Source organism: Salvia miltiorrhiza, chromosome 7 (genome assembly GCF_028751815.1).
Source record: "Salvia miltiorrhiza cultivar Shanhuang (shh) chromosome 7, IMPLAD_Smil_shh, whole genome shotgun sequence".
Taxonomy (NCBI): Eukaryota; Viridiplantae; Streptophyta; class Magnoliopsida; order Lamiales; family Lamiaceae; genus Salvia; species Salvia miltiorrhiza.
This window is the reverse complement of record NC_080393.1, coordinates 40,361,584-40,433,672: the sequence shown is the minus strand read 5'-3', so window position 1 is coordinate 40,433,672 and position 72,089 is coordinate 40,361,584. Positions and strand designations below refer to the sequence as shown.

The following is a 72,089-nucleotide window of genomic DNA, read 5'->3' as shown; positions in this document are numbered from 1 at the left end:
TTAATTTACCATACAACGATTAATCCTAACATGCTCCTATGAATTTAACAGCTGCACACAGGTGTTAGGATTTACTTACTTTTGAATCGGATGCACAGATGATTGATGATCGTATCGAACAACTCCAGTTCTGATCTTCTAGACTGTATCCCGCTCAAGTCTCACCGTTGGATGGACAACGAACTGTGAGAAATCCCAAGCTAAAATCCCAAACGTGTTTCTGCGCCCCTTCTCAGTTCTCAAACTCTAATATTTTATCAGTGTATTTCCTGAGAGCTGACAGCTGTATTTTATAATACAGAATTAAGGGGGAGGCGCCAGATTTAGGTTATGGGGCGTTTTCTAGCTCTTACTGGGCTAGGAGACTTTGGGCCAGTCCATGGACCAAATACAAGGAATAAAGATGGGCCTCAAATAAATTAATTATCTATGGTCAGCCCAGACCATAATTAATTTATAAATATTAGTTCATTCCACTAGAGAACCAATATTGACTTACCCCTTTATTACCGGTGATGAGTCGGGGCTTGTATTTAGACTTATTAAATCATCGTATTTAAAATATCCGACATCCATTAATTAATTAGAGCTCTGACAGCCTAAATTAATTAATCTCTTTGTAATCCTTAAGCAGTACCACTCAAAACTTATTATTGCGCCTGAACTTAATCAACCTACAGGGTTTAGCGCAATAAACATTATTGAGCTCCTTAAGGGGATGTCATTATCCTATACGGATATGAGTACCAATATAGATAATCAGATATCATATATTAACCGCTATCACCCAAGATACAGAGTACTCAAGTTACTATATAACTCTTGCTCATAGTAAGTCAAAGTGATAGACGAATCAATATATATATCTGACATCTTATTAGTATTAAGATCTTATAAGTCACCGAGATCTCTAATTCTTCACTTAAGTCAGATAGAAGAATATATCTCATTGTGGTCCTATCAATACGTATTACTCCCTCCGTCCGCCAAGATTATGGCAATTTGCTTGGACACTAGATTTAATAAAATTGGTGATGATTTTGATGTAGTGGAGAAAGGGTCCCACCACTTTATGAGATGAGTGGTTGAGATTGAATTTTGAATGTTTTTTTTGTAAATAAAGAGTGTTAATAAGCATAAAATATTAAACAGGATGGTGGGACCATTGCCATAAAAGGAAAGTGACATAATCTTGGCGGACGCCCAATATAGTAATTGTGACATAATCTTGGCGGACAAAGGGAGTACGTACCAGTATAGATAAGTAGTCAAGACAAACTACTTCCATCTATACCGCAACCTAAACCAATAACTTGTCCTAGAGTTATTTCGGTTGTGATCATATTATATCTCTTAAGGTTAATCCAATTATATGGTCTTCTGTGATCTACAACACACGATATAATCTACTTATATAGAGATAAAGAACATACATATGCAATCATGAACCCAATCAGATAGGAGATTAAATAGTGAAAACAGGAATCATTGTATACAAGCATAAAACGTTCTTGCTTTCAGTATACAAATCCAACAGGCCTCACTCTTGTAGCAGTTCTGTCTGATGAGTGGTTGAGGTCTTCTTTGCTCGGTGAAGTATCTTCCCTGAGATACTCGAGTCTTTGCAGACTTTTGGAGACTTGGCTGATGTCCAGTAGCTTGTAGTCGTGGATGGCTCTTGGCTCTTCTGGACTCAGCATTGCTTGGTCTCCATGGATGTTGTTCCTTCTGAAACTAAACTGTGGATGTCAGTTTCTGACTGATGTGGCTTTTCTTCCCCCTGGGTTGATGAGGAAGATTCTTCTTGACTCCTGATGTTCCTTCCCCGATCTTTGACTGAAATCTGCTTTCCAGCCTTTTCAATAGGATGATCTGGTTGGGGGCCTCCTTAGCTCGTCTATAGCTTCGCGAAGGTGGAACATTTGATCTGGCCATCAGTCTGCGCTTTTGAACTTCATCCATATCATGATCTCTTGATTCTTCTGAGGTTGTGATTTCAGAAGGATCGTCCTTAGAGGTGATCATGATATCCTTTCCTTTGTTAGCTGCAACCTTTCCTCCGATGCTGTTGACCAGTCCTTTCGATGGAAAGTTGCTCATCATGGGAGATTGCATCATGCAGCTCTTAACTGTTTCTTCCAGTTTGTGATTGAGCCTCTTGATTTCATGAGATGCTCTTTCACATTCTGAATTGGAAATTCTGAGCTTTTCCTCCAGTAGGCTATTCTCCATTATTAGCTGATCAAGACAAGTTTCATCCGGAAAGTAGATGATTGTCAGATTCTTAGCTCGTTCATCATTGATCTCCTTGTCCATTTTCTGATTCTGCTTGAGGAGATCTTCGAACATTTTCCTCAGCTGACAGTGATCAGTCAGGAGCTGATCAAACTCGTCAGTTTCAACGGATGAGCTATCTCCAGATTCTGAGTGGTCTCCTGAAAACATCAGGAAGTTATCAGTATAAGGAGCTTTTGAGTGAGAGTTTACCTCTGGGCCATTCATTCCATTGTCGTAGCTGTTGTCAACCACGCTTTCTGATTCATTGGCCATCAGGGCTCGGCTCTCATCATCTGAGCTGGAACTGTCGAAGTCGGATGATTCTGATGTGTCTATGGAAGAGTCAGCATCGTCAGCAACCATCGCTTTCTTCTTCGAAGATCTGCGATCTTTCTTTGCTTTCAGTTCCCTGCGCTCAGCTGGAGTCAGGTCAGGGCATTCATGTCGAAAGTGCCCTTTCTTTCTACATCCAAAGCATTCCATATCTTTGATGTCGTAAGCGGATGACTTCCTTTCTCCGCTTCGATCTATGGAATGTCTGGAGTTCCCTTCACTTTCTTTTCCTTTGTAGTGCTGCTTGTGGAACCTCTTGTACTTCCGGAACTTGGACTCCATCTTGTTGAATCTTTCAGTCAACAAATCATATTGACTGAAGTAGTCCTCTTGGTTGAGTTCCGTTGGTTCCTTGATCTGCTTCTTGCCTTCTCTGGTTGAGGCCTTCAGTGCAACTCCTCTTGTGGTTGATGGACCATCTTCGTCTGATCCTCCAGCCTTCTTGTTACCAAGATTTCTCAGAAGGTCGAACTCATTTGCCATGAGGTCGGAGAAAAGCTTGTTTGTCGGGAGCTGACTGAATCCTGGCTTATGTTGATGAGCAACTGAGTAGATCTGCCATTCTCCACGTGGCAGTGCTCGAAGAATCTTCAGGTTGATTTCTCGTTGAGTGTATTTGTCTTTGGAAATGGATTGAACTTCATTCAATATAAGATTGAATCTTTGTTCCATTTCCTCGACAGATTCATTCTTGAGCATGAGGAAGGAGTCGAACTTCTGGCAAGCTATGGATAGCTTATTCTCCTTGATTTTCTCATAACCTACGCACATTCTTTCCAGAATGTCCCACATCTCTTTTGCTGTTCCACACTTGATGATCTTCATGACATACTTGTCGGGAACGGTGCCGGAGATGATGCTTTTGGCGAGGTTATCTAACTCATCTTGCTTCCTTTCTTTTGTGGTGAAGTCTGCCTTTGACTTAGGCTGTACATCATCGTAAGGATCCTGATGGAGTTCAGCAGGAACCCTTTTGATAGTTTATGTGATGGTGATTGGTCCGTTGGTGATGACTTCCCACATTCTGCAATGTTGGGTGGTGAGGAAGCTTTCAAGCCAAAACTTCCATATGTCATATTTTTCAATACTAAACATAGGTAGAGAAGATAATCTGCTGTGGTTAGTCTCCATCAAAAAAGAGAGAACAGATAACAGCAGATAGAGCAAATAGCAAGCACGAAAAGAAGGAGTAAACTTTTTCGAGACCTTTAAGATAAAGGATCTAGTTCAAATAGAACCTGTTCAGATACAGATTGTTCTTGCGAACAACCTGCTCTGATACCAATTGTTAGGTCCGGGGGGTCTCGAATAGGTGTATGGGGGGGGGAATACACCTATAGGCTATTTTTACAACAATCTACCGACCTTAATCAGAGGGATCTCAGTCAGAGAGTAAAGCGAAACTTTACATGCAAACAAGACATCTGTTTTACCGAAATTAGTTTTGACCAACAGGGTTGACGACTGATACTGAAAGCTCTTCAATAAAGAGTTATCAGTTAAGTCACTGGAACTTAACTGATCCACGTAAGGGCTTCAATCGTGTTTGCAAAGATAGAGATGATATCACTCTTCCTTACTATCAGAGGATAGTTCAGTCAGATTGATATCATACGCAGCGGAAATTAAACTTAGTTTCGAATAGCCTTGGTGGAGCAGATAGTTGTGTTAAGGTTTCTCTTTCCTGTTAGTCAGAGTTCAGTTTTATCAAATGAAATCGCACAAGTATTGAATGTAAAACTGAAAGCTGTAAATAACACAGAGACTTTTACGTGGTTCGGAAAAACCCTTTCCTACATCCACGGCTGGTTGATCAGACTAACAATCCACTCCGCAAGTGCTTGCCTGGTGCACTGCAAACCGTACCCGTGTGCTTGCCTGGTGCACACAACCGTAAACTGAAGATAAACTCTCTTCAGCACCCACACACCTCGCGTAGGATTTCCCTGCTAAGCACACCTCATGCTCAGACTTCCCACTCAGAGTTCAGACTACCTTCCTGAACTCCGAATCACTCAAACACTCTTATGGAGGAGAGGTTTAAACGAGTGCCAACTATACTTACAAAGAACAAGTTCTTTGAAGCAAGTTTGACCTTTGGCTTCTGGGTAAACAGATATATGCCTAGAGTCTAAGAGAATGTATGTAATCAGTAGAGACTGATTTTGGCTTTGGAATTCTCTTCTTCGATTCAAGCTTTGGGCGGTTAAGCTTTAGGCTGAGTAGCAATTTCGGCAGAGCTTCAGCTTATGTCGTTGAATCGGTGAAGATTGAAGTGATCCTCGAGCGCTATTTGTAGGAGAACTCTTGAATAGATCCGTTGGCGTAAATCGTCCTCAAGATTTCTTCCGTTGGAGAGCAATTCGAATTTGGGCTGAGGCTTCAATCTTCGAGGTTCCTTGTCTGTGTGGAAACGGCTCTCTTTGATGGACAGGAGAAGTGACATCTCTGAAAAGTAACCACTAGATAGGAATTACCTCTGCAGAGATAAGATATTGTGATATCTCTGCATTTAATGCGGCTGTACTTGTGCGTACGTGGCTTCCTCTGAACGTTGGAAGATCAGTCCTAGGAGGAATGTTCAACTGATACTTGACTTTAGTATCAGTCCATTGCGCGCATTAAATAATCAGTCTTCAACTGATTCTTCAACTGATACTTCAGTTGGTAACTCCAGTCTTTAGTCTTCAGTCTTCATTCTTCAGTCTTCAGTCTTCGACACCGCAACTAAACTAGAAACGAACTCTAACACTTGAGTTCAAAACGATTCTAGTCTATTACAAATAAGTCCTATGATTTTTGGTATCATCAAAACAAGGATTAGGATATTCCACAAGGTTCCCAACACTAACTTTGCCGCCAGCGCTGCACTTTTACTCTGACTCTGCCGTCCATATCCAGAGCTGAAATTATACTCTGCAAATGCCAGCGCTGACATTTCCACTCTGCCGCAAACCCTACTTTTTGTCGCCTCTCACAGTGTTTATGCTTTCTTCGCCTATGATCAGGGACGTCTTCTAACTCTTTTTATTTTATGCCCTGAGGACATGGCATGCTTTAAGTGTGGGGGGGGTGTCTTGTTTTGCTTATGCTTTTAATTGGGCGATTGGTCTCTTTATTCTTAGCTTGCTTTTTGATACTTGCTAATTTTTATGAATTTGTGGAAGAGACGATGGTTTTCGATGTAATTTTCGGGTTTGTGTTTGATTGGTGGCTATTCTGATTTTTTTTGTCTTATATATGTTTCGGAAGATGCAAATGATTTATGAGTTTCTTTTTTTTGCAAAACGTTTGTAAGCAAGAGAAACGTGATTTTTCCGGTAGATGCTAGAAGGAGTGTTGTTATTGTGATTGCCTACAATCGTATCCTTATCTGTGAAATCAAAATGCTGGACGAATGTCCAGCTCTGAAACATCTAGCCAGCTCTGAAACTAACAGCGGTGAGTCTCTGCTCCTCTAGTTTTAACTATGAGCATGGGAAACCACGTGAAAAGACTTTCGATTACGTCTAAATGGTTTTTATTTCATGAATTATGGCTCAACTGTCGGAAATTTAAGTGTTTAAGCACACAAAGTGTGAAAAATGGAGATACTAATTATAAAGGCGATCACATTAGGGAATTCACTTCTAGCGGAGAATTGGGTCTGACCGAATCTTTTGTTTTACAGTCGTATTGCTTCTTCAACTCTAAGTATTTGCATTGTCTAGACACATATGTTTTTTTTTAAAATCGAGAATTGGCTTGTTGAATGTTTGGATGGAAATAATCATCGTTGAAATCAATCTCTTCCTAAGATTCATACTGATTTTGCTTGAGGACAAGCAAAAGGCTAAGTGTGGGGGGGTTGATTTATGCCTAATTGTTCTAAATTTGGGGGTTTGCATGTGCATGTTTTAAGTTAAAAATTCTGGAAATTGGTGCACTTATGGGTTTGTTTTATGCTTTGTAGGAGATTTAGGTTTTATAGATGGAAGAGTGTGATTTTGAAGAAATTGGGTTAGAATGGCATTTTCTGGCGTAAATTTGTGTTCAGAGCTAAAAATCCCGAGCCAGAGCTGAAAAGCCCGCTCGCAGAGCAGAGCAGAGCGGATAGGCCTGTGACTCAAATAGAAACACCTCTAGATTGACTTGCAATAGAACAAGGACATCCTAGTGATGGTAAGTTGACCCAGTGTCATCTCTCAAGGAAAGTCTTTAAGGGCTTTTAATTGTATCGTAAGAAAGTAGTAAAAGAAAGCAGTAAAGAGTTTGATTATTAAACTAGAACTTAGAATTAAAAACTTAAGTAAAAACCGAACTTAAAATTAAACTAGGCGAATTGAACTATTAAACCCTAGGCAAGATTTTAAAGAACTTAAATTAAACCTACTTATGAAAGTAAATACTTGTAAATTTAAAGACTTCTAATCTAGGCGTAAACTAAAGTGCATGATTTAAATTGCATGATTAAAAAGAAAGCATAAGCATAACCGAAAAGCATAAACATGATTAAACAAAAATAAATTGAATTTAAATACGAAGTACCATAAACGTCTTGAACGTGTAATTGTGTCACGCAATCACAATCCAAGAAATAACTAAAAACTTAACTAAATCGAAAACTAACTAAGAACAATGAAAATTCAAAACTATGAAAAAGAACTATGAAAGCAATAAATCATAAATTTCGGATGCCAAGAGATCTCAAAGATGGCGTCTAAAACTAGGGCAAAAGGTTGATTGTTACAATGAAAAGTATGGCCCTATTTATAGACTTCAAATCCTTCTGGATCACCATGGAAGTTTCCATGCAAAGTAGAACTCTAAAGGCAATAGAATCGTGCAAAAGAAGGTAAGTCCAGCTGTGACGCGCTCTACAAGTCATCTCCACCCTAGCGGAAATCGCGGCTCTCGCCAACGGAATGGCTTCCGCTCTGGCTCTCGCCAGCGGAATGGTGATTTCTCTGGCTATCGCCAGAGGAACGGTGATTTCTCTGGCTATCGCCATAGGAACGGTGATTTCTCTGGCTTCACGATTACGCTGTAATGGTCTTTTGCGATCTCGCTGCTCTGACTCTTGACTCCTCTGGTGATGACTTGGCTACACTGGCTTCTTGATTTCGCTGACTCCAGAGAAATGGTGATTTCTCTGACTCCAGAGAAATGGTGATTTCTCTGGCGTTTGATTCCTCTGCACTTATGATTCCAGCAGCGAAGTGATTTCTCTGGCGCTTCCGATTCCTCTGGCACTTCGATTCCTCTGGCGCTTCGATTCCTCTGGCGCTTCGATTCCTCTGGCACTTTGATTCCTCTGGCAGTTCGATTCCTCTGGCGCTTCGATTCCTCTGGCGCTTGGCTTTGCTTCTCTTACATGCCAGAGTATGCACAAAAACACGATTCTTGGCCCAAACTCTCCAAAATTTGCACTCTTCATCTCGAAAACCTAAATCTCCTGCAAAGCATAAAATAGACCATAAAACGCACCAATTTCCAGAAGATTTAACTTAAAATATGCACATGCAAATCCCTAAAATTAGAACAATTAAGCATAAATCAATCCCCCCACACTTAGCCTTTTGCTTGTCCTCAAGTAAAATCCATATGAATCCTAGGAAGAGATTGATTTCAACAATGCTAATTTCCATCCAAACGTTCTCAAAGTCAATTCAAAATTTTACAATCAACACACATCTCTCGATCATGCAAGTAACTCAAAGTTTAAGAAGCAACAAAAGAGTAATTTAAGCAATTCGATCAGACCCAATTCTCCGCTAGAAGTGAATTCCCTAATGTGATCGCCTTTATAATCAATATCACCATTTTTCACACTTTTTGTGCTTAAGATTTTCGACAGTTGAGCCATAATTCGTGAAATAAAAACCATTTGGATGTAATCCAAAGTCTTTTCACGTGGTTTCCCATGCTCATAGTTAGACTAGAGGAGCAGAGACTCAGAGCTGTCACGTTTTAGAACAGGCCAGATGTTTCAGAGCTGGCAATTTTAAAGTTGGCAATTCGTCCAACATTTTTCACATTTCACAGATAAGATACGATCGTAGGCAATCACAATGACAACACTCCTTCTAGCATCTACCGGACAAATCACGTTTTACTAACTTACAATCATGTTGCAACAAAACTCAAATTCTTTGCACAAACAAGAAACATATATCAAGAGTAAAACAAGAATAACCACCATTCATTCACAAACCCGAAATTCGCATCGAAAACCATCTACTCTTCCACAAATTCATAAAAATTACCAAGATTCGAGACCAAAAACTAAGCATAGAAAGACTAATCTCGCCCAATTGAAAACATAAGCGCAATAAAACACCCCCCCCCACACACTTAAAGCATGCCATGTCCTCAGGGCACAAAAGAAAAAAGAATAGAGGAGAAAACGTCCCTGATTATTGGCATGGGAAAACTGAAGCATCGTGAGAGGTGGTAAAGAGGGGAATTTGTGGTCGATGCAGAGTAGAAAGTGGCCACACTGGATCAGGGCAGCGCTGACAAGTACAACGCGGAGAAGTGCAGCGCAGAAAAGTACAGTGCGGAGAAGTGCAGCGGTGGTGGCAGCAGCGCTGGCGGCATATTGAGAATTGCAGCGCTAATAACAAGACATGCACACCAAGCATCATAGTATCCGCAAAGCAACCGAAACTTAGGAAAAACACGAAACAAACAACGAAAAACAAAGAAAAACAAAAACTAAAAACAAACCAACGGTGGGTTGCGTCCCACCAAGCGCTAGAGTTAAAGTCTCCAGCCCGACTTCAGAGCTGACCCTTAGTGAGGATCGTGCAGAGTGTGAGACTCCACAACCATCGGAATACTCATCTGCCCATAATCGGATTTCATGCGATGACCCTTTCCTCTGAAATTCTCCTTAGACTGGGCTACACCAGGGTCAAACACATCCTTTGGCAACACACCTTCTTTATTCTGGGACAGCGCTACCGATCTGAACCTCGGCTTCCCATTTTTCTCTTCTAAGAATACGTACTTGAGATTGGCTGGGAGTTCTTTCAGTTCCAGCGCTGACCTCTTGGTTCCCATCTGTTCATCAAAGGGCAGCTCGATATGGCTGGTCAGCACTAAGCTCGGCAGAGTTAGCTGGTCAGCGCTGAAGGGTGGCAGAGCTGGCTGGGCAGCGCTGAACTCTTCAGCTTCCCTAGCTAATTCCTCCATGTCGGCCGATCCTGCAAAAACATCCACACACTCTTGTTCCTGCACAAATACCGTCTCGACCAAGCCATCAATAGGATCTATAAATGAGCATTCGTTGATAAAATTTGCAGACGGCATTGCACGACTATCATGCACAGAGAAAGACACTGACTCCCCTAACACGGTCATTTTAATATTTCCATCCTTAACGTCAATCAAGGTGTTAGTGGTTGCCATAAACGGTCTTCCTAACAGTAGTGTGTGCTCTACACCATTTTCATGCACCTCCCCAATTTCAAGAACCACAAAATCTACGGGAATAATCAAGCCCCCAACATTCACCAAAACATCCTCTACGATCCCACGGGGGTATCTAACGTACCTATCGGCGAGTTGTAGACACATGCGAGTGGGTTTCAAATAACCTAACTCTAATTGTTTAAAAATAGAGTAAGGCATTAGGTTAATTCCAGCACCCAAATCTAACATTCCCGTAGCTTCCTTACCATTTCCTAAAGCAATTTTAATCACGAAGCTACCTGGATCGCGTTGCTTTGGTGGCAGAGGCTGTTGTATGATTGAGTTTGCAATTTCTGAGACCAGAACCTTCTCATTGTCCTCGAACTTCCGCTTGTTGGAGACTAACTCCTTGAAAAACTTCACATACGCCGGGACTTTTCTGATCACATCAAGGAGGGGCAGATTCACGTTCACCTTGGCAAGCATGTTGTAGAAGTCAGCGAACTGTTTATCCATCTTTTCATTCCTCAATCTGCCCGGGAAAGGGATCGGAGGTCGATAGGGTGTAGTAGCTTTGTGGAGCTTGACCTCCTTCTCCGTCTCTCCTTCCTTTTGCTTCTGCTCTGGTATTTCTTCTTCATAAGGGCCCGTCAGAGTGGAACTTGGCAGAGCTAACCATTGTGCGGCGAAATTCTGCAGTGCTGACTTCGTCAGTTCTGGAATCGGCAGAGCTGGCTTCGCCAGAGCTGACTTCGGAAGCTCTGGAGTAGGCAGAGCTGGTTTCGCCAGAGCTGGCTTCGGTAGCTCTGGATTCGGTAGAGCTGGCTTCGCCAGAGCTGACTTCAGAAGCTCTGGATTCCTGGTCTGCTCTGTTTCCTTCACGTTGTTGTTCACCATCTTGCCCCTGCGAAGAACAGTGACAGCTTGAGCCTGGTGAGTTTGCAGGGGTTGGCCATGAAATTTCCCGGGCTACTGCTTTTGAATTTGGTTCAAAGTGCTCGATGCCCCACGATAGTCTCAAGTCTTTTTATTGTGGCGGATTGAGACTCAAAATTTTGCTTAGTCATCTCCATGTTCTGCTTGCTGATCTCCATGAAGGACTGCATAGTCTCATCCAAAGACGGTCTCTGCTGTGGAACTTGCTTTTGAAACTGCTGCGCATTCTGCAATTGTTGAGGTTGAAAGTTCCCTTGCTGCATTGGGGACGGTTGATACTGCTGTGGGTATTGTTGTGGAACGCTCGGCTGCGGTGGAAAGTATTGTTGCTGCTGTTGATATCCCATTTGGGATGGTCGGCGGAATTGACTCCCTCCAAAGTTTTGATTTACCCATCCGGCGTTAGGCTGACCTCCCTATCCATCGTTCGGCTGATTTCTCCATCCGCCAATAACATTTTGTTGGCCTTGATTCATGTTCTGCCCATAAGGTCTGCTTGGCCCTTGATTGTAGCCTTGAAATCCTTGTGCCGCATAGACCTCAGCTTGTCCTTCCGGAGTAAACTCTCCCATTCTATGGCACTCATTAGCTCCATGGCTGAAATCTCCACAAATACCACAGGGCTCAACGTACTGTAGGGCTGGGTTCGGCGGGGCTGATATCGGCAGAGCTGGATTTGGCTGAGTTGTCATCGGCGGCGCTGAGCTCTGAACTGGAGAATTTTCCATCTTTTCCATCTTGAGCTGTTGGACTTCTCGCATGATCGAGGCCAATTGTTGCTGCATCTCGAACTGATTTGTCACGGCACTAGCCTCTACTCTCCGTCCTCGGACTGACTTTTGTTGGGAGCTCTCGGCCAAGGTCTTGAAAATCTCTTTCAGATCTGCAGCGGTCTTCCGAGCTATATTACCTCCTGCCGTGCTATCCACCATAAATTGGGCAGTTTGCACTAACCCATCGTAGAAGAACTGCATCAACATAACATTAGTGAATTGATGTTGAGGGCATTGATGGAAAAGTTCTTCATATCTCTCCCAAGCTTCATGCAAAGGCTCGTCCGCTCCTTGGGTGAACTCCATTATCCTCGTTCTCAGCTCTTGTGTTTTGTGACTTGGGTAGTATTTTAGCATGAATTTTTCACAAGCATCTCCCCATGTAGTGATAGAGTTGGGCGGCAGAGATAGCATCCACGTCCTTGCCCGGTCTTTAAGTGCATAGGGAAAGCACTTGAGCTTGAGTTGGTCCTCCGTGAGGCTAAGCAGAGGAATCGTTTGCACTTGTGTGCAAAAATCTCGGATGAATTGCAGAGCATCCTCGCTTGGCATCCCGTGGAACACCGGCAGCAAATTCGAGTCATTAGGTTTGAGATTGTAGTTTCTCACAGCAGTGGGAAGTACGATTGTCGACGTATTGGTATCTCCAATCACAGGTCTGGTGAAGTCTCCCATGTATTCCATATTTTGCGCCATGACTTCTTTCTCCTCGTATAAATTCTGCTCAGTACGAAAATTGGCGGAGCTGGCCTCTTCCTACTTAGCTTGTTCTGTCGTGTCTGTCGTGTGCTCTGTATGGTCAGAGCTGGCTTCAGAGTGCGCCTCAGAATCAGAGTCAGAGTATAACACGTCTGCTCTGGTATGTGTGCGAGTGTTATCCAGCGGGAAAGTTAGTTTTCTTTTCAGACTACGGCGTCCCTACATACACAACACTTAACACACGGATTAAACGCACCGGGAGGAAGAAACAGATAAAAACGAAAATAACAGAAATTTAAATAAAGCTAGTAAAAACGACACAACTAAAATGCCTAAAACTTTCCCCGGCAACGGCGCCAAAATTTGACTCAACTAGAAATACCTCTAAATTGACTTGCAATAGAATAAGGACATTCTAGTGATGGTAAGTTGACCCAGTGTCATCTCTCAAGGAAAGTCTTTAAGGGCTTTTAATTGTATCGTAAGAAAGCAGTAAAAGAAAGCAGTAAAGAGTTTGATTATTAAACTAGAACTTAGAATTAAAAACTTAAGTAAAAACCGAACTTAATATTAAACTAAGCGAATTGAACTATTAAACCCTAGGCAAGATTTTAAAGAACTTAAATTAAACCTACTTATGAAAGTAAATACTTGTAAATTTAAAGACTTCTAATCTAGGCGTAAACTAAAGTGCATGATTTAAATTGCATGATTAAAAAGAAAGCATAAGCATAACCGAAAAGCATAAACATGATTAAACAAAAATAAATTGAATTTAAATACGAAGTACCATAAACGTCTTGAACGTGTAATTGTGTCACACAATCACAATCCAAGAAATAACTAAAAACTTAACTAAATCGAAAACTAACTAAGAACAATGAAAATTCAAAACTATGAAAAAGAACTATGAAAGCAATAAATCCTAAATTTCGGATGCCAAGAGATCTCAAAGATGGCGTCTAAAACTAGGGCAAAAGGTTGATTGTTACAATGAAAAGTATGGCCCTATTTATAGACTTCAAATCCTTCTGGATCACCATGGAAGTTGCCATGCAAAGTAGAACTCTAAAGGCAATAGAATCGTGCAAAAGAAGGTAAGTCCAGCTGTGACGCGCTCTACAAGTCATCTCCACCCTAGGGGAAATCACGGCTCTCGCCAGCGGAATGGCTTCCGCTCTGGCTCTCGCCAGCGGAATGGGTCGCCAGCGGAATGGTGATTTCTCTGGCTATCACCAGAGGAACGGTGATTTCTCTGGCTATCGCCATAGGAACGGTGATTTCTCTGGCTTCACGATTCCGCTGTAATGGGCTTTTGCGATCCCGCTGCTCTGACTCTTGACTCCTCTGGTGATGACTTGGCTACAGTGGCTTCTTGATTTCGCTGACTCCAAAGAAATGGTGATTTCTCTGACTCCAGAGAAATGGTGATTTCTCTGGCGTTTGATTCCTCCGCACTTATGATTCCAGCAGCGAAGTGATTTCTCTGGCGCTTCCGATTCCTCTGGCACTTCGATTCCTCTGGCGCTTCGATTCCTCTGGCGCTTCAATTCCTCTGGCGCTTTGATTCCTCTGGCAGTTCGATTCCTCTGGCGCTTCGATTCCTCTGGCGCTTGGCTTTGCTTCTCTTACATGCCAGAGTATGCACAAAAACACGATTCTTAGCCCAAACTCTCCAAAATTTGCACTCTTCATCTCGAAAACCTAAATCTCCTGCAAAGCATAAAATAGACCATAAAACGCACCAATTTCCAGAAGATTTAACTTAAAATATGCACATGCAAACCCCTAAAATTAGAACAATTAAGCATAAATCAGCCTGTATCAGAGCATAGCTGACTTCATAGTCAGAGCTGAACTTTCCTATCAGAGCTGAAATCTCCATAGCAGAATAAACTCGACAGAGCAGAGCTAAATCATCAGAGCTAACTTACGCGCCAGAGTAAACTTGACAGAGCTGACCTAAAGATCGACAGCGTCAACATATTTTGCCAGAGTCAACATATTCAGAGCTGACTTTCAGCTCTGTTATACGCGCCAGAGCTCGCTAGTTCCAGAGCTGATTTCTAGCTCTGCCTTACCTTTCCAGAGCCGAATTTCCAGAGTTAGCAAATTTTCGCCAGAGCCAATATGACTTGCAGAGCACGCTGCCAGCTGGATTACCTTTGAGTTTACGATTCTATTTCCTTAAAAGTCCAGTTTTGCAAGGCGATTTAGATGGTAATTAGGGTTGGAATGAAGTCTATAAATAGGGTCTATTATTCATTGTAATAATCATCCTTTGCCCTAATCTTTGTTCCGTCTTTTGAGAGTCATTCTTCCGCTAGGCAGCCAAAGTTTAGGTTTACAAGCTTTCTTAGTTTCTTCAAGTTTTCGAATTTATTGTTCTAGTTTGATTTCAAGTTAGTTTAGTTTTTAGTTTCTTCTTGGATTGTAATTGAGTGACAGCGATTGCACGTTCAAGAAGTTTACGGTATTTCATATTTAATTCAATTTCTTTTGTTTCATTATGTTCATGCTTTGCCTTTACGTTTATGCTTTCCTTTCAATTATGCAATTTAAATTATTTAATTTCGTTTCATGCCTAGTTTAGAAATTTTAATTCAAGTCTTTAAATTTCGTAGTTTAATCACATTTAATTTCTTAAGTTAGTTTTACTTTAAGTTGTTTAATTCTTGCCTAGGGTTTTCATAGTTTCTTGCCTAGATTAAGTTTAAGTTTAATTTACAAGTTCAAGTTTACTTTTCACGTTTAAGTTTTAAGTTTAAGTTTACTTTACAAGTTTTTAAATCAAACCTTTACTGTTTTTATGTGATACAATTAGAAGCCCAGTAAGATCTTCCTTGAGAGACGACTTGGGTTAACTTACACGTTACAATAGATCTCGTTCTATTGCGAGTTAATCTAGCGTGGTGTTTAGGTTGAGTCATATCGTTTTTTTTTTTTTTTTTTTTCTTTTTTTTTCTAAAATTTGTATAGTTAGACTAATAATTAAATATACAATATGCATATTAAATTAAAGTTCATAACAAAAATTTTAATTTGATATATATTATATTAAAAAAGAGTTAAAATAAAGATATTATAGAAGTTAGAAGTCTCAAACTATTTTTTTCTCTCTCCGATTATTTTCGTATATTACCTTTTATCTTTTTGTTTTATTTTGTTTATTTTATTTGCTATATTTGCTTTCATATTTTGGTTTTTTTAATTTGCTTTAGTTTCTTTTGTTTTCTCAATTTTATTTTCATTTCTTTATAGATAAAATCCGACACCAATATATATCTATATAATAAGTACTATATAAAACCACAACATTAACCACTATTTTATGGAGTACTATTATTTTTTGGGTTAATTAATTTGTTTTTAAATCCACAAACTTTATGCAATTATTTATTTTTCCCAAAAATAAATAAAATTTTATTCTAAATACACCAACATTGATACTTTTCGGAAGTATCAACGTTTGTGAATTTAGAACAAATTTCAATTTAATCGGAGTTGACTTTCGTAGAAAATTCCGGAAAATATCAAAGTTTGTGAATTTAGAACAAATTTTAATTTGTTTTGAGAAAAAAAAATTCAAAAATTGTGCAAAGTTTGTGGATTTAAAACAAACTGACCTTTTTTTAGGGGGGGAGGGGGGCAATTTCTATTAAATTTTGAAGGTTTTGGATTGATAATTGTTGATTTAAGGAAATTTTCTGAAATCAAAATCATTTAAAAGTAGTTCAAAATTGGAGTTGTTTGTCACGACCGGACTCAATTAAAGATAATTAAGTTGGGAAGTCGTGACTAAGGGATGGAGATTCGAAGTGGGGATAGAAAGGGAGTGAGAAAAAGATGGAGGAACGAACTCAACTCATTGCTAATGAAGGAAATGAAGGGGACTTTATAAGATAATTGGTGTTTAATCACAAAGACTCAAATAAACTTGTAGGTTTGGATTAATCCAACTTAACCTAAAAGGCATAGTACTTGAGAGTACGCAGCAGAATAACATAATCTGATTACATGCATGAAGACATGTTTCCAAGAGTTCATTCATTTAACTCATGACAAAAGCTCTGCTCGTCACTTCATCTTTATCAACCACTGCTCAACCTGCACATTTAGAAATATATGCAAGGCTGAGTACGAGAGTACTCAGTGGGCACGTATGCCTAAGTATAAATATAAACATGCTTCGTAAAACTGTAAATTGTCATGCCATCATCAACAGTACAACAAGGGAGTTTTAGCTAAAAAGGCCCAAGCTTACTAAATTCATTTGTGATTCTTAAAGTTCGTCTGATCAGACTAAGTTTTCTTGTAATCTATTGTTGGGAACCTTGTGGAATATCCTACTCCTTGTTTTGATGATACCAAAATCCATAGGTCTTAATTGTAATAGACTAGAACGGTTTGAACTCAAGTGTTAGAGTTCGTTTCTAGTTTAGCTTGCGATTCTGAAGACTGAAGGACGAAGGATTGAAGACTGAAGACTGAAGATACCAACTGAAGTGTCAGTTGAAGAATCAGTTCGGAACTGATTACTTAATGCGTGCCGCGTGGACTCAGCGAACTGATACTAAAGTCAAGTATCAGTTAAACATTCTTCCTAGGACTGAACTTCCAACGTTCAAAGGAAGCCACGTAATCCAAAAAAGGACAGTCGCATTAAATGCAGAGATCTCAGGATCATCCCTCTCTACAGAGGTCATTCCTATTTGGTGGCTACTTTATCAGATACGTCACATCTTCTGCTCTTCAAGATAGTCGTCCCACCAACCAAGGAACCTCGAAGATTGAAGCCTCAACCCAAATTCGAAATGCTCTCCAACAGAAGAAATCTTGAAGACGTTCTCCGCCAACGGATCTATTCAAGACCTCTCCTATAAATAGCGTTCGAGGATCACTTCAATCTTCACCGATTCAACGACATAAGCTGAAACTCTGTCAAAATAGTTTCTCAGCCAAAAGCTTAACCTCCCCAAAGCTTGAATCGAAGAAGAGAATTCCAAAGCCAAAAATCAGTCACTGCTGATTACACACATTCTCTTAGACCTTAGGCAAACCTCTGTTTACCCAGAAGCCAAGGTCAAACTTGCTCCAAAGAACTTGTTCTTTGAAGTATAGTTGGCAAGTCTTCAAACCTCCTTTCGAAAGAAAGAGTAGAGTGTTTGAGTGATTCGGAGTTCAGGAAGGTACTCTGACTCTGAGAGATCTTAGCACGGGCTGTGCTAAGAGTGAGAAATCCGACACGAGTGAAGTGTGGGTACTGAAGAGTGGAATCTTCAGTGGTACGGTTGTGTGCACCAGGAAAGCACACGGTTCGGTTTGCAGTGCACCAGTTAAGCACTTGCGGAGTGGATTGTTGGTCTGATCAACCGACCGTGGATGTAGGAAGTGTTTTCCGAACCACGTAAAAGTCTCTGTGTTATTTACAGCTTTCAGTTTTACATTCTTACTTGTGTTGTTTCAATTGATAAACTGAATACTGAATAACTGCAAAGAGAAACCTAAGACTAACAACGTGCTCAACCGAGGCTATTACGAAACAAAGTTATTTCAGCTGCGTATGATATCAATCTGATTGATCTATCCTCTGATAGTCAGGAAGAGTGTTATCATCTCTGTTTTAGCAAACTCGACTAAGTTCCAGTAACTTAACTGATAACTCTTTACTGAAGAGTTTTCAGTCGTCAACCCTGTTGGTCAAAACTCTTTTCAGTTAACAGGTGTCATAGTTTGCGTGTAAAGTTTCGTTTTGATCTCTATCTTGAGATCCCTCTGTTTTAGAGGAGAAAAATAGCCCATAGGTGCATCCCCTCCCATACACCTATTCAAGACCTTCCGGACCTAACATCTATCATATCTGGAACTGTGTGTCGGAGAGGTGGCCACCTCTCACGAACACTTGACCGGCCAACCCGCTAGATGACTCACGGTCACTAGTGTACACTAGCCCTAGCAGGATAGCTATCAACTGCTCAGGACCCGAATTCGATTACATCATTGGCAAAGCCAAAGCAGATAGATATCATACTAAAATTAAAACATTTATGGCAAGACAGTAGTTGAAATAATTTCCACTTCAAAGATTCTGTAACGAAATAACTTGTTCAAATGTAACATTAACTCATTTGATATATATATGAAAGTAAACCCACCTGATAAGCCAAACCTTTGCCATAGCTTAGTGACTCCTGACTAGCTTTTACTCGCCTACGTGACCTTTTAATGCGAGAATATAAAGTAAGACATTTGTCATGAGAAAAATTCTCAGTAAAGGAGGATGCGTAAAATAATTATGCATGACTCGTGTTCCGTTAATAAATCCAAACTATAGGATCAAAGCTCATCTTATGATATCGAATTATTAATCTTAATTTATCCACTGTCTTAGGTTTTTCTAACCCGCTTAGCAATCTCATAATCTCGTTCTAAATTTATCCATATTTAGAATTAACTGAGTCTAATTAATCGATTAATAATTCTAGAATCAATCACTACTTGGGCTCAATAAATGATAAGGCAATCTAATAAAATAAAAGAAACTGGGTCCAATCAATTAACTATGACAGCCCATACATGGCTACTTTGGTCAGCTCTGGCTACCTTGGTCAGCACTGGCGATGGTGAGCTCTGACTATGGAAATCTACTCTGCTATGGATTTCAGCTCTGACTATGGAAGTCAGCTCTGGCTATGGAATTCTACTCTGGCCGCCTTGACCGCTTTGGAAAGTATTGTTAGATCTTGCAAGGGAAAAACAGCGCTGACGGCCTTGTCAGAGCTGACGAGGCAGCAGAGTATGACACCACTTTGAGCCCAAAAATGCAATTTCTGAACAAAATCTCCAAAATAACATTCTTTCTCCTATTTTATCAAAATCTCCTGCAACACATCAAACAAACTCATAACGCACCAAATTCCAGAATATTTAACTCAAATTTAGCACAATCAAACCCCAAAATAAGAATTATTAGGCATAAATCAACCCCTCCACACTTAGTCTTTTGCTTGTCCTCAAGCAAAATCAGTATGAATCTAAGGAAGAGAGCGTTTCACAATGCTTAATTCCATTCAAACATTCAACAAGCCAATTCCAGATTTTTCACAAAAAACACATGTCTCTAGATGATGCAAGTAACTTAGAGTTGAAGAAGCAACACAAATGTAAACAAATGATTTGGTCAGACCCAGTTATCCGATAGAAGTGAATTCCCTAATGTGATCGCCTTTATAATCAATATCTCACTTAACAACTATTTCCTTTCACAATTTTGTGTTTATTACATAATTTCTTTCTTTAATTTCGACAATTAAGCCAAGATTCGTGAAATAAAACCTTTTGGAGGAAATCCAAAGTCGTTTCACGTGGTTTCCCATGCTCATAGATTTTCTAGAGGAGCAGAGAGTCAAAGCTGTCAAATATCTCAGAATTCAAACAACTTCACACAAAAAGATACGATCGTAGGCAATCACAATGACAACACTCCCTCTATCATCTACCGGACAAATCACGTTTCTATTATTTACAAAAGTGTTACAACAAAAAAAATTCATAAATCATTTGTACCTACAGAAACATATATAAGACGAAAAAAATTAGAATAGTCACCAATCAACACTAACCCGAAATTCACATCAAAAATCATCTCTTCCACAAATTCATAAAAATCAGCAAGCATCCAAGAACAAGCTAAGAACATGCGGACCAATCGCCCAATCAAAAGCATAAACAACATGCACTCATCACAACAAGACACCCCCCATCCCCACACACACAAAAAGAATGTGATGTCCTTAGGGCAAAAGATATAAAGAGTTAGAAGAACGTCCCTGAATATTGGCAATGAAAAACAGGAGCACTGTAAGAGGCGGCGAAGTGTTTTTGGAGACAAGCGAAAGTGTATAGTAGGCTGCGTAGGGTTAGGGTTTGCGGCCTATGGGCTGTAAGGACTCAGTGAGGGGAATGTCAGCGATGGCGGCCCTCGTCAGCACTAGCGGCCTTGTCAGCGTTGGCGACACCAGCGCGGGCGGCCTTGTCAGCGCTGGCAAATGAACTTTTCTACAAAATGCAGCAGCTCTATAATTCCCATCATCTGCAACACAAGCAAAAACACCCAGAATCAAACTAACCAGACAGCACCAAAACAAGAAACACAGAAACAGAAAACAAAGAACAAGCACAACGAAAAACATAAACAACAGGAAACTAAGAAGAAAAACATGGGTTGCCTCCCATGCAGCGCTAGTTTTAAAGTCGCCAACCAGACTTAGAGAAACCCTTAACCAACATCATATTGAAGCTTCAACTGCCTCAATCCATGCGAACACACATCCTCTTTGATTGTAGCTGTGGGTCCTCCTAATGAGCATACAACACTCATTACATCGAAAGACATCCTAACCCCTCTTCTGCTCATTGCAGCTCGGAATTGTCAGAGTTAGAGCCAGAACCAGAGCCAGAGTAGAAATCGTTTGCTCTGTCGCGCGCCTTTCTGTCAGAAGCAGACTCAGAACCATCTGCTCTGTCACGCTCCTTTCCAGACTCAGAACCAGAGTTAGATCCCTCTTCTCCTTCGAAAAACTCTTTGCAACAGTTCTTTTTAAAAATACCCGCGTTAGTGTTGTCCAAAGGAGACATCAGTTTTCTTTTCAGACTACGGCGTCCCTGCATACACAACACTTAACACACGGATTAAACGCACCTGAGGGAAAGAGTAACAATAACAAGACAAAGCAAAAAAACAAAGCAATTAAAAACAGAAAACAAAGTGACACAATTAAAACGCCTAAAACCTTTCCCCGGCAACAGCGCCAAAATTTGACTCAACCAAAACACTACGCTAGATTGACTCGCAATAGGACGAGATCTATTGTAACGTGTAAGCTAACCCAAGTCGTCTCTCAAGGAAGATTCAACAGGGCTCCTAATTGTATCATGACGAAAGCAGTAAAGTTTTGGTTTGAAAACTGTAAAATTAAACTAAAGCTTGTAATTAAAAACTTAACTTAAAACTAAACTCATAAATAACTAGGCATAAAAGAACGAAACATAAATACTTAAGTAAAAATAAACTATTAACCCTAGGCAGAATTAAACGATCAAGTAAAAGCTACTAATAATTTAAACGCTGATACGCTAAGAATTTAAACAACTGTAATTAAAAGCTTCTAATCTAATTGACATAAACGAGGTTGCATAATTGAAAACGAAACATAATGCATGTAAAATAAAAGAATCAACGTAAATAATAAATACTGAAATCGTCGCGAGAATCGAATCACTGTCACTTGATTACAACTCGAAACGGAGAACTAAATCAAATGTAAATTTTAAGAACTATGAAAACGAACTAAGAACAACTTCACGCAAACTTAAAGAACTATGAAAACTAGAAAAACGCTAAAGTATTTTGATGCCTAAGGTGGAAGATATTCTTGGTCCGAAGGCTGAAGATTGATTTTGATCATGAACCGTTGAGTCCTTTTATAAACTGCCTTTCATCAACCCTAATGACGATCAAAACGGCCCAGCCAAACTGGGCCTAAAAGATAGAATCGTGTACGCCCAGGAGATTTCAGGTTGGAAAGAGTGCTCGGCAAGTCATGGCAGTGCTGGCGAGTGATTGCCATCTCTGGAGCAGTGTTGGTGGCCTTGCGGGCGATTGTCAGCTCTGGAGACGTAGTCAGCTCTGGAGTCGTCAGCTCTGTGGAGATGTAGTCTGCTCTGGAGATATAGATGAGTGATTTCCAGCTCTGTCGAGTGTCAGCTCTGGCTACCTTGGTCAGCACTGGCAATGGTGAGCTCTGACTGTGGAAATCTACTTTGCTATGGATTTCAGCTCTGACTATGGAAGTCAGCTCTGGCTATGGAATTCTACTATGGCCACCTTGACTGCTCTGGAAAGTATTGTTAGATCTGGTAAGGGAAAGACAGCGCTGACGGCCTTGTCAGCGCTGGCGAGGCAGGAGAGTATGGCACCACTTTGAGCCAAAAAATGCAATTTCTGAACAAAATCTCCAAAATAACATTTTTTCTCTTATTTTATCAAAATCTCCTGCAACACATCAAACAAACTCATAACGCACCAAATTCCATAATATTTAAACTCAAATTTAGCACAATCAAACCCCCAAAATAAGAACAATTAGGCATAAATCAACATGCGCCACTCAGCTCTCACAGAAAACCTAATTCTTCGTAATTTAATTTACGTCTGGTCGATTCTGTTCTGAGAGTTGGACTGTATTTATAATTATAAATACAGGATATGGGCCAAACTTATGAGTAAGGTTATTTTTCTCCTACTGGGCTCAGGAGTCTTTGGGCCAGCCCAGATCATAAAAATGGGCCTCAAATGAATTAATTTTTATGATCAGCCCAGATCATAATTAATTCATAAATATTAATCCATTCCACTAGAGAATCAATATTGACTTACCCATTTATTGCCGATGATGAGTCGGGACTTGTATTTAGACTTATCGAACCCCCGTATTCAAGATATCCAACATCCATTAATTAATTAAAGCTTCTGATAGTTTATATTAATTAATTTCTTATTAATCCTTAAGTAGTACGACTCAACTTTATTATTGCACTTGAACTTAATCAACCTGCAGGGTTTAGTGCAATAAACCTTTTGAGCTCCTTAAGGGGATGTTATCATCCTATACCGGATACGGTCACCTAATGCAGATTGCCAAATGTCATATATAAATTGCTATCACCCCCCAAGATACAAAGTACTCAAGTTAATATATAACTCTCACGCATAATAAGTCAAAGTGATACACAAATTTATATATACACCTGAAATCTTATTAGGATTTAGGTCTCATTAAGTCACCGAGATCTTGATTCTTCACTTAGGTCAGACAAAAGATTACATCTCACTGTGATCCTATCAATACGTTTACAACACTAGTATAGACAAGTATCCAAGACAAACTACTTCCATCTATACTGCAACCTAAACCAACAACTCGTCCTCGAGTCGTCTCGGTTGTGATCAATTTTATATCTCATACGGTTATTCCAATTATATGGTCTTCTGTGATCTCCAACACACCATATAATCTACTTATATAGAAACAATTGGACATACATATGCAATTATGAACAATTCAAATAGGAGATTAGATAGTGAACTCAGGAATCATTGTATACAAGCACAAAAGTTTTTGCTTTCAGTATACAAATCCAACAATCTCCCACTTATACAAAAGCAAACTTTTAGTATACTATGTGTCTATTTACCAATCACATAACACTTCTTCCACATGTACTTAAAGTTTCCTAAGTGGGTGGCATCAATCGCATTCCCCTCTTTCAATGACTATTTGCGATAAGCCTTTTGTGAAAAGATTAGTAAATTTCTCCAATATGTGTTATTTCATTCTATGAGCACATAACCTCGATTGACGAATAATCGTATAAGTTGGTACTTACTCTCAATGTGTTTGACCCCTTGTGGTTCATGAATTTCTTAAAGTTTGCAACTGAACTTGAGTTATCACGAAGGTGATGCTCTCACGCAAACTAGAAATCACTCTTAGATCCTGGAGGTAGTGGTCAAACCAAATGGTTTTTACCTCCCAAGGAAAACACATAGCTCGAGGTAATTTTTATTTGTTTCGATCAGCCTGGAAATTCGAAACCGTATAATCTAAAAAGGAACTAAACTGTCTAACTGGTAAACTATCCTTATTCTCTTTGTCAGGGACTTGAGAATATAATTTACCACAGTTCAATGTCCTTAACTTGGACTATACTGATATCTTACAACCATGCTAACTGCATAGCAAATATCAGATCTCGTACAGAGCAATCCATACATGAGGCTATCTACTGTAGAAACGTAGAATGTTGCCCTCATTTCCTCAACCTCAATAGGCATCTTAAGACATATGTCTTTAGATAAAGAAACGCCATAGCTAAAAGGTTGCAATCCTTTCTTGGCGGTATGCATACTAAAAACGAGTATTCACAGTATCTATGTATGACACTTGAGATAAGCCCAACATCTTTTTTTCTAGTGATCTCTTATAACCTTGTTCACAAAGATGTAAACTATAGCTCCTTAGTCTTTCATCTGAAACTATTCGGATAACTACTACTTTATGTCTAATAATAGCTCCATATTATCGCCAATTAGAAGGGAACATCATCATAATCTATACCCTTATACTGGGAATAATCTTTCGCCACCAGTCTAGCTCCAAAAGCTATGATCTTGCTCATTCGGGCTTGTCATTCTCTTGTATACTCACTTGCAACCTATGGCTTTACGGCATTATGGTAGCAAGATTTTTCCCACAGACGACGCCAGTTGGTGATGCCTCACACCAACACCTAGACTAAATATTGTTAAAGACGTCGAAGATCACCTGTGTTGTCCAAACGATCGGAGAAAAACTTGAAGAAAACTTCTAAACTCTAGAACTTCCTAATACCTTTTTGCTCTTTCATTCAACTTAACTTGTGGGAAAGGTTACAATGAGTATTTATACATCCGACTTTCTACTACAATTCACGTACTCTACATGTTATGGTACGAGCGAAGGTCATTATCTGAAGAATATTCTCTAATAACTAACTTGCAGCTTTACAGATGTTACGTGTTCCTTTGGACAACGCAGACTGATATCATACTCGTCTGCGTAGGGATCATCTTTCTTTGTTCTCCTCACTTGTGTTTGGAGCCTATAATGTGTTGTTGTCTTTTCTTAAATCCTTAGACAGGTTCTTTAGTGGTTGATGATATTGTATGATAGTCTGCGCAGACGATTCCTTGACGTGGTTTGGTTATTCGTCTTCACGGCTCCGAGGCTGCGCAGGTACGTTATTTCCGTGGCCTTCACGCCTTGGCTGATTGTCTTGCGATTACTATAGTCCTGCACAGTTAGTGTAATCACATGAACTCACATATTCTCGTATGTTCTGCGCTGATGAGATCCTTACTCCTCATCAGTACTATCCACATAAAATGCAAGGTAAACCACATCACCGATGACACGAGATGCTTCTCTTCCTCCCTCACGTAACCTTAAGATTGTTGCACATAAATGTCCCTACCTTCTCCAAGGTAACGGTTTTAGAAAAATATTTTTGACAGCCATTTGCCAGACCTTGATGGTTTAAGTGAGTTGCTATGGGTAAAATGGTCTGAATTCCAGAGCATAGAAACTGGCGAAAGAACATAATCATAATCTATACCCTTATACTGGGAAAAACCTTTCGCCACCAGTCTAGCTCCAAAAGCTACGACCTTGCTCATTCGGGCTTGTCATTCTCTTGTATACTCACTTGCAACCTATGGCTTTACGACATTATGGCAGCAAGATTTTTCTATTATACAACCCATAGTATTAATGGATTGCTCCATTGAGATGTGCCAGGAATCTCCATTCTCGTCTCCCACTAATTCCAAGTAAATATCTGTGTCGATTTTCTTATATTCACTATCAGGGACCGAATCTGAAGATTCTCCCAAGAACATAAATCGATCGAGTTGTCCCACAACCCTCCCACTACAATGGAGCTGTGGTGGCACGTATATGTCAACAGTGTGTGCAGTGTCTTGTGGTACAAACTCTTGCACACTTGGCTTGGGTTATGGAATCGTCTGTCTATTGCCTTCAATTTCTTGAAGCACAATATCTTACTTGGATTAATGATTATTCACATTGCTAATAACCACCTTCTGATTCTTTAGGACTAATTGCAAAGATGCATAACTCATCATCGGCCATATTTTTCCAAGAGTGACCTATTTCTTCTCTCCACCACACCATCTTATATAGGGATTACACGGTGTAGTAAATTGGGTTGGAATCCCAAAGACTGACAATGAATCAGAAAAGATCATTCCTAACACATTATTGGCCCTTTATCCCCTTTGCCATGAACGACCCGGTCTCCATCTTTTCCTCTACACAGGCTTCGCAGGTTCCAAATGGTACAACCTGGATTGAATCCAATGTACTATTCAGACACGAGCCTTTGGATCCGGTTAAGATAGATGTGACTAATTTAGTGTACCAATATATGTATAAGATCCTCATGAGAGATTAACCTTAACTTTTCTCTTTCTTTTATTCGATGATGTACATGCAATATAAAGGTATTATGTAGACAAATTATAGTATAAAGATAGATGTTCAAAATATCAGAATAGACAAGTTTGTCATCTATCAATTCTATAAAGCAATACATATTAGACACACCACATTCATCCTCAATCCTAGGTGGCATCATCTCCATTCACTATTCTTTGCTATCTTAATTCATTTATCCCACATTGAAAACATATCAAACTTTAGCAATTCATTACCTTAATAAAAGGTCATTCACATTCTTACATTAGTCATTCATTATTCCCACATTGATATTACATTTAACTTTATCATGGGAAAATTTGAATTACTACAAAATATAAATTTTTGTATCCACCAAGTGAATTAAAATTGTATGTTTGGTATATAACTATGACTTTCATTATAATTTTTTTTTTTTTTTTAAATTTGTTACAACCAAAGAAAGGAAAAAATCCACTCACACTCTAGCTCCTAGGGTGACTCGAACCCCCGACCTATTAGTTGGAGGGGAAGCGTCTTACCAACAGACTGCACTTCATCGTCGTGACTTTCATTATAATACATCCATAACATAAAATTAAATATGAGAAAATAAATTAAATTCCTACAAGATATGAATATAATAGGCTTCAAATGAAACATTTAAAATCTATATAGTAAGAAAATAATTACAAAAATAGTAATAATGAAAATATGTCACAATTAAATTTGTAATTTTTTATTTTTATTCATCAAGAAAATTAGGCCCGCGTCAAAATTTTAGTAGACCTAATCATTTAGATATAACTTAATCAAAAGAACAATAACATTAAATTTCTTCGATTTCACAAGAGAATATATTCATCCTCAATCATGGTTCAATCAATTAAGATGATGACTATTATTCTATAAAATTGAACTATGAAAATATGTATGTAGTATTCTATAGTTCAATCATTTTGAAAACTTTCTAATCTCCTTTATTCTCATTTTTTTTCGCAAGTCACATCTCTTATCCCACATTGATTTTTAATCAAACTCCATCTTAACTAAAGCCTATATAAATACTTGTGTGTAGTATATCATCCTTTATATATTCTCTTGTGAAATGGAAGTTTAATCTTAGAGTTCTTTTGATTACGTTATCTAAATGATTAGGTCTACTCAAAGTTTGACATGAGATCTAAATGACACATTTAAAATCTATATAGTAAGAAAATAATTACAAAAATAGTAATAATGAAAATACGTCACAATTAAATTTATAATTTTTATTTTTATTCATCAAGAAAAATTAGGCCCCGCGTCAAAAATTTAGTAGACCTAATCATTTAGATAAAACTTAATCAAAATAACAATAACATTAAACTTCGATTTCACAAGAGAATATATTCATCCTCAATCATGGTTCAATCAATTAAGATGATGACTATTATTCTATAAAATTGAACTATGAAAATGTGTATGTAGTATTCTATAGTTCAATCATTTTGAAAACTTTCTAATCTCCTTTTATTCTCATTTTTTTCGCAAGTCACATCTCTTATCCCACATTGATTTTTTGATCAAACTCCATCTTAACTAAAGCCTATATAAATACTTGTGTGTAGTATCTCATCCTTTATATATTCTCTTGTGAAATGGAAGTTTAATCTTATTGTTCTTTTGATTACGTTATCTAAATGATTAGGTCTACTCAAAGTTTGACATGGGATCTAAATTTTTGATAAGTTTAAATAAAAAAATTGTAATTTAATTATGATGTATTTTCATTATTACTATTTTTGCAATTATTTTCTTACTATGTTATATTTTAAATGTGTCATTTCATATCTTGCAACAATTTAATTTATTTTCTCATATTTTATGTTATGGATGTATTATAATGAAAGTCATAGTTATATACCAAACATACAATTTTAATTAACTTGGTGGATATAAAAATTTATATTTTGTAGTAATTCAAATTTTTCCATGATAAAGTTTAATATAATATTAATGTGAGAATCTTCTTTATAATAGGAAAATGGTTTACTATGTGGCATATCTAGAATATCACCATTTCAAAAATTATCTATTATCTTTATTCTCATTTTTTTCACAAGTTATCCCACATTGATTTTTAATCAAACTCCATCTTGATCACATACTATATAAATACTTGTGTAGTATTTCATTATGTATATATTTGCCCCATCAATTTAATTTGGTCAATTAACTTTTAGTTGACCAAATAGGTAGTTATATTTTTTATTAAAAATAATTTAATTTATCTAGCATTATTTTGACCAATAATAAAATTTAGTCAATAATGTGAGTCCACATATTAAAATAATGAATTAATAAATTTGATTTTTCTTACATTATTTATATTTTTATTAATTCTATAATTCAATATTTAGCGTTATGATATTTTAAAAAGTGTAAAATCTATATAAAAAGATATTTATAAAAATAAAATTATGCAATTTGAATTTCATATTGATTTTTATGACACTTTTTTTATTACATTTTAGAAAATGTAGAATCTTTGTAGAAAAAGTATATGTTAAGATACTCCACATGTCTTATGACATTGGTACCTATTTATTCGCAAGTTCATATTGACTACAACCTATATAATATTTGTATGTGGTATCTCATCTTTTATATATTTGCAATGCCAATTTAATTTCGTCAATTAACTTTCAGTTTACCAAATAAATAGTTATATTCATATTAAAAATTAATTCAATTTATCTAATACTCCCTCCGTCCCAAACGAAATGTCCTGTTTTCCTTTTTGGGCTGTCCCAAACGAAATGTCCTGTTTCCTTTTTTGGCAATACACACTCTCTCTATACTATGTGGCATATCTAGAATATCACCATTTCAAAAATTATCTATTATCTTTATTCTCATTTTTTTTCACAAGTTATCCCACATTGATTTTTAATCAAACTCCATCTTGATCACATACTATATAAATACTTGTGTAGTATTTCATTATGTATATATTTGCCCCATCAATTTAATTTGGTCAATTAACTTTTAGTTGACCAAATAGGTAGTTATATTTTTTATTAAAAATAATTTAATTTATCTAGCATTATTTTGACCAATAATAAAATTTAGTCAATAATGTGAGTCCACATATTAAAATAATGAATTAATAAATTTGATTTTCTTACATTATTTATATTTTTATTAATTCTATAATTCAATATTTAGCGTTATGATATTTTAAAAGGTGTAAAATCTATATAAAAAGATATTTATAAAAATAAAATTATGCAATTTGAATTTCATATTGATTTTTATGACACTTTTTTTATTACATTTTAGAAAATGTAGAATCTTTGTAGAAAAAGTATATATTAAGATACTCCACATGTCTTATGACATTGGTACCTATTTATTCGCAAGTTCATATTGACTACAACCTATATAATATTTGTATGTGGTATCTCATCTTTTATATATTTGCAATGCCAATTTAATTTCGTCAATTAACTTTCAGTTTGCCAAATAAATAGTTATATTCATATTAAAAATTAATTCAATTTATCTAATACTCCCTCCGTCCCAAACGAAATGTCCTCTTCTTTTCGGCACGGAGATTAAGAAATGTATATAAAGTAGATAAAGTGGGTTGGTGAAAATTATTTAAATATTAAGTATAGAGAGAGTGTGTATTGCCAAAAAAGGAAACAGGACATTTCGTTTGGGACAGCCCAAAAAGGAAAACAGGACATTTCGTTTGGGACGGAGGGAGTATTACTTTGGCTATAATTATATTTATGAATAATGTGAGTTGATATATTAAAATAATGACGTAATACATTGCATTTTTCATATGTTATTTATATTTAAAAAAGATCAAATAATTTAGCTTTGTTATTTCCTATAATATTAAATCAACCAACTATAGTACAAATTATTATTATTGAATTTTTAAAAACTAAATATGCTACTTAGTTTGATTGGATTAATTAATAATCGGATTGAAAAATTCAATTATTTGATATATGTTTAAGGAAAATGTAGTTTGGCGTAGATGTGAAAACTCTAAATTTTTAGTTATCTAATTCAATTTTAAAAAATGACGAGTTTACAACAATATTAACATTGAGAAAGCTGAAAACTATAATTGTGCGTTAAACATAAGATGATTTTCTAATCACTAACATTTATATAAATAAACTAAAATATAGTAAATTTTGGCTTAATATATTTAAAACTAATTTATCTTGATATGTCTGCATAAGTTTTTTATTTATTCAACGTAGAAAATTGTCAATTGTTCTAAATTAGTGATAATACAAATTGATTAATTTATTTATAAGCATTTTCGCTTGGTATATGTTTTTGTATAGCTCTAAACAAGATGATTCTTAAAATTCACTTTTGATCTTTCAAACTCCGGGTGAAAGATAATGTTAAAAAATCAGAGATGGTCAAGCTTCATTTGAGATGTACTCAAAACTCAATTTTGGCTCCAAACAATATGATGCTCATAAGTTATAAGTGTTTTGTCAAACTCCAAAGGAGATGATGTTTATAACTAAATTTTGGTCCTTTAAGATTCAAATAAGATAATTCTTAGTACTCATCTGCGGTCCTTCAAGCTCCAAATGACTGATGCTTAGAACTCAGCTTCAATCTATCAAACTATGAACGAGATGATGCTTACAAGTCAATTATATAGCCTTTCAAGTTCTACACGAGATGATGCTTACAAGTCAGTTATAGTCTTACAAGTATTTTGGCTTCTAACAATATGATGCTCACAAATTAGATATAGTTTGTCAAGTTCCAAACAAAATGATGTTCACAACTTAATTTCGGCCTTTGAAGCTTTAAATGAGATAATGGTTAGCACTCAGCTCCAGCCTTTCAAGCTCCAAGTGAGTAATGCTTAGAACTAAGCTCTGTCTATCAAACTATAGACGAGATGATGTTCACAAATCAGTTATGGTCTTTCAAGTTCCACATAAGTTAGTTATAGTCTTTCAAGCTTCGCACGAGATGATGCTCACAAATCAGTTATGGTCTTATGAGCTCCAAATGAGATGTTGCTTACGAGTTAAGTTTTATCTTTTCAAGAATAAGATGAGATGATACCCATAAGCCAAATCTCATATAACAAGATTCAAAAAAGATAATGATTAGAAGTTCAATGTACAAAGTTTAATGTGATATTTCAAGCTACAGATAAGATGATGTTCAAAAGTTTTGTAAGGTTCCGATGAGATGATATTCATATATAAGACATGGTCTTAAATTTTGTCTATCAATTTATAAAAATTACACTCCTGAAAATTAGTAATTTTTTTATATATAATTAACAAAAAAATACGATGTGTCAATTCTTCATCATATATTATGTCAAATAGACCTAAATCTTTTTCTTATTATTTTTTAAAATCGTCAAGCTTACATCAACTTTTATGAAATTTCATCAAATAATGTATAAAAAGCCAATCTATTTTAACTCTCAATAAGAACTATAATTAGCTAAAAGGCTTGATCTATACTAGCAATTTATTTTGATAAAATAAAATTAAAATTTTAAATAATTTATATAAAAATTATTTATATGTTATAATAAAAAAAAATGTACAATAATAATTACAACATAAAGTGGCTCCCCGTCGAATTTCGACGGGTTACACACTAGTTTCTTATGATAGAGACACCACTATCAAAACTGACATAAAAAATAAAGTGTTCCTTGGCCGCTGTCATTCGAGATGCTCTAATGAAGTGTTTTAGTATGGCCCCAAATGTATTTTAGGTTGGGTTTGAGTTTAAGGTACCATTGGAGATGGTCTAACACAAAAATAATGTTATTATTACAACAATTTACTATAAGTCTAGTCAAATTTCATGGAATTTCTCTTAGCAATTAACCCAATATATATTTACGATTATAATGAAGGATCTTGAATTTTTCTTAGCTATTAACCCAACGTATATTTACGATTACAATGAAGGATCTTGATGGAAGAATCCAGTCTTCAAAATCAACTATGTATGCTTATGACTTTGAAATCTATTCTCCAATCCTTCATTCCAAACAAATAATTATAATGATGTTACATGGCTACTACTGATTTTGCATTTGCTCCCATATCATTTAATTTAATCCGAATGGTACTAGGTCAGTCCTCTTTCTTTCTTTTCTTTGAAAGGGAATTTAATTGTCATAGGTGAAAGTGAGATCCATCCTCATGTTATATTATTCCTATCACTCGTATCCATAATTTCTACAACCGCAACCAGCAGTAACAACGAATTCAAAAACTGTTTCTATCATCGAAGAGAAATTACCCTCTATATTTGGCAAATTCCATTTAAGAAGACTAGATAAAAGATGAAGCCTAAACTCAAAAGTTGAGATGAGATTAAGAGAGCAAGTCAAGATTTATGAACAAGCAAAATCAAACACATGACATGGGTTATTTTCCATTTCACTCACTCCAGTATTTCTCCTCAGCAACTGCAGCAGTCTCCTTTTCCCCATCATCATCATCATCCAATCTCGTCTTGAATCTCCTCACATCCTCCACCGCCGCACTCCTGAACAGCCCCACATCCGCCGCCCCCGACACCATATGGTACCCTCGCCGCCGCAATTCTACCGCCGGATCGTGCGGCATCACGAAGCCCGAGAGATACGCGGCGCCGCCCTTGAGCACGGCCTTCTCAGCCCCGCGCAGCGCCTCCCTTACCTTCTTGTGGCCCGGGTCCCACAGGTAGCCCATGCTTGCGCTCAAATCCAAAGGCCCCATCTGCACGCAGTCGACGCCATCAACAGCCGCGATCTCGTCGATCTTCTTCACCCCTTCCTCCGACTCCACCTGGCACATCACCACGAGCTCCTCCTCGAAATTACTCAAGTACCCCTCGTCGATCCCGTAGTCCGACGCACGGACAATGGTGTGGGCCGACCCGCGGACGCCGTTGGGCGGGAATCGGCAGTACGACGCGGCCTTCCGGGCTGATTTCGGGCCGTCGATCATCGGGAACATGATGCCCTGCGGGCCCAGATCCAGGGCCTTCTTCGCCCACGCCGCCGATGACTCCGGGATGCGGAGCACCGCCGCGGTGTTGGTGGCGGCGAGGGCGTGGAGACAGGGGAGGGCGTCGGAGATTCCTCCGTGGCCGTGCTCCATGTCCACCACCGCGAAGTCGTAACCGGCGAGCCCCGCTATTTCGGCGAGTGTCGGGGAGAAGGTCAGGAGGAAGATCCCGTAGAGGGTCTCGCCGTTCTTGAGGCGGGATTTGAGCGATCGCGGTGAGGCGGCGGCGGTGGAGACGGTGATGGATTTGGTGGAGTGAGGAGGGGGGAGCGTCAGGTGTTTGCGGTTACTGGTTAGGGTTAGGGTTTGAGTTTGGTTTTGGGGATGAAACTTTGGGAAGGATATTGAAGGAATTTGGAAATTCGGGTTGGAATTAGCTACATAAAGGGATTTTCTGAGAGTGGAGTAAGAAGATGAAGAGAGAGAAGAAGACTCCATTGCTGAAAGCTGTGACGTTGTGAATTTGAGATGAAACTGAAAGGGGGATAAGTTTTAGCACAACAGATATTTTAACTAGCGATAAAGGCATTTTTTCATTTGGACTTTTGACCGTTGGGCACGTGCACAGCACAATCTCTAAATTTCAACAATTTACCAAATCCAAACTTATTTTGTAGTATATGTCAAAAATAATATACTCCCTCCCTCCCCAAAATAAGTTTCTCTTTGGGACGGCACGAATTTTAAAGAAAAGTGGTAAAGTATATTGATAGTGAAAAAAATATGTTATAATTAGTATTGAGAGTAGTGAAAAAGTGAAAAAAATTATTATAATTAGTATTGAGAGTGGTGAAAAAATGAAAAGTAAGAATAAATAAAGTATTATTAGTGGTGGGTAGTTGTCCAAAAATAGAAAGAAAGAAAGATGAACTTATTTGAGAGACGTCCCAAAAAGGAAAAAGATGAATTTATTTCAGGGACGGAGGGAGTATGTCACTTCCAGTAATTCTTCTCTAACTATTTACGCCAAAATCAAACCTATATAAATTTTTTAATTAATAATTATATAAAAATCAAACTTATATATTTCTTTCAAATTAATAATTTTTTTTAATAATAATAAATTAAAAAACTTGAGGTGAATGTATAATTTGAAAGAAATATATAGCTTTGATTTTTATATGAAATTATACATTCGCCTCAAATTTTTTAATTTATTATTATTATTATTATTATTATTATTATTATTATTATTATTATTATTATTATTGTTGTTGTTGTTGTTGTTGTTGTTGTTGTTGTTGTTGTTGTTGTTGTTGTTGTTATTATTAAAAAATAAGCAAAAAAATATAAAACTTTAAAATAAATTTCATTAAAATTGATAAAAATTACATAATTTAAAAAATAAAATACAACAAACAAACCAACCTACACATAAAATTCAAGACCCGAAATTAGTATATTCTTCCCACAAATGTTCAATTAACTCATTCTGAAGTTCGAGGTGAGCATCTCTATTCTTTATCGCTCTATACCGGAATAGAAATGTCACGCCCCAATTCTCGAAGGAAGACACGAATGTCGGGACATGACTAGGGGTTGGATTTAAGAAGCGGGAAAGAAAGGGGATAATAATAATAATAATAATAATAATAATAATAATAATAATAATAATAATAATAATAATAATTGTAAATATTTAATAATAATATAATAATATATATGTTCATCTCTTTTTGTTAATATTCTTAAAGAATATTACTCCCTCCGTCCACGAAATGAGTACTCATTTGTGCACGGCACGGGTTTTAAGAAATGTATGGAGTGTAGTGTGAATAGTTTAAGGGTCTCATTTTTTTAGAGTATTAATTAAAGGGTTGTGTGGGGTACACTTGCCAAAAAGGGAAATGAGTACTCATTTCGTGGACGGACGAAAAGGAAATATGGGTACTCATTTCGTGGACGGAGGGAGTAATGTATAGTAATCGTTGTTAGATAATTAAACTAGGTATTATAACATATTTAATATTCAAGTCGGAAAGCTTGGCTCAGCACGCTGGTGGTTTAGAACCAGTCTACAAATACGTACGGCTAAGCAGTCGGACATTAATTACAATTTTAATAAAGCGGTAAATGATGGGGTAACCAAGTCTAGCTCGCCAAAAGGAGTTGACCGACCAGCTCACTCATGAAATTGGCATAGCACAACATGATCATGAGGGCTTTGGTCAAACGTCCAAGAGGGGCCGACTACATGCACTCTCCATCGAGCGATAATTAAATTATTGCATAATAATAATATCATATATATAGCATTTTACATACTCAAAATATATGACATATTTTTTTTAGAGTGAATTTTTAAAATGGCCACTTTCATATTGTAAAGATAAAAAATGTCCACTAAAATAAAAAACATAAAAAATGTCCACTGTTACCAAAATACCCTTCACATTAAAAATTAAAAAAATGTCCACTTTACATCACCCCTTTAAAAAATCCCGCAATTCACAACCAGTGTGAATTCACAACCAAAATTTTTTTCGGTTGTGAATTCACACTGGTTGTGAATTGAGAATTCACAACCAGTCGAATTCACAACTAGAATTTTTTGTTTGTGAATTCACAACTAGTTGAATTCACAGCCAAAATTTAATTCACAACCAGTCGAATTCACAACCAAAATTTAATTCACAACTAGAATTTTTTGGTTGTGAATTCACAACCAAACGAATTCACAACCAAAATTTAATTCACAACCAGATTTATGTTGGTTGTGAATTCACAATCAGTCGAATTCACAACCTGAATTTAATTCACAACTAGAATTTATTTTGGTTGTGAATTTGAGTTTTCAAAGTTTGAATTCACAACTATAACTATAATTTATTTTGATTGTGAATTCGAGTTTTAGTTGTGAATTAATAGATCAGGTTGTGAATTTAAGAATATTAAGTTGTGAATTCATAGATGTGGTTGTGAATTCAAAAACATGTTGTGAATTCATAAATTTGGTTGTGAATTTAAGAACATTAAAAAAAATAATTATACAGCTGAATCAAATTATAGTACAACACCAAAATACAACAACTCAATCTACCATCAAAATACATCAATTCCTCTAAATCAACAATCAAAATACAACAAAATATTATCCGAATCAATTCAATCTACAATCAAAATACAACAATTCCTTCGAATCCACAATCTCAGCATTCAACCTCCCAATCAACAATCTCAACAGATCTTAAATCATTCACATATGTCTCAAATTCTACTCTGCCCTTACACTATTACTCATCCAAACCAAAGCACAACATCTCAAGAACAGATCCAATCATCCCAACAAATCAAGTCGAGGCCAGATAACCTTGAAAGAAAGACAACAAAACCGAAGCAAGTGAATTCATATCCAATTCAAATCAAGGCTAAACACGAACTTGGACGAATCTAACTGGATTTCATTAACTTACCTCTGGATCGGGTGGAGAGGATCTAGAGCAGTTGTAGGTGCTGGAGGTTGAGAGAGCAGAGGGAGGCCAGGACGCGGCGGCGCTGCCGTTGCCGTTCGGCCATAGACGGAGAGAGATAAGAGTAGGGGTGAGGGCGATTGGATTTGGGGGAGCTAGGGCTCAGGCGCTGGAGCTCGAGCAGAGAGGGAGAATTGTTGAGAGCGGCGGCTGTAGCAGGAGCTGTGGTCGCCGGAAGAGATGAGAAAGAGGGAGAACGACGGCAGTCAACGACGACTTCGCTGGAGGAGCTGCCTCGCCAGGAATTTCAGGCGGCGCTCGATCGATTGGCGCGGCGGTAGCGCGAGCAGCGGCAGGCTCGCTCGCGGAGGTGTGGCTCAATTCTGACACCAGAAGCCCTAGAACGGAGGTAGCTCAAGCAGCGGCAGGCTCGCTCGCGCCGAGGCCTGGGCGGCGGCGCTTCTCGGCGGGGGTTGAAGTAGAAGATGGCAGAGGCGACGAGGCCGGGGGCAGCGGCGCTTCGCGGCGGGGGGCGAACCAGGAGATGGCGGAGGCGACGAGGCAGAGGCGGCGATCTGAGATCGAAGGGAGGGAGGGAGGGAGAGAGAGAGAGAAGGGGGAAGGGCCGTGAGGGAGAAGAGAGAGAAAGAGAGTGGAGAGAGAGAGCATATATTTAAAGGAGGGTATTTTTGTCTTTTCAATCAAAAAGTGGACAGTTTTTATCATTTTTATCTTAGTGGACAATTTTTATCTTTACAATATGAAAGTGGATAGTTTTATATATTAACTCTTTTTTTTAATATAATAGCTAGCTATTTCAATATATTGCAGCCAACCCGCCACAGCTGCTTCCGTCTCCACCATCTTACTAACCTGAAAAGATTGAAAAGATTTGTGGGCTGAGTACTAGTGTACCCAGTGGGTCGTGCATTTTTTGAAATAATCATTTTCATATGATAGTCCATGCACAGACGTGAATTATAGAAGATTTTAAAATAAAACATTTAACTTCTATAATCACAAAACATTTTCATTCATTGCGCGCGCCATACCGTAGCACCACTGTTACCCTTATGATTTCATTCGTAGTCCCTGGGCGACCCCTGGAAAGTAATCATTCATTCATTCATTCATTCATCATTAACTAGATGGGACCCCGGGACGGAACCCATGTCAGCTACAACATCTAGCCGGATTAAGGGCGAACCCAAAATCCTCATTTCGTCTATAAGGCTCATGGGGATCAATCCACTACCTTAAGATCGTGCGCACAACTTTTAATAGGCGTGTTAGACCCATTAAAAGCCACAATTGTTAACATAAGAGCATTAAACAGTGGGAGAACGTGAAAACATTTTATGGACATACCACATTTCATCTAATAATATGAGAGCTTAATAACTCAAACATACTTTGGAAAATATAACCCACCTTTTATCTAGTATTGGTCGACACCTCTTGTCTTTTAATATTTCTGCTTCATGATTTGTGGGTTATTGCAACCATCCGACCACATATTTATATAGGTGATTTATAGCTATGCTGAGTCATTTATAGACGTATCCATAGGTTAGTAGGTTTGATTAGTATGTTTCTTAAATTCCTACACTTGTTTCGTAGCTTCGTAGGTTTGATTAGTCACTTTATCAATTTCTTACACTTGTTCCTACTTAATATATATATATATATATATATATATATATATATATGCTTTGCATGATTTTAACATAGGCTACGTAATAGTATTTTGTCCATGCATATATATATATATATATACATATATATATATATATATATATATATTTAACTCTTATATTTTCAATAACTAGTATACACTTTTGGTTTATATATATATATATATATATGATAGCTAATCATTTAACTTAATTACAAAGCTATATGGTACTATTATATATAATGTAAATATTTATTAACTAAAAGCTATTTAGTACCGCTATAGTATAGCTATATATACGTATATAATATATATATATACGCTATATATTATATATTTATAAGCAATTTTTAAAAGAATATATTATTATATATCTATTATATATAAGTTTATTTATTTCACAAATTCTAAATAAAATCCTCTAGGTAAAATATATGTTTAAATTTAGGATAAATAAATAAATAAATAATATGAGAATATAATGCAGTTGAGCTAATGATGTGGAAATGCTTAAAGAAATGTAAATGCAAATTTTAAATATAATAAATGAGTAACAACACATTTATTCTAAAATCTAATTTATTCTAGGCTTAAATAAATCCTAGATTTTTCAAATCTCACCAAATATCCTAGAGAATAATCTAATATTATCTTATGAAAAAAATCGGGGTGTTACATCCCTCCCTCCTTATAAAAATTTCGTCCTCGAAATTTGCGTACCTTGGTTACTCAACTCGGGGACCGGGCTCGTTGTTGTTTATTTTAACTCTTTTCTATTGGTGCAATCTTTAACCATATGTCCTGATTTTTCACATTTAAAGCAAACATTTGTCCCCATCCGATATTCTCCTAAGTGAGGTTTGTGACATTGGGGACACACAGGTTTTTGTCCCTGAAATCCCCACTGTTGAGGGTATTGTTGGTTTTGCTGCTGCGGTTGTCGTAGTTGTTGCTGAAACTGCGGTTGTTGTTGTTGTGATTGTTGTGGTGATGGTTCTCTAAACAAATTTCTTTTTGAATTTCCTTCCTCGAACGATTCGACTTCCCATTTTCTCTTTTCCCTATTTCCATCAAATTGTTGTATAGGTTTCTTCTCTCTTTCTTTTGGTAATAATGACTCAATGTTCAAATCCCTTGGTAGTGATTGGGCATAGGTTAGTGTTCCTTGACTAACCAATGATATTGCAATATCAGGATCCAGCCCTTTTCTGAATTTGTCCGCCTTCTTTTCATCAGTATCCACCAGTTGTGGATAATATCTTGACAATCGATTAAATTCACGATCATATTCTGTTACCGTATTCTTTCCCTGCTTTAAATTCCAAAACTCATTTTGTCTCTTTTGCCTATAGCATTCAGGAATAAACTTTTCAAATAGCTTTTCCTTGAAGCTTTCCCAAGTCAAAGTGTCCTTCTGTGCCCGAGTCATAGTCCTTTCGACTGATTCCCACCAGAAGTCAGCCTCATTGATCATTTGGTATTTTGCACAAATTACCTTCTCTTTATCGTCACACCTTATATAGGCAAAGATTCTTTCTATCGTTCTAACCCATTTTTCGGCGTCTACAGGATCACCTAGGCCATCAAAATTTGGAGGGTGTTGTTTCCTGAACATATTTTCGGTATCTCGAATTGGGATATGATTAACTAGTTCCTCATTCTCAGGGTTTCCGTTGTTTCTACCTCGGGTTCTAGTTGCCATCTGTCATAAAAGATATCCTTAATAAGTCTCTCTATCAGCTAACATAACTACGTCCAATGCAACATTTGGATCATTTCATTATATCATTTTCTTATCACTTTCTTTTGTCATAAAAGTAATCTCATATTTTCCAACCATTATGCATAGAAGAAATCATCCATAATATCGAAGCATATCTTTAATGCATAACAATATATGCATAATCCATTTCTTGTGAGAAACTCATATGAGAAATTCAAATAAAATATTCAATCAAATATTTCCCGAATAATCATTTCTGCGCGCATTTACGAATATGCAATCTGAATAAAACTTTTAATTCATGTTTCTTATATAAATAACATACCTTGGTGGAGAGATAGCTAGCTGGGGGTTGCTGCATTAGCATAATTAATCAAATATACCATAATTTATTCATTTATTGATTAATTCAAAGTCAAGAATATTACTTTGATACTAATCGGGTACCAAACTGGGAGCGCGGATCCGACGGGATCCTGCTCTGATACCACTCTGTCACGCCCCAATTCCCGAAGGAAGGCACGAATGTCGGGACATGACTAGGGGTTGAATTTAAGAAGCGGGAAAGAAAGGGGATAATAATAATAATAATAATAATAATAATAATAATAATAATAATTGTAAATATTTAATAATAATATAATAATATATATGTTCATCTCTTTTTGTTAATATTCTTAAAGAATATTAATGTATAGTAATCGTTGTTAGATAATTAAACTAAGTATTATAACATATTTAATATTCAAGTCAGAAAGCTTGGCTCAGCATGCTGGTGGTTTAGAACCAGTCTACAAATACGTGCGGCTAAGCAGTCGGACATTAATTACAATTTTAATAAAGCGGTAAATGATGGGGTAACCGAGTCTAGCTCGCCAAAAGGAGTTGACCGACCAGCTCACTCATGAAATTGGCATAGCACAACATGATCATGAGGGCTTTGGTCAAGCGTCCAAGAGGGGCCGACTACATGCACTCTCCATCGAGCGATAATTAAATTATTGCATAATAATAATATCATATATATAGCATTTTACATACTCAAAATATATGACATATTTTTTTAATATAATAGCTAGCTATTTCAACATATTGCAGCCAACCCGCCACAACTGCTTCCGTCTCCACCATCTTACTAACCTGAAAAGATTGAAAAGATTTGTGGGCTGAGTACTAGTGTATCCAGTGGGTCGTGCATTTTTTGAAATAATCATTTTCATATGATAGTCCATGCACATACGTGAATCATAGAAGATTTTAAAATAAAACATTTAACTTCTATAATCACAAAACATTTTCATTCATTGCGCGCGCCATACCGTAGCACCACTGTTACCCTTATGATTTCATTCGTAGTCCCTGGGTGACCCCTGGAAAGTAATCATTCATTCATTCATCATTAACTAGATGGGAACCCGGGACGGAACCCATGTCAGCTACACCATCTAGCCGGATTAAGGGCGAACCCAAAATCCTCATTTCGTCTATAAGGCTCATGGGGATCAATCCACTACCTTAAGACCGTGTGCACAACTTTTAATAGGCGTGTTAGACCCATTAAAAGCCACAATTGTTAACATAAGATCATTAAACAATGGGAGAACGTGAAAACATTTTATGGACATACCACATTTCATCTAATAATATGAGAGCTTAATAACTCAAGCATACTTTGGAAAATATAACCCACCTTTTATCTAGTATTGGTCGACACCTCTTGTCTTTTAATATTTCTGCTTTATGATTTGTGGGTTATTGCAACCATCCGACCACATATTTATATAGGTGATTTATAGCTATGCTGAGTCATTTATAGACGTATCCATAGGTTAGTAGGTTTGATTAGTATGTTTCTTAAATTCCTACACTTGTTTCGTAGCTTCGTAGGTTTGATTAGTTACTTTATCAATTTCTTACACTTGTTCCTACTTAATATAATATATATATATATATATAGGAGAAAGCTCTATGGAAACACAAAGTTAGATGGAGAAAGGAGACGCAATCTGGTTCGTTAGATCAATCTTGATCAAAGGCTGAGATTAAAAGTCAATATAATTAAAATTGGTAAGATTCATATATCCCTTAATTTACTCCCTTCTCTCTCCTCTCTCCTCTCTCTATCTCCCGTCACCCCTCACCTCTCTTCTCTCTCTCTCTCGTCCCCTCTCTACTCTCGTCCTCTCTCTCCTCTCTCTTTCTCTCTCTCTCATTTTCCCTATCACCGTGAACCCCAAACCCGCGCCGCCGCCTTTTCCACTATCTCTTCTTCTTCCTCTCTGCCGCCCCCTCTCACCGTGAACGCCCCAACCCGCGCGGCCTAGGGTTCGAATCCCTCAGCGCGGCGCCGCCTCGACCGCCGCCTTCCTCCGTCATCTCTTTGTTATCCACACCACCACCGCCGCCTTCGACCGCCGCCTCCCTTCGTCCTCTCTCTGTTCAGAGCCACCACCGCCCAAGTTCAGCCACCGCCGCCCAAGTTCAGCCCCCAAGTTCAGAGCCACCGCCGCCTTCGAACCCCCTCAAGTTCAGCCACCGCCGCCTTCGAACGCCCTCAAATTCAGCCACCACCGCCGCCTTCGAATGCCCCAAGTTCAGCCACCACCGCCGCCTTTTGAACTCCGGCCGCCGCCCCCTTCTCCGTGCATTGAACATTCATCGGAGAAGAGGAAGGGGGCGACAGATTTTGTAAATAATTTTATTGAACTTATACGTATAATTCTGTGAACTTTTGAATTTGTGGTATTGAACTTATGAACTTGTGTTGAACTTGTCTTGAATGGTGTTGAAGTTTTCTGGTGTTTAATGGGGGAAAATCGTGAGAGAGAAAGAGGTAGATGGGAGAGTAGGATTGAACTTGCAGATATAGTTTTATGAACTTGCAAATACAGTTTTACGAACATTCAGATATAGTTTCATGAACTTAATTATGTATTTTGATTTTAAGAGAGAGAGAGTAGAGAGGGGACGAGAGAGAGAGAGGAGAGAGGTGAGGCGTGACGGGAGATAGAGAGAGGAGAGAGGAGATAGAAGGGAGTAAATTAAGGGATATTATGAATCTTACCAATTTTAATTATATTAACTTCTAATCTCAACCTTTGATCAAGATTGATCTGACGAATCAGATTGCGTCTCCATTCTCCATCTAATATTGTGTCTCCATAGAATTTGACCCTATATATATATATATATACTTTGCATGATTTTAACATAGGCTACATAATAGTATTTTTTCCATGCATTTACATATATATATATATATATATATATATATATATATATTTAACTCTTATATTTTCAATAACTAGTATACACTTTTGGATTATATATATATATATATATATATATATATATATATATATATATATATATAATAGCTAATCATTTAGAGTGGATTTTGAAAATAGCCACTTTTATATAGTAAAAATAAATTTTACCCACTAATATAAAAATTTAAAAAAATACCCACATTTACCATTTTACCCTTGCATATAAAATTTTAACAAATACCCACCAATTCACAACCAAAATTTAATTTGGTTGTGAATTCAAGCTTCAAAACTCGAATTCACAACTGAATAACAAGTATTGGTTGTGAATTCAAGTTTTAAAGTTTGAATTCACAACTATAAATAGTGTTAGTTGTGAATTCGCGTAAATTCACAACCAACACTATTTCTAGTTATGAATTCACAACCAACAAAACTTGAATTCACAATCAACACTATTTCAAGTTGTGCATTCACAACCAATACTATTTCTAATTGTGAATTCACAACCAATGCTAATAATTTAGTTGTGAATTCATAAATTTGGTTGTGAATTCAAGAACATTTGTACAAAATTGGGTGATTTTCATCAATTTCTTCATTATTTGTAATTTTTTTTTTATTAAAATCAAATTGAATTCAGGATTCTGGAGTCCAAGTCTGTCAAATTTCACCAATTTCCTGCAAAGGTTACCAAACTAATTCATCTGAGGTACCTCACACTCTCCATTGATAACCTCACAATTCTTCCGGAACAAACCTACCAGCTATGGAACCTACAAACTCTTATAGTGGAGACCAAGAAGCGTTCCATTACAATGAAAGCAAATGTGTGGCGGATGATTCGGCTGAGGCACTTCTAGACTAAAGCGGCTATAGTCCTCGACAACAACTAGGAGGGCGAGGCAGGGCAGAACCTCCAAAAAGCACATACTAAATCGATCCAAAACCCAAAAAAAGAAGGAAAAAGAAACATGCAAGAAATGACTACTGGATTTCATTTTTTCCCAACGGAAGAATAACTCATCTCCTTCTATCTTCACAACAAACTGATACTACGTCGCCGCCATCGCCGAAGACGTGAGATCCGCCGCCTGCATATTCGGCCTGCCCCTGTCCAGACCTCGAAGATCAAACCACAGAATTCAATTGAATGTAATTTTTCCTCTGCCTCGCACTCGCCGCCGTCGTGGCCTCCGTCAAATACCGCCCGGCGTCGGGGCACAGATACCCCTGCCAATACGACGATGAATTCGACGCCTCGAAGTTCAGATCCGCCGCCCAGCGCAGATCTGTGGCGATGCTTCCTAGTACGAAAGAGGAGTGAGAGATAAGAGAAAGAGAGAGGAGAGAAAGAGAGAGAGAGAAATCGGCGCCGGCTGAGATCTGACGGCGGATGCGCCGCTGCCGGTGGCCGTGGGAGCGTGCGGGAGAGAGAGAGAGAGGAGAGCGTGCAGAGAGAGAAGAGGGAGAGAAAAAAAATGAGAGAATGAGAGGATAGCTAGGGTTTGCCCATTTATATAGAAGGGCAATTTAGTCCTTTAACACAAAAAGTGGGTATTTTTTTATGTTTTTATTTGAGTGGGTAAAATTTATTTTTATTATATAAAAGTGGGTACTCTTATATATTAACACAATCATTTAACTTAATTACAAATCTATATGGTACTATTATATATAATGTAATTATTTATTAACTAAAAGCTATTTAGTACAGCTATAGTATAGCTATATATACGTGTATAATATATATATATATATATATATATATATATATATATATATAATTAGCTTAAGATATATATATATATATATCTATACGCTATATATTATATATTTATAAGCAATTTTTAAAAGAATATATTATTATATATCTATTATATATAAGTATATTTATTTCACAAATTCTAAATAAAATCCTTTAGGTAAAATATATGTTTAAATTTAGGAAAAATAAATAAATAAATAATATGAGAATATAATGCAGTTGAGCTAATGATGTGGAAATGCTTAAAGAAATGTAAATGCAAATTTTAAATATAATAAATGAGTAACAACACATTTATTCTAAAATCTAATTTATTCTAGGCTTAAATAAATCCTAAATTTTTCAAATCTCACCAAATATCCTAGAGAATAATCTAATATTATCTTATGAAAAAATCGGGGTGTTACAAGAAACTCTTGAAATCGAGTCTTTTCATTTGTGACCATCTTAAACTCCGGTAGTGGTGCCTCTCTAGCAACTTGAATTGGAGTAGTAAGGTCACGTTCATCTTCAATTATCATATTAGGCAATATTATACAAGTGATCATTATAGCATGTAATACTTCTTTATCCCAATAACGCATTGATCCAGCTACAATTGCAAAACGTGCTTGGAGAACTCCAAATGCACCTTCTACGTCTTTTCTGCATGCTTCTTGTTTCATTGCAAAATATTTCAATTTTTTAGTACGAGGCTCTTTAATTGTTTTCATAAGGGTAGCCCATTTAGGATATATACCGTCAGCTAAGTAATAACCCATATTATATATTTTTTTCCTCTAATAACATAATTAGCTGGAGGGGCAATACTTTGAGTGAGATTATTGAAAAGATGTGATGAATCCAACACGTTTATATCGTTGTTGGTGCCCGATAAACCAAAATAAACATCTCATATCCAAAGATCATAATCTGCTACCGCTTCGAGAATAATCGTTGGACTTCCACTATGGCCTGCAAATCGTCCGACCCATGCGGTCGGATAATTTTTTCACTTCCAATGCATACAATCTAGACTATCTAACATTCCTGGAAATCCTCGTTTTTTACCAATATAGAGAAGTTTAGAAATATCATTAGAAGTTGGTGTCCTTAAATATTCAGTTGAAAAAATCTCAATTATTGCACTACAAAATCTTTTGAGACTTTTAATAGAACTGCTCTCACTGATTTTCACATACTCATCAGTAGCATCTGCTGGACAACCATATGCCAATATACGAAAAGGGGCAGTTACCTTTTGAAGGGGTGACAATCCAAGCTTTCCAGTTGTATCTCGCGTTTGCACGAAGTAGCGATCATGTGCCTTAACCGCATCAACAATGCGAAGAAACAATGAACGAGACATTCGCAATCTCATTCGAAACATGGCTTCATTGTATAATGGATTATCTGCAAAATAATCATAGTACAATCTAGCATGAGTAGCCACCCGATCACGATTGATCACAATATGATCGGGAATTGAACCGCCATGTGTTATTTGGTGATTTTGTTGCTCAAGAAGGTTTTGAATCATCGTGTTTTTATTAGCGATTCTAAGAAGTATATTTTGTTGTTGCTGAAAGAGATGGTTTGTTATCTGTATATTTTCGAAACACCATAAAGAAAGTTTGGATTCATTTTGAGGGGTAGAGAAAATGAGCAGAAGACAAGTAGAAGTGTTGGTGTGGAGAAAGCATATGATCATATCTTTTAATTATAATGGTCTGAAGAAAGCACAAATCCATGTGATTTCAATCTCAACCATTAATCTAAAAGTACAAATCGATCACAACCGTTCACCTAAAAGCAAAAAAGCAGAAAAGTACATTCCATGAGATTTTAATCTCAATCGTTCATCTAAAAGTACAAATTGATCTCAACCGTTCATCTAAAAGCAAACAAGCAGAAAAGTGCAATCCATGAGATTTTAATCTCAACCGTTCATCCAAAAGTACAAATCGATCTCAACCATTCATCTAAAAGCACAAAAAGCATTTTTGTGTGCATAAATACAGTAATGGTCTTGTGGTATAGCTAACAAATTCACATCACTCTTTTTTAAGTCAAATACTCATTCTCTCTTCTTCTTCTTCTTCTTCTTCTTCTTCTTCTTCTTCTTCTTCTTCTTCTCTTTTCTATACAAAATGTCTACTTGTGGTGCTAGCTATAGTAACGTCAAAGATATCCTATTATCTCAAGTTTGTATGCAAATTTCACAAAACCCAGTCATTAGGGTACAAGAATCATCAAAAAATTCAAGGGCTACAAAGAAGAAAAAAAGCAAAGTTGGGAATATCGTACAGTAAGATCGTTGCAAACTCATATTCAAAGTATCTTGAAAGCAATTAAGAAATTGCATGGTTGCATAAGTGCAATTGAAAGTAGGCATCAAAGCAGTGCCTCAAATGCTAATATAGTGAGTATCAAGCTCGTGTTCAAGTGATTTTATTGCAATAATTACGATTTTTACATGAGGTTAATTTATTATAACTACTTGCAGATGCAACAAGCTGAAGAGTTGCTCAAAGAAAATCAAAACTACAAGTTTGGTTGGAAATTCAACCATGTATGGCACATTCTTAAAGATTTAGAAAATTTTCAAGATGGTACTCAAAGCTCCAGACAACATCCACGTGGAAATCCTTCTTCTGAATCTGAAACTCGAACTCCTAATTCGTTAGACTTATGGTAGTTCTTCATCATCAAGACCCATCGGAGTAAAGAAAGCAAAAATGAAGAAAAAGCAGTTCGAAGATACGACATCTTTAATTGCCGCAATGCAAAAACATAATGAGCAACTTGCAGAGGATATGAAGACAACAAATGCACGAATGAAATGTCATTTGGCCATTCAAGCTAAAAGTTACGCACTTAAGGAAATGAAGGAAGAAAATAAAATTCTATATATGGACTTGAGCTCCATTCAAGATCCACATGTTCGTGCATTTACTGAAGTTGAAAGAAGACACATTTTACAGAAAAGAGCCCAACAACAAGGTCAAACAAATCCTTTTGAAGCTGGAACATATTCTTCATATTTCAATAATATTGGAGGATCTGGTTCCGGTCTACCAGATTATTAGATTAGAATTATTAGATTAATTTTGTATTTCTCATGTAGTTTAAATATTTGTGTTTGCTTGATTTTCAAATCATGTTATTTTTATGTCATGTGGTATTTATATTATTAATATTGTTTTAAATATTCTTGTATTACTTTTTAATATGTCATGTAATTAAATACCTAAATCAACAAAATTAACAAAACAATTAAACTAAATGAAGACAGACTGAAATTACCCAACTAAAAAAATTAAATACAAAACTAAAAAGTCCAAATTAAATCGAGCTCAACTTAATGCACTAATTTCTAAAAAATTGAACATAATTTAAATAGAGTCCAATTTATAATTAATACTCCCTAGCCATTTGTGTTCTTCGAGCCATTTGTGGACTCCAATTCCATTTTTGGACTCCAGTTCCATTTATTAAATAAAGTCTACAGCCCAATTTACAATAAATAGCCCCAATTAAGTCCAAAACAAAGGGAGTCGTAATTACTTCTTCTTCAACCAGTCGTCTTCAACCAGCCGCTGCACATTTCTTCATTTTCATTAAGTCGACGCAGCTCTTCTTCAACGAGATGCATTCCGCTCTTCTTCAACAAGCCTCCGTTTTCTCAATATTCACCCAGAAGAGGGGTTAGGTTGCAATTTCTAAAACTCAATAAAGTGATTTGGTGTGATGAATATATATTGTAACACCAAATTTGGTGTTATACGTATTATTCAAAATGTGGCCCCAAACTTATTTTGGATTTGAGTTTGGAGCACCACTGAATTGAATTTAGTACTGCAAAATAGGATTTACAGTACCACTGCAGATGGTCTAATTCCTCATAATATTCAAGGTAACAAGCAAAAATAATACTCCCTCCGTCCACGACATTGTTTCCATTTTTACTATTTTTATTTGTTCACAATATCATTTCCACTTTTATTTATGGTAGTAGAGTTCACAAACTTCCACTCACAATAATAATGAGACCCAAACTCCAATCACAATAATCCTCACTATTATTAACTACGCCAATTCTTGGGTGCGACCGTCGCACAGGTGTGCGACGGGTCGACCCGGCTCCAAACCCGCCATCCTGACCCGGAACCCTGACCCGCGTGAGTTTGACCCATACTCCTAATTATTACATTTATTTATAATAATTGTTACTTTTAATAAACATAATATATACATTTGTTCATATAAATGTATATTGATATGTATAATGTTTTATATTGAATGAAGGTAAATATTTATATTAATATAAGTATACATTTGTGCGACCAAATGTATATCTTATGCTTATTAAAAGTAAATACTCCTATTAGGGTTTAGTGTTCAGTCTTAGGGTTTAGTTTACAAGGTTTAGGGTTTAGTGTTCAGGCTTAGGGTTTAGTTTACAGGGTTTAGGGTTTAGTTTATAGAATTTAGGGTTTAGAAAATATAATACTTTATATTAAATGAAGGTAAATACCTATATTTATATAAGTATACATTTGTACGAACAAATGTATATTTCATGCTTATTAAAAGTAATAATTATGATAAACAAATGTAATAATTTAGGATTCAGGATTTTGGATTTGGGCAAGGGTCGGGTCGGGCGCGGGTCGGGGCGGACCCGTCGCACTCCAGTGCGACCGCCGCATGCAAGACCGACCCTATTAACTATTATCCTTCACTTTCATAAAACTCGCACCTTGCACAAAGTGAAAACGATATTGGTGACGGAGTGAGTAGTATTTTCACTAAATTTTGCTCATATTTTGAGCAAATCTCATAATTTACAATAAGATTTAGGTGGTGTTTAGCCAAACTTATTTTATAGAGCTTATAAGTTTCAATAGCTTATAAGATATTTTAAAATTTTAAAAGATATAATTTCTCAATAGTTTATAACTTGTCAAAATGTTGGATATCTGAAATTATAAGATAGAGAGATTGTTTTTAGCTAAAAAAAATTTTTATTAAAGAGAAAAAAATGAACTTGAAATTGTATATGATGAAAATAACAAATTGTAGTTCAATAATATTTATAAAATAGTTATTACATACTACGTACGTCCATGAAAAAACTTCTTAGGAGGGAGTGACATGATTTTTACGAAAATGTGTTGTTGAGTATTGAGAGTGAACAAAAAATTATTGAATTATTGAGAGTGGTGAAAATGTGTTATAATTAGTATTGATAGTGATGAAAAAGTGAAAAGTAGTGAAGGTAAATGGAGTATTATAAGTAGTGGTGTCACAGCCTGCTATTCCTTATGGTGGTTTAGCCGCAGTTATGACTTGGGATGTGAATTAAGAAGCGGCGAAAGAAAGGGCATTTACTTAACATAAAAGTACTTTGAGAAAACATGACATTAAAAGAAAGTACTAGAATCATATTTGATCATTCAAATACTTACAAAACATTCACATAAGCGCTGGCGCGGGCGCAGCAGCAGCCTGGCGCGGCAGCTCCGGCGTCCAGCAGCAGCAGCACAGCATCAGCAGCCTCGGCGCGCACAGCACGTCGGCAGCGGGCGGACGACCGCACAGTGCAGCACTGGGCGCGCAGGCACGCGCGCGCACGCCGCCCCAGCACGCCCGGTCCTCACACCCCAGCCCGACTCCAGCAGACACGCAGCCTCGGCAGCACCAGCATCGAGAGCGACAGCGGCCGCGCGGCAGCCTGACCAGGCGCGCAAGCGCTCGTGCGCACGCTGCCCCTCGGCGCCCGCAGCCTCGCTCGCTCCAGCCCGGCAGCAGACCTTCCCGGCAGTGTGTGCGCGCGCCGTGGCGCACGGGGCTTGCGCAGCGCGCAGCCCTCCGTGCCCTCGGCGCCCGCCGCCTACCGTCTCTTTTTCCAATCTTCGTTCATCCGATGTTGATTCGTCGTCGTCTTCGTCTCGTTTTACAATTTTTACAGATTACAATAGAAAAACAAATACAATTTGAAATCCTAATCTAACCACGGATTTTCTCGTGGTGAAAAACGATTATAACGTCAAAACGACGTACCCCATGAATCAACAGACCACAAAGAACAGCAGCAGATAAAAACAATGCATATTATTAATCGTACATAAATTAATAATAGAGCCAAGAAATGAATCCTGGGCTCTGATACCAATTGAAGGAATATTAAATTGAATTAATACTCTACTGCCCGATGATCGTTTCTTGGATTATTATTAATTTATCATACAACGATTAATCTTAACATGCTCCTATGAATTTAATTGTTGCACGTTGGTGTTAGAAAACTTACTTGTGAAGCGTATGCAAAGACTGTCGATGATCGAATCGAATGACTCCAGTTCTGATCTTCTGAACTGTATCCCGCTTAACTTTCACCGTTGGATGGACAACGAACTGTGAAAGTCCCAATGCAGAAAGTTGCTATTTCACGTGGGTGGCGCCCCTTTCTGCTCTCTCAAACCCTAATTAATTAGTGTGTATTTTTCCTGAGAGCAGACACTTGTATTTAAATAATTAAACACGTACGAGGCGCCAGTTTCTCTGTGATGGGCGACTTCTGCTCCTTCTAGGGCTAGGAGACTTTGGGCCAGTCCAGGGACCAAATACAAGGAATAAATATGGATTCTCCATGGTCAGCCCATACCATAATTAATTTATAAATATTAGTTCATTCCACTAGAGAACCAATATTGACTTACCCCTTTATTGTCGATGATGAGTCGGGGCTTGTATTTAGACTTATTAAATCTCCGTATTTAAAATATTCGACATCCATTAATTAATTAGAGCTTTGACAACTTAAATTAATTAATCTCTTTGTAATCCTTAAGCAGTACCACTCAAACCTTATTATTGCGCCTGAACTTAATCAACCTGCAGGGTTTAGCGCAATAAACTTTATTGAGCTCCTTAAGGGGATGTCATTAACCTATACCGGATACGGGTACTAATACAGATAACCAAATATCATATATTGACCGCTATCACCCAAGATACAGAGTACTCAAGTTAATATTTAACTATCACCCATAGTAAGTCAAAGTAATATATGAGCCAACATATATATTTGAAATCTTATTAGTATTAAGATTATATTAAGTCACCGAGATCTTTGATTCTTCAATTTAGTCAGATAGAAGAATACATCTCACTGTGGTCCTATTAATACGTTATGACGTACCAGTATAGACAAGTAATCAAGATAAACTACTTCCATCTATACCGCAGCCTAAACCAATGACTCGTCCTAAAGTCATCTCGGCTGTGATCATTTTTATATCTCTTAAGGTTATTCCAATTATATGATCTTCTGTGATCTACAACACACCATATAATCTGCTTATAAAGAGATAAGGGACATACATGTGCAATCATGAACACAATCAGATAGGAGATTAAATAGTGGTAACAGGAAACATTGTATACAAGCATAAAACGTTCTTGCTTTACAGTATACAAATCCAACATTAAGAAGCGGCGAAAAAAGGGCATTTACTTAACATAAAAGTATTTTGAGAAAACATGACATTAAAAGAAAGTACTAGAATCATATTTGATCATTCAAATACTTACAAAACATTCACATAAAGGTGACCTAATCAAGGGGAATTACCCAAAAATGAATACATTGACTTCATAACGTAGGGTTAGCATAATCAAAGTATTTCGCAGCGGAAAATGTGTGAGATATACATATGAAGATGTATACTCAAGGTTACATTACTTGAAACGACAAAGGAATACCCGCTCAACACCATTCCATTCCATCACCTGTTCAACCTGCACATTTAGAAATATATGCAGGGCTGAGTATAAAAATACTTAGTGGGCACATGCCGAAAATACATTCATGCAAAACATACACATATATACATTGTACTGCCAAACAGTAACACACAGAGATTTTCTTGAAAGACATGTGCTTACTAAAACATTTCTTTCATTTTTAAGAAAAGAAAAATGATTTTTTTTAAGAGCATGAACCCTAATTTTCAAAAATTTTAAAGAATTAAAAGGGTGGTGTTTTTCTTGCTTGATCTATCCATATACACTCATATCTTACACAAATATAACTAGATCTAATAAATTAGAACACTTGCTCAAAGATTTAGAGAGAAAATAAAAAATTTTCACTCTAGACTTCAAGCTTTAATCTCCACCAATGTTAGTCTTTGAGGCATGGAGATGAGTTTTGATTTGATTTTAGGTGGAAATCTAAGTATAGAGTTGATCTTAGAAGCTTTGAAGGTCTCAACAATGGAGGTTCATGGAAGAGAAAAGAGAGAGAGATGAGAGAGAGAGAGGAGAGGGGCGTGAGGTATGAGAGGAGAGAGAGAGAATTTTGGTTTTGCTTAATCCTAAAGCTTGCTCCCTAAGACACTTGTGTAATTAATGCTCATTAATGCACATTTAATGTCCACTTGGCCATTTGCTAAGCAAATATCTCTCATTTGATAATATAAAAATGTTTGTGAGTGTAGGATTGTGTAGTAAAATTAAATCATGTAATAACACTCACTAATTAAATCAAAACTAAGCACTAAGCTTCTTTCAACAACAAAAAAAACTAAACACTAAACACTCATGTGGCCAAATTAATAATAACACTTAGGCAATCAAAAATTAAATCCGTACTTGTAACGCCCCAATTTTCATAAACTTTTCAAACTAAAATCATGAAGAACTCATAGTTAAAAATAAAATTCCTTGACTATCACAATTTAAACTAATTTAAAATCAACTTGCTAAAACTAAAGTAGTAACATAAAATAAGAACAATAAACTAAAACTTAACAAGTTCAACTTAAATTTTCTATGCAAAATCTTTATCTCTAGTCATTCTCGACTTCTATGGCCACCTCGACTCCAGAACTGCAAAACTGAAAAGATAAGGGATGAGCATATTGAAAATATACTCAGTGAGGAACCATGCGCATATTCTCATACGCTTGAACATGCAAATAAAACACATTGTCATACACATATACTGATAATCTGATGGGCGAACTGAAAGCCCTTAAACATGTATCAACATGGTTGAACATGTATTTCAACATGACTGATTTTCTGAACATGTATTTCAACATGTCTGATATTCTGAACATGTATTTCTACATGGCTGAACATGTATTTCTACATGGCTGAGCAAGTATAATCAAACATGAACTAAGAGCATATAAAAACATACATGAATATAACCACAAGCATATAATCCCTCACCTTAACCTTATTTTTTAAATTTTTTTTGACGAAACCAAAATGCAAAATGGAGTGAAAGAATATAAACTAAAATTTGTTGCCGCACAAATTTATTCACCGATTAACAACTTGACTAAAAACATATTTAACTCTATCTTAATCAATAACTTAATTCAATAGCTCTTACCTACGAATTGAAACAAGAACGGAAAAATTAGAAAAGAAAACAAAATAATAAACTTGACATAAAGATTTGAGAAATGCAGTAAACTTCTTTTCATAAACCAAAGTTATACAAATCTAAATTGACTTTTCATGAAAGACTCTTTGCAAAATAAATAACTAAATATATATAAATAAATAAATATATATATACATATATATATATATATATATATTCATAAACGTTTTATCAGGACATGTTAATTGAATTAATAATAATAATAATAATAATAATAATAATAATAATAATAATAATAATAATAATAATAATAATAATAAAAGTCTAGATAAAATTAATGGTGCAAATCTATATATATCATGTAATTATTAAAAAAAATAAGCTATAAAAGAAAATACTAGAAATTCACTCTCTATAATAAATCTAAATATTTGGGGTGTTACAACCTATCCCACTTAAAATAAATTTCGTCCTCGAAATTTCTAGTCACGTTTCTTGAGTTGTCATAACTTGTTCTATCAAAATTGAACATAATAGTACTAGAACGTAAAAGCATCATAAAAAAATATCATGTAAAACATCATAACGCCATATATTTGAACAATTAGAACACATACCTTGGAGTTGATGCAGATGCAGCTCATGAGTTTCGAATAACTAAGCTTACTTAACCTTTCGAAAGTCAATTTTTTTTAAAAAGACACGAGTCTATAGGAACATAGACCCGCTCTGATACCACTATGTAACACCCTGATACGAACTATTTTCAGTGTGACCAGAATTTATCTCAAACTGGCCTCTACTTCTTTTGGCGGGAGCTCTTCTTTGAGTGGAGTCCACAGACACTTCAGGGAATGCCGAAGGTGATTTGGAACCGGATGATGGCGGATCATCTTGAGTCAGTCCTACAAACGCCTCATTTTCAACATCAAAATTCAACTCCTCTATGTGTGGAGCTCTATTTTCATCAACTCCTAATGTCCTAGCATCAGTAGCACTACCCAATCCAATTGAGTTCTTCCCTACAGCCACACCGTTTCTAACAGCAATTTCCAAATCTTCATAATCCGGACAATTCCCATGGCGCAAGTATGCATCTTTTGGGTGAGCCTAACATAATAAAGAATTAATTTATTAATAAACTATATTATTTAAATAACATTGTTTTAAAAAAATAATGCCTAATAAGTTTACCTGACAGTACGCATCCCATACTTCATCTGGGGCCGTGAACTTTTTAGCATTGTTGTCATAGCCAAAACCAGAGTTAAACTTCATGAGTGTTGAATAAGCAGTCCAACGGTTCTTAAACCATTTATACGGCTTAGGTAGTGGTTATAAGTCTTATTATACTGAAGTCTTTCATTAAGAACAAGAAGTATCCTTTCTTCAATAGTTGCTTTGCTAAAGATACCACTATTATCACGCCATCCTCGATTCGCAGACTCAACCAAAATTTCTAACAATACATCGCTTTGTTCCTTAGTCCATGGTTCATAGGCTGCCCTCTTTTTCGTATCTTGTTGTTGAGAATCTCCCATGATAATATTACTAGACATAAAATATATATACGTATATAGTACTATAACAATGAATAAAAGAAAGTATAAATAAAAATAACAAAAATTGGAACACATGCAATAGAAAAACAGAATATAGCTGCTAACAAATTATAAAGATACAAGATTTATGCAATAGAAAAATTGAATAAGAAAATAATATGAAGATATAAATCGATAATACCTTGCTAATAGCCGATGCAAAACCCTAAAGTTGTGTTGTTTTTCGAGTAGGTTTGTATGATGAAATACACTGATGGGTTGGTACTATTTATAAACAATTCGCTGGGCCCAGCGAGCGTTGGCTTGTCCGAGCGAGCGCTGCGCCCCAGCCAGAGCGCATAGCCAGAGCTGCGCCCTAGCGAGCGCTGGCATTGTTGACAACGAGCGCTGGGTCCAGCGCTCGCTGGCTTCTTGGCCGCGGGCGCTGGCTCTCAGCGAGCGCGAGGATTTTGCAAGATTTATGAATTCTCGTGGTCTGGCACCGGATTTGTTCGTGCCTATTTTTTAAACGAAATCAATGAAAGTCATTCCAACTTTAAAGTCCATAGATTAACGAATACACCTACACTTTAAAAGACTTTTAAAAGTCCTGAACGAATATACCCAGACTTTAAAAGACTTTTAAAAGTCTTGAACTAATACACCCAGAATTTAAAATACTTTTAAAGTCTTGAACTAATACACCCAGACTTTAAAAGTCTGCAGAAATCTATTAAAGTCTTGAACGAATACACCCCTCTTAATTATATATCTATTTAATTTTAATATTATATTTAATTTAATTTTAAAAATATAAAATAAAATATATAATTTCTATTTAATTTGTAATTTGCATGTGACAAGATTTAATAGACTATAAATTTAATTGCCTACACACTAGTACTCATAATTTCTATAATCGCAACCAGTAACAACAAATTCAAACATTGTTTCTATCATTGTAGAGAAATTACCCTCTATATTTGGCAAATCTATCTATTATATAAAGAGCTACATATTGTAGAGTTCTCCACTATTCTCTATCCTATATGGGCACTCTCACAATTTAGTATTTGCTTCACTCTCAATTCTACACTATATGACATTTTTACATTTATTTTCATCTAGTCCACATTGGATTTATACTAAACTTCATCAATTCATAATCTAAATAAAAGACTCAATCTCCATGAATAGATTAGCTTATCTGTATTTCCCACATTGATATTCTATTAAATTTAATCATAGAAAAATCTTGATAAATAAATACTTATAATATGTATTTCAAAATAAATAGTTTTTCACATTTTTTAATGGGTTAAGTATCATATTCCCCCCTATCGATGGCATCCCTATCGCGTACAACACCATATAGTCAGGGTCACAGCTGCCCATTACCTCAACTTGGCAAAATCGCACCAAATTCTCCCCCGCCACTTAACGGACGTTAACACCGTTAGAAAAAATCATTTTTTATTTTTATTTTCAATTCAGGTGTCCCCAACTCTCTCTCTCTCTCTCTCTCTCTCTCTCTCATCTCTACCACCCTCTACCAGCAACGCCAGCGGCCAGCTCTGTCGCCGGCCACCACCCCCGCCTTATCTCCAAATCTCAAACTCCAGAAACTCCCCTCTGTGTTCCCTCTCTAATCACAAAAAATTCTCAAATTTCAGAAACCCTAGGTTCTCTTTTCCCTTACAAGTGAAGTCACTTGCCAGTGCCATCATTGTTTGTCGGCAATGAAAGCAGCAACAGGACTGCCACCATCTTCCTCATCCCCTGCTTCGGCCAACAACCGCAAGGGGCTGCCCCGCCTACAGTCCCTGCGTCCCTCTCTTTTTCGACGCCGTTCGCTGGAGACAACAGCAGCGCCGCTGCCTTCTTCTTCCATTGACAGCAGCGAAGAAAATGATGGATAGTAGTTGATAATAGTAGGTATTGGTGTGAGTGGAGTTTGAGTCAAACTATAGATATGTGGAGGAAAATAAAGTGTTATGTGGACACTACAACTATAAATAGAAGTGAAAATGATATTATGGACGGGCCAAAATGGCAAAAGTAGAAACGATATTGTGGACGTAGGGAGTATTTCTATATATATGTTCCCATTATTTGATGACAAAAAGAAGGATAAGAGCAACTATAATATAAGTGAACCCCATTTTAGACCTGTTTCCTTCGTAATGGGAGGCCCTATAAGGGGCTTTATATATTTTAAATCTACTTTGTAAAAGTAATGTATCCTAAGATTAAAATAAATATCAAAAATTAAAATTCAAAATTTCATTAAATTTAAATTCAAAAATTCTAATAATTAAAATAGAAAAAAATAGAAATAAAAAATTACAATTAAAATTATTTAAAAATATACACTTTGAGTCCCACATCAAAGAGCATAATTTTCTATACAATGTGCACTGCTCTATAAAAAGATAAGGTACATTAATTTGATTTTGTACTGAATCCCATATCAAAGGAGTGTAGGCTTCTTGACAATATCCAATGTCCTATAGAATAGAAGCTAAATTAATTTAATTTTACATTGAGTCTCACATCGAATGGTATAGAATGCTTTATAATGTGCATTGCACTATAAGAAAATAAGCTATATTTGATTAAAATTAAAATTAAAGTCATTTTTTAAAGCCTCAATGCACACGTCCCATATAAATCCTTTCGCGCACCTGCCCATCGAGTCTCAGGGCTCGGCAATGGGGTGGGACTTGTCGAGGGCCGGCTCGAGCCTCTCGATCGAGCCCCACAATAGTTGCTTAAGTAGTCCACACCATTTCGACTGTAAGGAACTGAAATTCACAGAACAATTGTGAAGATTATACACTTTTCTTTTCATCTAATAAGAGTGTACTTTTTAGTATTTTGGTACGTCAAGATTATACACTTTTCTTTAAAGCTACCCCACCAAACAACTCCTTATTTCATCAATTTATTCTCAACTTTACCACACATGGTCCACCATAAACCCCTTACCTTTTTATTTCACTATCATATTACTACAATAAAAGTGAACATCTTCTTCCACTCATAACACACTCACCTAACATTTATTAAAACTTATATTACCAATAATCATATGCTCTCTTATGGAACAAGAGGAATATGATAATAGCAGCATGATAACAATATTATATTATTATGTGCGTGTATTAACTTACTAATAATGTGATTTATGCATTAACCCAAATACCTCAAGTTCAAAATCAATCTTTTCATATATTTGTTTCTTTTTTTTAATACAAAATGAATGTTATATAAAGTTCTAACTACATTCATATAATTCTAAAACTAAAATCGAATTTCCAAACTCCAAACTAGATAATGCAACTGTTACACGCTAGTTTGTGCGTCGTATGAGCGTGCATCAACTAAAATCGATTTAATGTACACTTACGCACTAATGGGTAAAATAGTAAAAATGAGTAGTTTTTATATATTTTTATATGTGTGATACTGTCACGCCCAACTTTGTGGAAGGAATAATTATACACTAGGTGCGATTAAATCATTTAAATAGACAAGGAAAAAATCTTGCGAAATCCGATTAAAAGGATAACAATCGGGCATCGCCCCTTTGGATGGAGAAGGACAAATATCCAAATGATCATACAAATCAATCAACAACATAACTAACTTCAGGATCACAAGTTTAGTTTCATGCTTCGGATAACCAACATTCATTAATCAAAATACTTGAGAGTCAAGAGTCTAGGCTCATCAAAAGATATCATTTAGAGCCATAGCATAAAGATTTTAAGTTAAGAAAATGAAAGGCAGATAAAGGCTAGTACTACAGCGGAAGTCAAAATACGAGGTTGAACCCTAGCCTCAGCTCTGCCCCATCAACACCAGCCATTAACCTGAAAACATTTGAAAATATTTGGGCTAAGTACTAAATGAACTTAGTAGGCTGCAACTTTTAAAACATTTCACAATTTGTAATATCAGTTTATCCAATCATACTGACATAACATAGAAGGTTTTAAAATAAAATAACTTCTAAGCATGATAAAACATTTCATATACATATTTGCACGCAATTGTCACACTCTATTATGTTACCCGCTGTGATCCCAGACCTTTTAGCCACCGACGGATCTCTGTCTCCCGCTTACTTGAACTGAGGGTGTAATCCAGACAAGTTTACTTTGACCTCGGGACGCTACCCATGCAGGACTCATATTTCTCATGCTCCGGAACACATCCAGCCGAACACCCTTATAAAGTCTCTAGTTAGTGCCCGATGGAAATCAACCCTCCGAGTCAGCTAACAAGTGTAAACAATTCTCAAACAACGTGTTAGGTCATAAGAGAACCTCAATTGATTAACTTTGCGAGCCTTAAACATAGTAGAGTGCACATAAATATTTTATTGGATAAACAATTTGTATTTCATGAAATATTTAAGCTTATTAGCTCAAATATACATTTGGAAAATAAGTTCACTTGTATAGGCAATGCCTATCGTTTAATCTTATCTCTGAATCGGAATAGCAGTGCTAGTTCTCACGATCCACGAAGCCTACAAGAAATCTATACTCTTAATAGGTCTCCTGAATATAATTTTAAGCTATAGTGAAGGGCTGAATCGGTAAAATTTTGGTTTTCGACCGACCGAACCAACCCGACCGAATATGTGGAGACGAGACGAAATCAGTCCACCAAATCCCTCACCTTCCAACACCAATTCCCTCACGAAATCAGTCCAACACCAAATCCATCACCTTCCAACACTAAATCCCTCACGAAATTAGCCCCAACATAAAATTTCTCACCTTCCTCTACCTCTCCGAAGAAGGAATCAAAAGGGTGGCGTGGCGGAAGGAGTGGCTGCGGGCTGGCGTGGCAGAAGGAGCAGCTGTGGGCTGGTGCGGTCTGGAGTCGTCGCTGTGGGCTGTAGCCGCGGCGGAAGGGTGGCTTCAACGACATACTTCGATGGGAGGGAGTGGCGACTCTGGACTGGTCTCGCGACTGGGAGGGAGCGGCAGACTGGGTGGGTGGGTATGGGGGGGACCGGGAGAGGCTGTCTGGACTGGTATCGCCGGAGAAATTGGAGTTAGGGGTGGCTGCCAACACGAGAGGATTCAGAGGAGAGAAATGAGATGTGGCATGAGCGTGAGAGAAATGAGAAAAAAAATAGAATAAAGAAATGACTTTAGCCTTTAGGTTAGGGTTAGGAAAATAAAAATTAATATACATATACATTATTGGTCGGTTCGGTTTTCGACCAAGCAGATTTGGGAAAACCGAACCGACCGACCGACCATATAAAAAAAACCGACCGAAAACCTATCGGTTCGGCTTATTTTCGGTCGATTTTTTCGGGCGGCTCGGTTTTTGCACACCCCTAATCTTTGGCGAAGAGCACCGTCTCTAGTCATCCTCACCATCTCCCTTGACTGACCGAGAACCCTAGCCCCCTCTATTCTCCTCTCCTCCAGCGACTGCAGCAGCGACGAGCTGCCGCTCCGCCTTCCTCCTTGGCGACGGCGAGGTGCCGCCGCCTCCCTCAGCTTCTCTCTGAGCTCTAATGCGGTCGCTGTCGTCCGATTTGAACGGGGCGCCGCCTAAGCCTTAAATCTCCAATCCAGACTTTACAAACATAAACAAGGCTCAAGATATCTCCTTTCTTCTTTTTTCTTTTAAAACAGTCGTGCTTTCATAAATATGTAATTTGCATAAAAGCTTGTTTACATGCTTTGCCTCGCTTGACGTCCGACCATTCTCCTTTGGTTTTTAAATGCAGCTCGACTGATAATGTTAGTCGCCGTCCGTTTAAATTTCTTAACATGTGGGTGTCTCATCCGAGTTTTCTTGATATGGTTAGTGCGTCTTGGTCTGCTACTGTGGATACTCGTTGCCCTATATACAGAGTTATGGTCAAGCTCCGTCGGCTTCGCGGGGATATTCGTCTCTGGAATCGTACTACTTTTGGGAACGTTGACAGACAAATTCAAGAGGAGTAGAGGGCCCTGATGGACGTGCAGCACAGGATCTCTGAGATGGGTTACACGGATGCCAATTTTGACGAGGAAATTGCGGCACAAGCTGGTCTTAATGTCACTCTGACAAGAAAAAACATTCTACTTCAGCAGAAAAGTCGAGTCAATTGGTTAATGGATGGTGATAGAAATTCTACTTTTTTCCATCGTATGATTCGTTTCCGGAAGCAGAATCATAGTATAGCACATTTGAGGATTAATGGCGTGATGTCTTATGACTCGGATTTGATACAACAACATATCATTGAATACTTTTCCACTCTTTTCAAACAAGAAGGGAATCCTACTGTTGACCGTGTTTTATTGGAAGCAATTATAGAGGATTGTATCACTACGGAGCAGAACAACGGTCTTGTCTGTACCCCCAATGATGATGAGATTACAGCTGCGGTTTTTGGGATGGATTCGAACAGTGCACCGGGTCCGGACGGTTTTTCTGGGAGATTTTTTCAGAGTAGCTGGAGCATTATTGAGAATGATGTTATTTCTGCGGTGAAGGCCTTCTTCATAAATTCGTATCTGCCGACTGGGTGCAACTCCAGCACGTTGATTCTGATACCCAAAAAAGACACTGTGGATACCACCACGGATTTGCGCCCGATTATTCTGTCTAATTTCTTTTTTAAGATCATCTCGAAGATTCTCGCCACTCGCTTAAGTCTGGTGGCGGCGACAACTGTCTCGGGTAACCAATTCGGTTTTATTAGCGGCCGTTCTATCTTTGATTGTATTGCGCTGGGATCTGAGGGCTTTAACTGCATGAATCGCACGGGTCGTAAATCCAACATGGCTTGCAAGATTGAAATCAGTAAGGCGTTTGACACTATGAGCTGGAGCTTTATTATTCAGGTGCTTCGGGTCAACGGTTATCATGAGAAGTTTATCACCTGGATTTCTATCATTTTTCAGTCCGCTCGTATCTCCATTCTTTATAATGGGCAATTGAGTGGATATTTTGCCTGCTCGAGAGGTGTAAGGCAGGGGGATCCCCTTTCGCCAATTCTTTTTGGCATTGCGGAGGACGTGCTCAGCCATCTTTTTATTAATTGTGTTAACTCACGACATCTTGCTCCTATGGATTTCAGTCGCGGTGCTCACTTCCCGACTCATCTTTTTTATGCAGATGACATTTTGATCTTCTGCAAAGCTTCGATCAAAAATGCTCGTAAGATTAAGGATATTTTGGACCTTTATGGTGAGATTTCGGGACAGAAGTGCAACTCCTCTAAGTCTAATATCTTCTTTTCTAACGGCGTCACCAGCACTATGCGTGTGGGCATCAAGCGGGAGCTCGGGTTCACCTTGGGCACGCTTCCGGTTATTTATCTTGGAGTGCCGTTGTTTACTGGCCGTATTCGTGCCTCTTACCTTGCTGCGATTCATGATAAAATCGTGAATAAATTCTCCCGTTGGAAAGGTATGCATCTCTCTATGGCTGGGCGCATCTGCTTGGTTCGGTCGGTGATTCAAAGTTCGGTGACTCATTCCATGATGATTTATCGTTGGCCAAAGTCTTTGATTTATAATCTGGATAAATGTTGTCGCAATTTTATTTGGTCTGGTAGTGTGGATACTAAACCTTCTTGCTCGGTGACCTGGTCGCGAGTTTGTGCTCCTCGTGTTGAAGGGGGTCTTGGAGTTCGTTCCTTCTCCGCTATGAATAGTAGTTTCTTGATGAAGATGGCCTGGAGGATAATCCAAAGTCAGGATTATGGGCCTTCCATTCTTAAAACGCGTTACCTCACCAAATTTGGCTATGCTAAAACATATTTGGCTTCCTCACCTTTCTGGACGAGCATAAGGCAGCATGTTGATGATCTGGTGGACAACTCTTATGCGTACATTGGGAAGGGTACGAATACCTACTTCTGGAAGGATGATTGGTTGGGATACAAGTTGCTGGATAAGCTTCGTATCCCTCCTTTTATGCATGATTTTTTGAATCAGGCTGTAGAAGATTACTATTATGATGGTATTTGGCATTTCACAGAAGCGTTTGTTATTAATTTCCCGGAAGTCGTGGTTGACATTCTCTTACTCCCTATTGGTGATGAAAGAGATTCTAGATTATGGAAGTTGTCTGTCAATGGAAATGTCACGGCGGCTTTAGCCTATGATCGGCAAGGATCTCATTATCCTGAGGTTAGATGGGGACGCTGGATTTGGGAGAAGTTCATCCCGGAGAGGCGTTCTCTGCTCTGCTGGCGTATCATTCATAAGCGTCTTCCCACGTTTGATGGTTTGATGAGGAGGGGTGTGATGGGGCCGAACAGATGCGCGGTTTGCGGCATGGCGGAGGAAAGTATAAACCACTTGTTCTGGGAGTGCACTTCAATTCAGCCTATCTGGCGAGAGTTCGCGACTTGGTTTAACAAAGACTACTCTCATTACATGGATATTCATTGCGTTCTTGTTGCTGCCTGGAATGAAAATTTCAGCTCGCAAGTTCTTTCCTTCTGGAAGGCAGGAATCATCAATTTACTTTGGAAGATTTGGGATTGCCGCAACAATATCATCTTCAATGAGATGAATTTTCATCAACGGATCATTACAGGATTTCTTAAAGTTATGTTTAAGGAAATGGATTTGAACTTTTCAAAGCTCGGGAACACTAACAACTCTTGGTCGGATTATCTTGCTATGCGTAGTATTGGTGTGGCGACGAGAGCGGCTCCTCCTCCCACCATGATTGAAGTTCACTGGTGGCCGCCCGTAGGTCAATGGATAAAAGTAAATACTGATGGTTCGGCGTTGGGAGCGCCGGGAAATATCGCCGCTGGTGGCGTCTATCGAGATAATTGGGGTTGGGTCCGTGGCTGCTTCCACTACAAAGGGGGTGTTGGTTTCGCCTTTGAAGCGGAGCTCTTGGCGGTCATGTATACGATTGCTATTGCTCACAGAAGAGGGTGGAATTTTCTTTGGATTGAAGCTGATTCTTCTTACATTGTTAAACTCCTCCATTCTCGTTCGGAGGTGGTTCCGTGGCGTTATTTGGCTGCTTGGAAACGCACCCTGCGGTTGCTGTTGGATTTTCGATTACAAATTTCACATATCTACAGGGAAGGGAATACGGCAGCTGATATCATGGCGAACCAGGCACGCTCCGAGGGCTGGTGGCCTCATGCAATTGAGGAGATTAAACATGCCGTTGCCACTGATATGACGACCCATAGTCGTGTAAGGATTAAATATTGAGATGGGTTTTTGCTTGGCTTTCTGTCGAACACCTGGTGGGCGTGTGTTTTTGGAAAAGTTTTCGTGGTTATTGGTGGTGTATTTGATTCTGTTTTTGCGTGTTTGGGATGGGTTCTGGGCATGCTCGTTGCTTGTGGTTGAGCTCGGGTATGACAGTGCTGCACTTGTTGTTGGGTTGCGAGTGAGGAGCAAGCTCTTTTTCAAACAGGTGGTGGGCATTTCTTTTGGGCAGTTTATATGGATTGGGAGATGTGTCATCCATTACCAGAACTTAGGGGATCTTTCGGTCTCGAGCTTGAGTGAGCTGGATCAGTTCTTTTCTTCTAAGATCGTGCTGCATTACTATATTGGCAACTACTTTTTAGCGTCAGTTTTCGGCTCCATGTTGCTGATTTTTCTGATGAGAGGGGTCTGGTATTTACGGAGATGGAGGCCTACAGGCCGCTTTTTACTCCGTTTTCTGACAGCGGGGTACTCCCGGCGACGGCATATAACCGGCCGGGTTATCATCGTGTTGGTTTGGGTTGGCTTTCTTCTGGCGAGATGGGCTTGGTATCTGCGGCGACGGCGTCGTACCGATCGTTATTTACCTCGACCCCTCCTGATTTTTCCCTCGGCAGTTGGATGTTCCCGGCGACGGCGTATAACCGGCCGGGTCAACATCACTTTTGCTTTACTTCTGGGAATTAAGGGTTCGCTGATCTTGGGAGGCTTACGACGACGGCGTCTTGCCGATCGCAATGCTCTCCTTCTTTTTGGTTTCTGGGTGCGTCTTCCGGCGAGGTGGGCATGGTATTTGCGGCGACGGCGTCTTACCGGCCGTTATTTACCTCACCCCCTCCTGTTTTCTCTCTCGGCTGTTGGGAGTTCCCGGCGACGGCGTATAACCGGCCGGGTTAACATCACCTCTGCTCTTCTTCTGGGTTTTGCGTGTTCTTTGTTCTTGGGGAGCTTACGGCGACGGAGTCTCACCGGCCGCAGTGCTCTACTTCCTTTTGGTTTTTGGATGCGTATCTGGTTGGCAGTAAGGCGATGGCGTCTCACCGGCCTTCTGCCTTCGTTTTCTTTCTTTCCTTTTGTTTCTTGTTGGGATAGAGCCGGGATTGTTTGGGAACGATGGTTAGGCCGAAGTTCCGGAAACTTTCTCTTCCGCTCTTTCCCTTTCGTTTTCCCTCCTTCTAGACGAGTACGCTTTTTCCCTTTTTACGGTTTTTCCCACTGGGTTTTCCGTAAAAAGGTTTTAATGAGGCTCGGCCCTTAGTCTGCTTTCTTGTGCTTTCAAGGGTTTTTTTTAGGTTTTTTTTCTTTTAATAAATCGCATTTTAATAATAATAAGAACGTAGTGAATGTATGGATGATTGGGATTCTCTGTTGGGCAGTTGTAGGATTCATATATCAACTGTGCTATGAATGAAATAATTAAGGAATTAAAGATGAAACCTTTAAAAGTTTCAAGTTGTTGAAATCTCAGATGGGTGGCTGCTTTGATTTGGTTGATTGTTGGAAAAGTTTGGAAACATAGAGATTATTAAATGAACTATTGTTGTCCAAGAGAAGGTAACAACATAAATTTGAGTTCTTACCACAACAGCTGGGTTCTGGACATGAAAGAGAGGATTTGAAATTTGTGAGAGAATTGCCAAAATAAAATGGCCGAAGTCTATTTAGCTGTGGTAGAAAAAGGAGATTGGACTGCCTGAATAAAAGCGGCTGACTTTTGTGGCTTGGAAGTACAAGTATGGTGTTGGGTAGCTGATAGGGTGTAGAGTATGGCGTTGATTGGACAATTAAACTTCAGGGTTGAATTTCCGGAACTATAAAAATCCTTCAGGGTTTGCTAATTAAAAGCTCATGTAAATGTTTGAATGCTTAATTAAATAAATATGTAATGCATATAAATTTAATAATTAAATTTACAAATACTTTTGTAAATCGTTTTTGTTGGAATTAAAATAAATTCATTTTCTTAATACGGCGTGAATCATCTTAAATTTTAAGTTCAAAATTATTCTAAACTTAACTATGAGGAAATGAGGTATTACAAATACTTCCTCCGCCCACTTGACTTGCCCTGTGTTTTTTTAGGAATTGTGACATTCGACTTGGATTGTTTTCCTTTTTGATAATCAATTTTCACTACAACAAATATTGCCCACATACATTTACATGCTTTTTTACTATAATCATTCTCTTCTAAATAATCGGGGCAAAAAAAACTATGCCAACTTGGGATGTCAATGGGGCTAATCCACTGGGTTCCGGGCTTTAGCCCTATCGGGTTATAGGTTATTCGGGTGCAGGCTAAACTAGGTTGAAAAAAATTTCAGGTTAGAAATTTCCAACCGTAAAGGTTTGGGTTTCGGGCTAGCCCATCGGGCTAGTCGGGCTCAAAAATTTATTTTAAAAAAATAATTAATATATTTCTCTTGATAATATTATATTTGTAATAAATAAATACACGCATAAATAAGTAATATTTCAACATCAATTTACATAATAATTAATATGCAAGTCTTAGAAATATAAATATACTACATTTTTTTTTATTAAATAAGTATCAATTTTTAATTTTTACATCTATATATTTTATATTAAGTACTCTCTCCGTCCCACAAATCTTGACACGTTTGGTTTCGACACGGGAATTAAAGAGTTGTAGATTAGTGTTTTAAGTGTGTAGTTAATAAGTTAATAAAGTATAAAAGTGATAAAGTAGGAGAGAGAATGTAATAAAAGTGATAAAGTAGAAGATAGAAGATAATAATTAATACTACCTCCGTCCCATTAAAGTTGGCCACATTCTTTTCGGCCCGAAAATTAAGAAAGAGATTGTTATGTTTTAATTACGTGTGGTCCACTAAAATTAAAGAGTTAATTAAGACTTTTGTAAACCTAAATCTTTGTCTTCTTCTCACTGCATCAGTTCCATTTTCTGGGCTCCGGTGACGACGACGCCGGCGGTCGGCCCTCGCCCCTCTATCGAATCCGAACCAGCCACCCAAACAAGATTTCTCAGAGAGAATCGCAAAGCCAGAAACCAAAAAAAGGAAAGAGATAACAACACAAGAAACCTACAATCTAACTCCTTCTTCTTACTGCGCCGGCGGTCGTTCCACCGCCACTCACCCTCCCTGACTGCGATGTTCAGCAGTCCCAGGCTTTGAGTTTCAGCCGCTCGCCCCAACAGGAGCCCTAGGCCCCCAAATCGCGTCTAAGCTTAGATTTTCAACCGCTCGCCCCAACCGGAGCCCTGGTGATTTGTGCCTATTTGTTCATATTGTGGGGGAGTTGTGAGTGCATTTTGGTCTTATATCTTATGAGTATTGGTGTTTTGAATGACAATTACCTATTCTTTGTAGGAATTTGTGGAAATAAAGGTAATGTCTATAGTTAGTATTTTCTGGGAGCAAAAGAAGGCGGAGTACGTGTGGCGCATGCGCCCGTGTACTCACGCTTACATCCGAGTCCGAGTCTTATTCCAGATTGCCGATGCCTTGGAGAGCTCGCCGTGTAGATCGCCGATCTCTCAATACTGCTAGGTCGAGGTCTTCATCTCCTCGCCACTCCTTCGGCGATCTCCCAATCTAGGTCGCCGAGGACCTGTACTGAGCTCGGCGAGGCCTTCATCTCCTCGCCATTTTCACTCCGCGCCGAGCTGCAGCCCCCCTCGCCGATCCAGCCTCCCATCGCCGAGCTTCAGCAGCCCTCCTCGCCGAGGCCTCCCTTGGCCCTCGCCCAGCCAGCGCCGAGGAGCTCCAGCCTCGCCCAACTGCTCGCCGAGGAGCAGCCCTCCTCGCCGAGGCCTCCCTTGGCCCTCGCCCAGCCAGCGCCGAGGAGCTCCAGCCTCGCCCAACTACTCGCCGTGGAGCAGCCCCCCATCGCCGAGTTCAGCACTCCCATCGCCGAGCTCCAGCCTCCCATCGCCGAGCTGCAGCCTCCCCTCGCCGATCCAGCCTCTCAGCGCCGAGGCTTGGCCCTGCCTCGCCGAGGCACCTCATTCCCTCGCCCAAGCGAGCCCTCGCCGCGTGCCAAGGCCCTCGCCCGTGTGTAACCCAAGCTTCACCCTAATTTAGTCTCTTTTGCTCCAATTAGAGATTGCCACGTGTCCCAGATGCAGTGTTAAAGAAGCTATTGGCGTGTTTTATTTTTGGATATAAAAGGGCGAGACTTCTCAATTCTAGGGTTATCATTCAATCATACTTCCGCCCACATTCTGGCACCAAAACGTTTTTAGGGTTTCGAGTCTTGTCCTGTTAGCTTTTTGTTTTTCAGTGAGATTTTCATTTTTTTAGCTTTCAGTAATTCAATTCCATAGAGGTTGTAAGCAGTGACGCGTGGATCTATTCTCGTGACATTCATTGGTACTCGCATTTTCCTTTTAATTTTAATCTGTTGAATTCAGTTTCCTTTATGTTATGTTTTATGATTTACAATTCCATTTCTGTAATCTAGATTAGAGTATTAATTTTCATTATTTTATTTCGTTTCCATAATTGCTTTCCTTTTCTACGTTATCTTTTATCGGCCTTTAATTTCCATCTAGAATTTAATAGTTTAATTTGGCATCGGTACTTGAGCTTTGCTGGTTTCTGCATTTGTTATGTTTCTGAAGTAGATTAAGTTGAGTTATTTAATTATGCACAATAGGTTAATTAATCAACCCCAAAACCAACCGATTAGAGTGTTTAGGATTTATTGCTTTTTGTGTGTGACACGATTAGGTGCCCTGTTGAATCTTCCTTGAGAGACGACTTGGGTTAGCTTGCCCACTGCAATTGACCTCGTACGATTGCGAGTCAATTCACTAGTGTTTGAGTTGAGTCAAATTTTGGCGCCGTTGCCGGGGAAGATTTTAGGCGTTTTTAATTGTGTCACTTTGTTTTCTGTGTTTCTTTTCCTTTTAATTGCGTTTTTATTTTTGACTCGGTATTTTTCCCTCCGGTGCGTTTGATCCGTTTGTTAGTGTTGTGTATGCAGGGTCGCCGAAGTCTGAAAAGAAAGTTGGAGCCCTATAACGACAACATTGATCGAACCAGTAACGTGTTCAGGAGTTGCAGTGAAGAGCTGTTTGGAGATCGTTGGGATAAATTAGAGTCCGGTTCTAGAAGTTCTGTGGAAGAAGATCGCGAACAAGCAAAAAATTCATTTATCAGTCTGGAGGACACGGAGACTCACTCTTTTTTCATTCTGAAGAGTCTGAAAGTGAGCGTGAAGAAGAAATGGCAGACAATCCCCAAGTCCTTGGAGATTTCGCCCGGCCTGTTATTGGGGCTACGCGATCGGCTATAGTTCTTCCTACTGCAGTGAGGAACTATAGTTTGAAGCCCCATGATGCAAATCTGCTTCCTATTTTCTACGGGTTGCCAAATGAAGATGCATTACAATTCATTCGGGATTTCTGTACTCAAGTACAAACTTTCCCACTGCTGGAAATAACTGAAGATCAGCTGAAGCTCAAGTGCTTCCCCTATGCCCTTAAGGATAGGGCAAGGACATGGCTGTTGTCCTTGCCTCCAAATTCCATCAACACTTAGGGGGAAGCATGTGAGAAGTTTATGATAAAATTCTACCCCAACCATAAGACGCAGGAAATCCGTACACAGATCATGACTTTCATCCAGGGAGCTGACGAGCCTTTTCATGAGGCATGGGAAAGATTCCAAGAATTACTCCGGCAGTGTCCGCAGCATCAGCTGGCTCCTGCAATGTTGAGCCAATTTTTCTATGATGGGTTGATCCACACCTCCCAATTTATGGTGGACAGCACTGCAGGAGGGAACATCGCCAGAAAAACCGCAGCTGAACTTAATCAGATTTTTCAGACACTGGCGGAGAGTTCACAGCAGAAGACCACCCGGGGACGACGGGTGGAGGCAAATGCAGTAGGACCAAATTGCGAGCTGCAAAAGCAGATGGCCACTATGATGAGAGAGTTACAACAGCTCAAGATGAGCAAGGTGGAAAATCCACCCGTTCCAGAGCAGAGCACAGAAATCTGTGGAATTTGTGGAGAATTTGGCCATAGCGTGGATGTATGTCAGAGAATGGGAGAATACACTCCAGAAGGAGAAGCTGAGGTTTATGCAGCTCAGGGTTTCCCAAGCAGATCACAATTTGAGCAGAGGCAGAATTATAATCAAGGCCAACAGAATTACAATGGCGGATGGAGAGGACAGCAGAACTTTGGGTGGAGAAATCAAGCGTCTGGCTCAAGTTCAGGATTTAATCAGGGAAATCAATTCCGGAGACCTCAGCAGATGGGTTTTCAGAACCAGCAACAATATTTTCAGCAGCAGCAGTTTCCTGCCCAACCGCAGTATTTTCCACAGCAGAATCAGCAGTTTCCCATGCAGCAGGGGAATTTTCAGCAATTTCCTATGCAGCAAGGAAATTTTCAGCAGATGCAGCATGCTCCACAACAGTATCAGAAGCAGAATCAGCCTCAGAAGTCGTCTCTCGAGGATACCATGCAATCTTTTATGGAGATGACAAAGCAGAACATGGAATCTCAATCCGCTACCATCAAGCGCCTTGAGAATACTGTGGGGCAGCTA

The 72,089-nt window shown here is 38.0% G+C and overlaps 2 protein-coding genes and 2 long non-coding RNA genes across 4 annotated transcripts; 1 reads left to right on the top strand and 3 right to left on the bottom strand.

Moving 5' to 3' along the window:
- Positions 1-32,851: 32,851 nt before the first annotated feature.
- On the bottom strand, positions 32,852-34,161 carry LOC130992944 (uncharacterized). Its single transcript, XM_057917672.1, has one exon. It carries the CDS (start codon positions 33,988-33,990, stop codon positions 32,941-32,943), a length of 1,050 nt encoding a protein of 349 aa, XP_057773655.1. The 5' UTR covers positions 33,991-34,161; the 3' UTR covers positions 32,852-32,940.
- Positions 34,162-36,589: 2,428 nt separating this feature from the next.
- On the bottom strand, positions 36,590-37,745 carry LOC130992943 (uncharacterized). Its single transcript, XR_009091505.1, has 2 exons — positions 36,966-37,745; positions 36,590-36,862 (listed from the first exon to the last, which is right to left on the bottom strand). It is a non-coding gene; the product is annotated as an uncharacterized LOC130992943 (long non-coding RNA).
- Positions 37,746-47,482: 9,737 nt separating this feature from the next.
- On the top strand, positions 47,483-48,585 carry LOC130992942 (uncharacterized). Its single transcript, XR_009091504.1, has 2 exons — positions 47,483-47,798; positions 47,883-48,585. It is a non-coding gene; the product is annotated as an uncharacterized LOC130992942 (long non-coding RNA).
- Positions 48,586-55,520: 6,935 nt separating this feature from the next.
- LOC130994219 (uncharacterized protein At2g29880-like) lies at positions 55,521-56,060 on the bottom strand. Its single transcript, XM_057919255.1, has 2 exons — positions 55,977-56,060; positions 55,521-55,892 (listed from the first exon to the last, which is right to left on the bottom strand). The coding sequence occupies exons 1-2, from the start codon at positions 56,058-56,060 to the stop codon at positions 55,521-55,523; spliced, it is 456 nt and encodes a 151-aa protein (XP_057775238.1).
- Positions 56,061-72,089: the final 16,029 nt, after the last annotated feature.

Excerpts from the sequence above, each read along its gene's own strand:
- LOC130992944 (XM_057917672.1), bottom strand. The coding sequence starts at position 33,990 with ATGGAGTCTTCTTCTCTCTCTTCATCTTCTTACTCCACTCTCAGAAAA.
- LOC130994219 (XM_057919255.1), bottom strand. The coding sequence starts at position 56,060 with ATGAAGTTTAACTCTGGTTTTGGCTATGACAACAATGCTAAAAAGTTC. Across the intron at positions 55,893-55,976 it reads TATGGGATGCGTACTGTCAG|GCTCACCCAAAAGATGCATA; the intron begins GTAAACTTATTA and ends TTATTATGTTAG.